At 37.5% G+C, this 71,119-nt stretch overlaps 5 protein-coding genes across 8 annotated transcripts; 4 read left to right on the top strand and 1 right to left on the bottom strand.

Annotated features, from left to right (window-relative positions):
- Positions 1-1,857: 1,857 nt before the first annotated feature.
- LOC137965565 (pumilio homolog 2-like) lies at positions 1,858-9,497 on the bottom strand. Of its 2 annotated transcripts, XM_068811833.1 has the most exons (10): positions 8,491-9,497; positions 5,066-6,498; positions 4,836-4,977; positions 4,643-4,750; positions 4,274-4,486; positions 4,073-4,183; positions 3,757-3,951; positions 2,668-2,842; positions 2,249-2,332; positions 1,858-2,143 (listed from the first exon to the last, which is right to left on the bottom strand). In XM_068811833.1, the coding sequence occupies exons 1-9, from the start codon at positions 9,151-9,153 to the stop codon at positions 2,292-2,294; spliced, it is 3,081 nt and encodes a 1,026-aa protein (XP_068667934.1). In that variant the 5' UTR covers positions 9,154-9,497; the 3' UTR covers positions 1,858-2,143; positions 2,249-2,291. The 2 variants fall into 2 exon arrangements, with proteins under 2 accessions (XP_068667934.1, XP_068667933.1); XM_068811832.1 differs by having other exon boundaries at positions 1,858-2,332.
- A 19,498-nt stretch (positions 9,498-28,995) lies between these two features.
- Positions 28,996-30,933, top strand: LOC137965180 (glycerol-3-phosphate acyltransferase 5-like). The gene is made up of 2 exons (XM_068811555.1): positions 28,996-29,577; positions 30,028-30,933. The coding sequence occupies exons 1-2, from the start codon at positions 28,996-28,998 to the stop codon at positions 30,931-30,933; spliced, it is 1,488 nt and encodes a 495-aa protein (XP_068667656.1).
- A 3,453-nt stretch (positions 30,934-34,386) lies between these two features.
- Positions 34,387-36,519, top strand: LOC137965799 (probable E3 ubiquitin-protein ligase RHC2A). The gene has a single exon (XM_068812148.1). The coding sequence runs from the start codon at positions 34,942-34,944 to the stop codon at positions 36,103-36,105; it is 1,164 nt and encodes a 387-aa protein (XP_068668249.1). The 5' UTR covers positions 34,387-34,941; the 3' UTR covers positions 36,106-36,519.
- A 3,568-nt stretch (positions 36,520-40,087) lies between these two features.
- On the top strand, positions 40,088-52,803 carry LOC137966203 (uncharacterized). 2 transcript variants are annotated; one of them, XR_011116198.1, is made up of 5 exons: positions 40,088-40,361; positions 47,502-47,562; positions 47,670-47,711; positions 51,217-51,392; positions 52,453-52,528. XR_011116198.1 is itself a non-coding variant. In XM_068812756.1 (2 exons), exons 1-2 carry the CDS (start codon positions 51,997-51,999, stop codon positions 52,589-52,591), a joined length of 390 nt encoding a protein of 129 aa, XP_068668857.1. In that variant the 5' UTR covers positions 51,697-51,996; the 3' UTR covers positions 52,592-52,803. The 2 variants fall into 2 exon arrangements, 1 of the variants encoding a protein (XP_068668857.1); XM_068812756.1 differs by lacking the exons at positions 40,088-40,361; positions 47,502-47,562; positions 47,670-47,711; positions 51,217-51,392 and adding an exon at positions 51,697-52,247 and having other exon boundaries at positions 52,453-52,803.
- Positions 52,804-55,806: 3,003 nt separating this feature from the next.
- LOC137965759 (amino acid transporter AVT1D-like) lies at positions 55,807-59,744 on the top strand. Of its 2 annotated transcripts, none has more exons than XM_068812098.1 (12): positions 55,807-55,917; positions 56,011-56,237; positions 57,180-57,499; positions 57,617-57,831; positions 57,933-57,956; positions 58,049-58,229; positions 58,332-58,551; positions 58,730-58,865; positions 58,957-59,122; positions 59,207-59,250; positions 59,343-59,405; positions 59,487-59,744. In XM_068812098.1, the coding sequence occupies exons 1-12, from the start codon at positions 55,831-55,833 to the stop codon at positions 59,583-59,585; spliced, it is 1,782 nt and encodes a 593-aa protein (XP_068668199.1). In that variant the 5' UTR covers positions 55,807-55,830; the 3' UTR covers positions 59,586-59,744. The 2 variants fall into 2 exon arrangements, with proteins under 2 accessions (XP_068668199.1, XP_068668200.1); XM_068812099.1 differs by lacking the exon at positions 55,807-55,917 and adding an exon at positions 56,814-56,990 and having other exon boundaries at positions 56,154-56,237.
- Positions 59,745-71,119: the final 11,375 nt, after the last annotated feature.

Raw genomic sequence — 71,119 nt, 5'->3', positions numbered from 1 at the left:
TAGGAAGGAATTTTAAATATTTGAGAATTGAAAGCATTAGGTATGTCAATAAAAGCTCATTAACTTCTCAAATGAACGTTTACTGGGATATTTATTAGTTCTCGAAGCCAAACTAGTCGTTTTTTTTACTGTTTGCAAAATCTAATTTTACATTGATCGATCAATCGTGTGTAATGTCTATACTTTTCTTAGAAAATTACTTATTGATCAGTGGAATGATTAACCATTATACTTTTGTTGGGTGTAACAAATTAAGTCGATCAATCAATGTATATGGAATGATCGATCAATTGGAATTCCTACTGGCAGTTCAAAACTTGTATGATTTATCAATGGTTTTGTTATGATCAATCATGTTTTATGTCCTTGGTTGGCGAAGCTATGTATTATCGATCAATATTTGGAGGTTGATTAATCAATCTACATGATTTCACATTGCCTAGACATCATTGATCGATCAATCAATCCTTTGGAATGATCAATCATGCTTTATAGTATAGTTTGACCATGTTCTGGTTGATTGATAAATTGACCTGATTAATAGATCATGTTGTATATTTTTTGCATGTGCACTTCCAACTGATGTTGATCGATCAATCCAATGCCAGTTCACTAAATAGATTTTTAAAGCATGGATAAAAATGATCCTAAATAACTGTAACATGTTTAAAGTATGCATATGCATCAATAAAACATGTAGAAATGTAAATTTGTCCTAAAACTCCAAAAATTTCTATTAAACCTCAAGTTTGGAAAGTTTAGAGGTGCTCTCTTACATAGATTGAGTTTTGTGATTTTCATTTCCTCAACTCTAGTCTTCAATTCATTGCTTCTTCAAGTACACCTTGATACAATTGTGTTGCTCAAGGTCTTTGAAAAGATAAGTTTTTGCTGGTTCATGGGATAAACCTTTCACTTTTGTATCTCTTGAAAGAAATACATCTGAAATGCTAAAATTATCATTATTAGATCAATTAAATTTTGTTATCATCAAAATCAAGAAGGGAGTCAATACTCGGTCAACATGTGTGTGTATAAAAAAAACTCCAAAAAAGTTTCAACACGTTCTCTTGATACATACATCGATATACATATAGATTAGAAAGATTATCCTCCATCAACACCCGCTTTCTTAGACTACATGTGGATTAGAAAACTCCAAAAAATTCTCAGCACTCATCCTCTTAGAATATATATAGATACAGATATAGATCAGAAAGGTTATCCTCCCCACTCAAATTGTATAAGTTAGGATACACATTTTCAAGGTTCAGACCCTTGCTCCAATGCAAACTCATGATTAATTAACGCCAATCGTTCACTTGACATTTCTAACATATTGGGGGTCTTCGGCCTTGGCTCTAAAATGCCCACACTGGACGCCAAAGAAGAGCAGCCAATAACAGTAATGGGCTAACCTATATCTGAATTCCAGCTTTTGGCTAACACCACGATGTAACGTGAAGTAGTTGTTATTCCCATTCCTATAGTTCATGATGTAATTTGAAAGACTCAAGCTGCAGTAGTAAAGAGGAAGAAGGCAAATTCCTACCTCGGATAGAGATTGATGACAGCTTCAACTCCGGAGAATCAATACGAGGCTAGTGCTTTCGTGTCTCCTTTACAGAGAGACTAAGCTTACTATATGTACATCCGTTATCTGGCTGACATCAATTAGTTTATCAGTTAAAAATTAGAAGATATTCCCAATATTGAATTCTTTCCAACTCTGCACATCCTACACCAACCACTAACCGAATCCTACTTTTTCTGGCATTTCCTCTGGTCCCCTCAACACTAGCAACGTCCCCAGACCGAATATATTTGTGTCATGAACCTAATAAGAAAACGAAGCTGTGGAAGTAAAAATATGGATGGTACTTTTAAATATGTCGATACCAATAAACAGAAATACGTAAAAGCTTGTCCTCAAACAAGGGACTTAGCTGAATTAGAAAAATGTACTTAAAAACAATCTCATAAAACAAAAATTAGAAGGAGAAAAAAAAAAAAAAACTGGCCTAACTCGAAGACAACCAACTGGCTCTCCACATGGCGATATTTGTACAGTCACGTTATATTCACTACCTCCTTTTGTCTTCTTTTTACACCATTCGTAACTTCCACATTTTATCTCCTCAAACTACAGAATGTACAATTTTCAGTACAAGAATAAAATTTATTTTCAAACAGCTTGTACCTGCCTGAATAGATAGAAGATGGGTAGAGAGAAAGAGGAAGCTCACACCTAGCCTCAGTTAGCTGTACAACAACTTTCTTTCCTAAGCCATCTAAGAAGACGGGTATGCAGACTGCATTCCAATTCTCCTTTCTGCAATCAAGAAAGCTGGTGTGAGACGAAATGACTCAAAGGAAATGCAAAATCAAACTATATACTCATTTCCTACAACGAATGATTTAGTTTCCATACGTTAAGAGGATTTTTTTCGGAGCCAGTTACAGCTGACCCAGAGCCCCATGAAACGTTTAACCGCATAACTCAAACTAGCAATTCCACAGTGTGGCCTTTGAGCCGGAAGCCCAATTTACCCCATTTAGGATCTGATTCTTATTTTCTTTTCATTTCCATGGGGTTCCAAACAGGAACTTACTACTTGAAGGGAAGAAAAAACAGAAAGAAGATAGGCCAAAAAGGAATGTCCCTACCTCCAGCTGCAACAAGCTTCTCTACACGCGCCACAATATGCTTTCCGTAAGTATATTTTTTTAGGGCATTCAAATGCACTTTAATTCGGGATAGGATAAGTTCACGTTGCTGATGATCACAGGTCTCAAGGACCTTCTGCACAACATAGTTGGCAAACTGATCTTTCATCATCGCCTGTGCATGAGAAATTTAATATACAGTTGACACTATAAAGAGGCCCAATCAATAAAACAAACGACTATCAAACAACAACCTGAAAAACATTCAGACAGAAAAACCAAGTGAAGAGCAAAAGGAGAAATAGACTTTCATTGGAGCCAAGTGATTCATAAGAAAAGCTTCTTTCTATCAAGTAAAGGAACCTGATGTGCCAGGTGTTTTTCTTTCGTTGAGCACCAACTTGATGTGCACATTGCATCATCAATGCTTCCTCAAATCTGAGTTATAATTTCTCACTAGTAAAATTTATTTTTACCCCTTTTTCTTCATCAGCTCTATGATCCAAGTAAGACAAAAAAAAAAAGTAAATTTGCATAAAATGATCTTACTTCTTAAAGCTTGTCTTGTCAGAATATCTTCCTTCAAATTAATCTAGACCACCCAAAAAATTAATAAAAAAACCTACTGTTGGCATATAAACCGGCCAAGTCCGATCTCAGGAATAAAGGGCCTGTTCAATTGGACGAGTTAATGGCAGATGAAAATTAGCCACATGGAAAAGCCTGCTGCTTCATGAAGCTATAGGGATGTCCTCTTTTGATACCATACTTCTACTTTACTAACTATTTCCTGATGCAGAATCCAAAAAAATCAAAAAGCATAATTAAGAGCAAACAGAGTATTTCTGGTTTCCCCCATCTTGTACTAATAGTTACAGAAAAACACCCACATGATAATTACATTTTCAAACAAAAGAATACTTAAATGTATCTTGGAGCAGAAATATGCAACAAAATTACGCAGGCAAAATGTAAATAAAAATAAAAAAGAATGTTTGAATGAATTAAATAATAAAAAATAACCTCATACTATGTCACACAATCAGAATCAGAGGAAAACAAATGATCAAGGGTAAGCGATAAACAAACCTGCAAAGGCTCATTTTCATCAGTAGTGCCCAGCATCTCATTCACCAAAATCTGCCGTTCAGCAGGCCCACCAAAAGTTAAACACTTCTCAACAACGTTTGAGGCAAATTTCTGTTGGCTCATTTGAACAATCTGCCCAGCTAATTTCTTTATTATAGAAGAACGTTCATGTGGCTTGCCATGCTCCAATACATGCTGTTCACAGGCAAAGTAAGATCACCTCAGCATACAAACAAAAGCAAAGGCAGGAAAGAAGATAGTTTCTTTTGATAGCTGATATTCTGTAGAGGCATCCATAGAAGTACAGGTCACAAACCTGCACAACATAGTTACCATACTGGTCCTGAGCCAGTAAGCAGACACATTGCAGAATTTCATCCATCATGATACGCTGGGTTTTGGTATCATCACAGTGCTCCAATACTCTCTGTCGCGCAAACAAACTCTAAGAGATTATAGATATGAAATTACTAGTAAAGCAATTTAGCTCCATAAAGAGAGGAAGTATTGAGAAAACCTGTATGACACGGCAGCCATATGGATGAGTTGACAATGTTACAACTTGATCATAAAAGGATGAGACAATGAACTGAATAGCGTCTTGTGGAATGCATTCGATACACTTTTGAATGACATGGTTCCCATTTTGATCACGTACACACCGCATAACATGACCATCAAGCTCAGCCACCATTTTTGTCTGCTGATCCAAATCAACGACTTCAATTGCCTGCAACCATGAGTATGTTGTGCATAAGCAGTTATATTTAAAGCCCAGTCTAAGAGCCTCCAATAAATCAGATATATACATATATATGTCTCATAAAGGTCTTCTACCTCAATTATAATCTAAACCGGATATTTGAATTACAAGAAGACGAATTACCTTCTGGATCACCCGGCAGCCATACATTTGAAGACTGAGTGTCAAGACATGTCCACTAAGCTGATTAGCCAGTTCCCTTCTCTGAGCCGCAGTTCCATGCTCAAAAAACTGAAGACAAGATAAACAGCATGTCAGATCATCAACTTCTGTATTACAAGGAAAGATTGAAATATATAGAGAATCTAAAGAAAACCTTCTGGATGACATAATTTCCAAAGACATCAGTCATAAGAGAAAGAGCCTGAGGAATGATTTCTTGGAAAACCATATTCTTCTCCTCTGTTGTGGCTGTTTCAAGCTTTTGCTGGATGAACCTACTCCCATACTGGTCCGCACTGACCACAAAAACAAAAAATGACTCAGACCATTATACACAGAATAAAACTAGAACAAAAAACTGAAATGTTGGCAGCCTTTATGCACCTGAACTCAACAACATGACCAGCAATCTCTGAAAGTTCAAAACACTTGGTCTTGTTGCTCTTGAATTCTTCCAGTAGAGATGAACTAAAACCCTCATCCACGTTACCACCTGCATCTGAATGCCATGAACCCATAACGCCACCACCAAAGCCCCTCATTCCTGAAGTGAATCGAATGTTTCTCTCACCATGCCTTATAGGACTACCTGGCCCCACAGGAGATGCAGGAAGGACAGGACTTCCAGGATACGACATGCCAAGACCAAAAGCAGGATTTCCATAGTATCCATGATTCAGACCAGTTGACTTACCCACATAAGGCATCCCATATTGAGATTTCTGTGGTGAAAGAAGTGTCCCAAGGTAAGCTTTCTGGAGACCAAGTAAGTCCATATAGGAATTCCCCATGTAGTTCCTATCCATGGAAGGATCATTAAAGCTAGTAGCAACATGAGCTGCATATTCAGCAGTCCTTAAGTACTGGAGATACAGAGGGTCCATAAGGGGCATCTGAAGTGCTGCTGCACCATGATTTCCCATTCTACTCAGATTTTGCAGATCAGCTGCAGCTCCATTTAAATTTGATCCAGAAGGCAGGCCTCCTCCTAGAGCTCTAGAGTCCAAGGTGGACCCAGCAATGCCAGAAGCAGCAGCTGCTGCATTTTCAAACAAAGGAGGCAAATTTCCTGTGCCTAGTTGACTTGCCATCATGGATGGCAAAGCGGGATTAATCGAATACCCACCTAAACCATAGTTTGCAAATGCTGGACTTGTAGCCTCCACATTCTGATAATGAGAAGGAGAACCACCTGAATTAGCTCCACTCAGTGAAGAGGCAGCTTTAAGATATGAGTTAGGAGTAGAGACAGTAGCACTGTCAACCAGCAAAGATGAACTTTTCCTGTCCAAAATGCCTCCATTAGTTTTATTATGACCATATTGGTGTTGCTTCACATGGTTCTGACCACCTTGAAGTTCAAACAGGAAGTTCTGATGCTCCTCTAGATCCTGCCGAACCTGTGATTTCAAATTATTCGGTTCATCAACAACACCATTTGCAGATAAGTTCATGCTCGACAATGCAGCAACCAAATCGGTAGAGTCTGAGGCTTTAAATGAGGAAGAACCATTGATGGCTTTTTTATCAAGTCTGCCTCCAACAGGTGGAAGACGAGGACTAGGAGCTCTGGCTACAAGCTGGGGATCAGGGGTGGTGCTTCTTGAGAGAGATGCAAAACTTTGAGCATTTGATCCAGCAACTCCTTGAACACCTCCATTGATTGTTTGCACAGTCATACCAGAGGTGATCTCATGGTGCAACTGAGCAAGTTGAGCCTCAGTAGAACTGAGTGCTTCAACAGATTCATCAAAAGCATTACGACTGGTGGGACGAGATGGGTGAGTGGAGACTGGAGTTACACGCCCCAAATCTTCCTGCAATTCAAAAGAACCTAATATTAAGAGAAGCTAGAAAAGCTGAGGACCAAAAATCTTAACTCGTTAATAAAGAGTGATAACAAAACAACAAACAATTTTGAACACAGAATTAAGTCTAAAATAGAAGAATGAATTGGTCCAAAGTTTGGACAACAAAAGCAGAAAAAAAAAAAAAGACTAAACTTGCACTTTATCATCCAAGCTTCTATACGCTAATACTAGGCAGTAAAGCAACATTTATATACAATTGTAGTAACCAAATAATTAAAATAGAGAAGTTGGACCATCTTGTTTGTGCCGCATCCTGAACCATGCCATGAACTACAGTATATCATTTTTTTTCAATCTCTCTAAACTTTTACAAGTGATTTAAGTACAAGCAATGTTCTCTACCAACCCTGCCAAGCATAACACATCTTTGCTCAACTCAAACATCAAGCTCTCCTGAAGTTATTGCATGCATTTCAAAAGAAACATCACAATCATCCGAAACATTTAAGCTAAAATTTCTTTTAAATACATTGAAATAAAACATGGTATAAAAGAACAAGGGGAATGAAAAAAAACTGCTATATCATTCACCCCAGGTTTGAAATGCACACCAAGTAAACTATCATAAATTAAATCTTGCATCATATGTTTATTAACAGATCCAAATATGATATTTCTGGCAAGTGCTGCTATTAATCTACTCTGATCACTATATGAGGCAGAAAATCACGTAAAGAAAGGTACTCCAAGAGATCAATCTCCCTAACTTAAAATGTGTTCTCTTAGTAAAACATCTACAAGCCAAGGGTCCAACCAAAGGAAGCTCAACAAATTCTAATAGTATAAAGAGGCGATAGGTAAATTAACAGAAACTACGGTTGGCATCTAACTTAAATATATATAGTTTCATATAAAATCTTTCTATAAAAAGAAGAAGATTTACATTTCTATAGATATGTAAAGATAAAGAATTTTAATTAACATGAAGGTTAAAAAAGATAAAATATGGCTGTCATCTTCAGCTGATGACAGGTGAGATGAATATCAAGCATTGTGATCAAAGAATAACTTTTAAGTATCATTTTTGTCCAAGAATGTGAATACATAATGGAATACGAAACCTTATACGAAGTAAATCAAACAGAAATAATTGAATGAATTGCAGAAGAAGAATCAAATAATGCAACTGCCACAATAATCTCATGGCAGAGAAACATGGCTCCACAACAGACACAAATATGTATAGATTCATATAAAACCTTTCCATAAAAAGAAGAAGATTTACATTTCTATAGATATGTAAAGATAAAGAATTTTAATTAACATGAAGGATAAAAAGACAAAATATGACTGTCATCTTCAGCTGATGACAGGTGAGACGAATATCAAGCATTGTGATCAAAGAATAACTTTAAGTTTCACTTTTGTCCAAGAATGTGACACCTAATGGAATACGAGAACTTAAACAAAGTAAATCAAACAGAAATAACAGAATGAATTGCAGAAGATGAACTAAACAATGCAACTGCAACCATAATATCATGGCAGAGAAACATGGCTGCACAACAGATACTTGTTTCCTAATAAGATCTTAACAAAGGATTCTATGTAGTTTTTATATATGTATAATTTCAGAGAAATAACAAGTGATCAAAATCATAAAAAACAGGGGCAGACAGGAGTGAGAAAATAACAAGTTGAGATTCTAAAGTCATGCACTAAATCACTAATATTCGCTTGTGTCAGTCTCTCCACTTAGACAAGAACAAAGGAAAGCAAGGATCCATGACACTAGGAAACACAAAGAGAGTCTACCAGTCGACCAGTATATAATCTAAGCCAGGACCAATAGTGAAAGCAGCCAAATTTTTTTTTCGGCCTCACAAACTTAACCGCCGTTGCAATGAAAACAGTACCAGGAAACAGATAGACAGTAGCAAAAAAAAAAAAAAAAATCAGCAAAGCAAAAAATTATTGACAATTGAGAATAGTAATCACCTGAAAAATCTCGGCGAAACTCTTCTGTCTTCCAACGAGTCCCAACCCCGACAAACCAATCAGCCCGTCTCCACCCCTTTCCATCCACTCGTTCGCCTGAGACTTTATAGCTTCCGCCTCTGCCTCCTCTTTCTGCGTATTAAATCCCGGCTGCAGTGAAAATAACGATCTACTCCCTCCATCGTCTGCCCTGTTATTACTGTTATTTGCTTTCCTCCTATCACCGATTCCCCCGAAGCCTGAACTCCCCGCCTGCAACCTTTGAGCAAACCTCCAATCCTCCTTGGACAGAACGGGCGGAGGCAGCCGAGGGTTTAGATTGACATGAGAGTAATAGTAAGAAAGATAAGCCGGATCAGATCTTAGCTCTTCTTCTGATAAAAATCCATTATTTTGGGATAATTCCGAAATTGAGGAATCTCCAATGCTACCGAAGAGACCTCCGACAGCTGATAAGGATCCTTCAACGGTGGGTGGGGCGGAGCCGCTTCGATAGAGATTGAGTTCTCGCTCACGATCACTGGCTTCTTGTCTTCGCTGCTCTCTGAGAAGCGCCCCCAGCTCCTTTCCTAAGTCCTCACCATAGGATCCCTCGCCGCCGCCTCCGATCAATGGTCGCATTCCCAGCTCAGACAACATCTTTAACGGATTCTCAGTGACCATTCAAGCAAAAGGAATAAGAGAAGAAAACGCAGCTTCAGCTCCTAATATCCCGTTCACGGATTTTTCTTCAGATACCGTTACTGAAATCATAAGAAGATAAAAACTTTACACATTCGAGCTGCCGTTGGAAACATTATTATAGACAAAAACCCTAAAACCTGAAAGTCATTTGATATTCGAGCAAGGAAGGAGCTCAGCGCGCGGGTTACTCGTTGGACGAGTTCGAATATCGCTCAGAGGGACAAAGATCGGAGCGGAAGGGAACAACGGATGAGTTTTTTTCTCTAGGATTTCTACAGTGAAATGGAGACGATTGTGATCAGTTTTGTCAAAAGATGTAAGAAAAAAACATCACAGCTCCCGCAAAAGCAAATGGGAGCGAGTACACAGAAAAATAAACAGAGCAGGGGCGGGGGAGGGTGTGATAAGCGAGACCGCTTGGGAGACCAGGACCGTGGGATAGATTAACCAACGGCCAGGATCCATCAGTAGGATTTGTTCTTGCAAGAACCCTTAGGGTTTTATTTCGGCTTAAATGCTGTATTAAAACAAAGGTTTGGTTTCTGGTCCATCGTCACACGGTAGTCACCGAGAGTTGGGAGCTCCCGGCAGTCCTATTGGACAAAGGATGATGGGCCCCGCGGAGTAGGAACTCCCGAGACGTTGTAATACATTAACCAAGTAGGCATTTTTTGGTGGCGTGAGTAAATTTTATGAAAAACCATGGATTAGGGAAGCCACGTCGGCGTATTAGATTTAGATTCGTTGCAGTGAAGGAACACGGGCGTTGTCCTAGCCTTAGGCTTTTAGTGCCACCACAAACCGTTCGGAACGACACCCAAACGACGAGAATGCCACTCTCGAGGCCCAGGCTACGCGCAAAAAAACAGAATAGTGAATACAAAGATATTGAATTTATTATTTATATAAATAATTTTTTTAAATTGGATATTATGATTCTTTCGTTTGATTTTTTTTTAAAAAACAAATATGATGTGTGCGTGGCAGATGTTGTAAAAAGAAATTCGTGGATAACGAAAGGGAGACTCCACGATACCTTTTTAATTTGGTCCAACACGACGAATTTGTTAACATTATCCAGAAGGCACTTGCGTCGTCCTCTTCAGTCTTGCCTTAACCCTTAGGATCAACACATTATAACTGGGATTAACTCTGCTTCGTCACCTTTTTTTCTCGACGTCCGTGTAGAGGATACCTGGACGGTATAGATTTGGTATAAACGATCACTACGCCTACATTTCCCAAGGATTTTGTTTTCTAGATTAACTAGTTTTCCGTTTCCCTTCAACGCGTCAAAATTCCTCTTCTTTACTCCCTTCTTTTCTTCATAAACGAAGAATTTTTTATCTTTTCGGCACGGATTTCACTTCCAGTGCATTAATGCTTTTGAAACCACTTTCCGTAATGAAAGTGAATTCTTACACAAGACACTAACGGGACCAAACTGTGGCAACAGAAGTGACGCCCAAGGAGACGAGCCGAGTGGGTGCTGCACAAGGCCTGGCCTACCCACATGCTGATTCCCATTTGCGTCCACGCTTCGCCCGCTTTTTTCCCCTCCGACCGACTCGCCGAACTTCAATGTCAGGTTAAGATGAACCATCAGGCTTCGTCGTCTTTTTGTGACACGTTGAGATCTGGACCGCTGATCTCTGACTTTCTAGTTTCTATTTTTGGGAAACATGGGCCATAGATCTCACGGTAGATAACTTTGTCTCATCTAATCAGATCTCTGCCTAGTGCGGGTACCTCATTTGCCACGTACATGATACACTATTGTCTTCTTCCTTCACCTCATCTAACTACAAGCTTTTGGTTCTCTTTTGCTGGAACAACACTCTCTTTTGTATTTTACCCTTTCATTCTTCATTTATTCATAATAAAAACTATTATGGATTTTCTTTTTGAATTTCATTTACATCTATGTCATTTTTTAATAAAAACTATATTTTTGCCCTTTTACTTTTAAAACTATTAAATTTCTGAAAAAATATAAATATTTCACTAACTTGATTATAACGAAGTACAATGAGCATCTATATATAATAGAGAAAATAAGTAGAATCAAACCACAATTAAACTATTCATGTCTCAATTACATCTAAAGTCTTAACCCAATTAAATAATTTAATATAAATAGAAGACTAACATAACTAAAACAACTTTTATTAGGACTTTTATGTTGGACTTCCTCTTGTGAGACTCTAAGACTTCACCATATTAATTCTAGCTCTATGAGACTTCTTATTGTGAAATCCTTATCAAACTATTTCATACATATTTTTCAACACTCTCTCTCAAATTGGAGGTATGACTTTAGTTTGCAATAAAAAAAAATTGGTCTACATTCTTTTTTTACTAAAAAATTCTTTATAGATGTAAAATCTTCATTTTTTGTTCTCACTCTTTCTGAATAAAATACGTTTTCTTGTACTTCTTCTTCTACTACTCCCCCCCCCCCCCCCCCCCCCCCCCCCCTCAAGCTGAGGATAAAAAGGATAGAAACCTAGCTTGGAGAAAACATAATACGGGAGAAGAAAATCACTCCTAGCCAACAAAACCAATCAAAATGGTCATAGTCTGAAATATACTACGTTCAATTTCAACAACGGAAAAATGACCCAACTTTAGGGCATAATAAAGACACTACTCACTTTTTTAGGGTAACTCAAACAAAAAACACCTCTTAGGTGAATAATAAAAAGATTTTACTCAAGTTGGATGTTGGACACATTGCTATACTTTTTAGGTAGTGGATTTAAGAATTGTTCTGAAGTGATGAAAACAAAAGATGATGAATTGAAGAAATGTTAAAGAAAAAAACTTCAACAAAAAGGAGGCGATTATGCAATATTCATAGTTCCAAACGAATCTAGAAAGTGACCTTTAAAAAAATAGGGGAGACTATAACGGTAGAACTTAATAAACTAGTTTGACCAAGTTGACTCAAAGGAGTTTCTAGAGGGTGACTAAATTTTTTTGAAGTTGATGATGCAAAAGATACACAACCTCGATGCAATCAAACAACCCAAGAGAGAAGACCCAGAGCCAAATTGCCTCATGTGATCTCCCCTCAAAACTAAAAAAATAATTTTATTAAGATTGAACTTACATTACCATCATGGAGAACCGGTGTTGTAATTTATCTGAATTTTATAATATTAACTCGGATTCGAAGGCAAACCCTAAGTCGAATCCAGATTCGAACCTGGACGGATTGGTTCTATGTTGAAGTCCTCGAGCTTGTTGGTTCTTCAAGTCAATCTTTTTTGTTATCAAAGAACTCTATCTCATCAGAAATCTCTTCATCATTTTTAGTGGAATCATCAAGTCCTTTTTGGTATAGGTTTTTGTCATTGAGGACATGGTTGGCAAAATCCACAACAAATGATATGGCAGTTGTGAGGGATATCACGCCTAAATCAAAGGCATAACAGTAGACCCATTGAGGATTCTATGCCTGCATCTCAGGCGAAAGATTATGCCTTAATCTAAGGCACAATTGACAGCTAATTATAGAAAATCATTCTGTAATATTTCCATTGTAATCTATACAAAAATTGTATAAACTAAATACGAATGATCACCATAAATCAATGGTGATTAAGGTTGAATCAATCTTCTAATGGTATCACGAGTCCTCCTGGATTAACATCCCTCACTGATCCCTTCATCTTCCCTTCCAACGGCCGTCGAATCCTTTCCCACTCTTCTCCCCTTTCACACCCTAATCCATATGATTACCATTAAACTCTCCTCCACAACCTATATCCTCTGGAAAAGTCAACTTCTTCTCCTTCTTGAGAGCCAAAATCTCCTTAGCTATGTCGATGGAACTCTTGCGCCACCACTTCAGTTTGCCGCCATTGACTCTCACACACCTATCACCGAATATTTGGCATGGAGAGCGATCAACGCCTCTTCCTTTCCTCCCTCACCAAGGAGGCGATGGTCGAAGCTGTTGGTCTCTCCACTGCCTGCTAGATCTGGCTTGCATTGGAGAGCGATCAACGCCTCTTCAGCCTCCTCCTTTCCTCCCTCACCGAGGAGGCGATGGTCAAAGTTATTGGTCTCTCCACTGCCCACGAGATCTGGCTTGCGTTGGAAAATGCCTTCAACCTCTAGTCAAAGGCTCGAGAAGTCTGTCTCAAGGATGATCTCCAATAGCTGAAGCACGGTACCCAGTCTGTTGCCAGGTACACCTGCGTTTTCAAGGGTTTCTGTGATCAACTTCATGCGATCGACAGACCTATTGATAGCACCGATAAACTCCACTGGTTTCTCCGTGGACTCCGAGCTGATTTCTCCAACTTCTCCACCACATAAATGGCGCTCATGCCTCTTCTCTATTTCTCTGATCTTGTCTCCAAAGCTAAGAGCTTTGAGCTCTTCTAGAAATCTCTCGACACCCCTATTCCTCAAGTTGTCGCTTTCATTGTTGCAATCTGTGGTCCTGACCGGTCGACCCAGCGTAGATCTGGTAGAACCAATGGTTATGGTCATCATTATGCCAACCGAGGCCGAACCCATTCTGATCAAGAGTGCCGCTCTCCTGCTAGATATATCATCTTCACGGTCACTACGCTGATTGTTGCAACTAGCGTTATGCTCATAGTGTCTCTAGTGAATCTCTCGCCTATCTTGTTGAGGCTTTCAATAGATCGTGCTCTCTCAATGGATCTGCACCCTATGATTGATTCTAGGACACTGGGACTTCGGCCCATATTCAAGTCATGAACATAGGTTGTCAAATATGTTAGGTCTTATTCATTGTGACATATGGGGTTCTTCACCCGTCAAACCCAATTTAGGATTTGCCTATTATGTTATCTCCATTGATGATTTTTCACAGTTCACATGGTTATATCCTTTGAAATTCAAATCTGACTTTTATGATGTTTTCAGCCAATTTAAAAATTTATGGAAAATCTTTCAAAGTGATGGCAGGGCCAAATTTACTAGCACTTGCTTCAAAGCTCATCTTCGTACCTCTGATATTCACCATCAACTATCCTGTCCATATACTCCTGTCCAAAATAGTCGGGGTGAACACAAACATCATCATGTGACTAAGACCAGTTTGGCATTTCTTTTTCACTCCCATCCCTCTCCTTGTTTCTAGGTTGACACTTTTAGCATTGCAACTTACATCATCAACCGTTTGCCCACATCACTTCTTGGTGGTAAACCACCGTTTGAACTTTTATATGGTTCATTTTCGAATTATGACAATTTTCATCCATTTGGTTGTCATGTTTATCCTTGCTTACGTGATTATATGTCTAATAAAATTTTGCCTCGCAATATTCCTATCCCTCTTATACAGGTTTTTGTTGCCTGGATCCCATCACTTCTCGGCTTTACATCACCCGCCATCCTCAATTTGATGGAAACAATTTTTCTTTCTTCAAAACCTCTCAACCTCAACCCCTTTCCTCTCTCCATTTTACCAATTTTTTGTAACCTAGTCTTTTCCATACAAACCCCCTCTCTCTTCCTCTACACACCATTCTCCACCCATTACTCAATTCGGATTTAACCCGTGTGCTATTTGTATTGATCCAGTAAATGAGTCCTTGCAAATCACTGATTTTTTTATAGGTCCCTCCTTTGCACCCGACTTCTAGTCCAAAACCTACTGAGACACAAATCACTCCTCCTGCTCTTGCTTATGCATTTCCATTGGATTCTTACCCTATGTTTACACGAGCTAAAGCTGGTATTTTCAAAACTCGCCATCGAACCAATCTTGGTATCGTGGGATCCTCTAGACTTATCTCCGCTCTCCTTGTCTCTATTGTGCCTAAAGGATTCAAATCTGTTGTTAAGAATCCTACTTGGCTTGCCACCATGAATGAAGAAGTTCATACTCTGGAAAATAATCGCACCTGGATTTAGTCGCTCAACCTGCCAACACCAATATTGTGGGCTCCAAATGGGTGTTTCAGAGCAAATATCTACCTAATGGATCCATTGAGCATCTTAAAGTATGCCTTGTTGCCAAAGGCTACACTCAAGTACGTGGTCTTTACTACATTGACACCTTCAGTCCTATTATCAAGGCTACCACTATCCGAGTTGTGATCTCTATTGTTGTGAGCAACAAATGGCCTTTTCAACAACTTAACGGAGAAAATGTGTTTTCAACGATATTCTCTCTTAAAATATTTATACGGAACAACCTCCTAGGTACATTGATCCTCGTTTTCATCATCATGCCTGTCAATTGCAAAATGCTCTCTATGGTCTTAAGCATGCTCCTCATGCCTGGTTCTAGAGCTTTAGCTCCTTTCTCAACGATAAATGTTGGTTCTTCGAGTCAAACTTGGCCTCGCCCTCCATGCCCCCCTCACAACCGTCCTCTCTTCCTCTTAAACCAATCTTCGTCTCAGCCATGTCTCTTGCCCTTCTTCTCTGTTCCCCTCTAATCATCCTCTCACCTCCCCCTCTATCAAAATCGAAGTCTATCATTTAATCCTCTTGCTACCCCCTTGCTCAAAACCGAAGCCTATCATTTCATCCTCTTGGCGCTCCCTCTCTAAATACCCAATCATTTCATTCGTTCGTCGCCCCCTCTCTCAAAACCAAAGTTGTATTGAACTCCTCTCACCCTCCAAACGCGAATTTCAGAAGCCAATTTAGCAAGGTAATTTTTTAGGGTTTCTGTTAATTGAATCTAATTACTGTATGTAATTATTGTATTGACTTTAATTTAGGTATTTAATTACTATATTGACTTGTTGTAGTTTGTATTGATTTTTCGTGGGATTTACTGTTTAATTTCTGAATTTCTGTCAATTATAGATAAATTAAACTGTGATTTAAATTAAAGTTATTACTAAGTTTAATTGAAACTTGATTGAATTGACCCATGCATATATTAACTTTCCATTTTTTATGGATTTCTATGCGATTGAATGTTGTATTTGGTTTCGGTAATTTTAGCAAATTATTCAATAATGATGATTTTGAATGTTGTATTTTATTTTTGTTAATTAAATGATGGTTTTGTTCAAATGGATGATTTATTGAAGTTGATTTATGTTTTTAATAAAAAATTCAATTTTTTTTTTAGGTCCTAAACCTTTTCCAATTTTTTAGGTTTTAGGGTTTAGGGTTAGAAACCCTACACCCTATGTCGTAAACCCTAACCTTAACTCAAACCCTAAACCTAAATCCTAAACCCTCAACCCTATGCCCTAAACCCGAACCCGAACCCTAACCCTAACCCTAACCCAAACCCTAAACCCTCATTAATGGAAGTTGATTTCTGTTTTTTTAATAGAAATTGTAATTGTGTGCATTTAGGGCCTAAAACCTTAGTAATTTTTTAGGATTTAAGGTTTGAAACCATCCTAAACCCTAAACTCTCAAACCCCCACCCCCACCCCCCCCCCCCCATGCCCTATGCCCTCCATCGATTTCGTATATGAAATTGCAGTTTACTCTATTGAGATAAGATTTGCAAGATTTTCAGTTGCTAGTTGTTGTTAAATAATTTTGAAGTGCCATAGAATAATCATGCCATGTGGTGAGGAAATTCGGGTGTTGTAAATATCCACCACATGAGTTTTTTTTTTTTTTTCTGTTTATGTTTTCTTGTGTTTTCCCTAGCTACTAGGATGGGTACCGAGTCTGATTAAGAGTAGGTTGGGTAATAGAGGGTGGGTTGAGTCCAGTTCAAACTAGGTTGAATCACCTGTACAGGTGTCCATTAGCCAACGAAACTCAACCCCCATCACTGACAGGGTATGGTTCGTAGTGATTGCGAAGTCATATAGGGCTCTACCTGGGGTGTTCGGTGAATTTGGACTTAGGTGTGTTTTTGTATTGTTAGGACTAGTCATCTGCTATCGAATTGTTATGATTAATTTTTAATTGTTATAGAATATTGTTGAATAATTTTGAAGTGTTATGGAATGATCTTGTCATATGGTGAGAAGATTCAGGAGTTATAAATATCTACCACATGGTTTTTTTTCTATGTTTTATTGTGTTTGCCCTAGTTACTAGGACAGATAGTGATTCTGATTAAGAGTAGGTTGAGTAATGGAGGGTGGGTTGAGTCCAATTCAAATAAGGACGATTCGCCTACACGGGCGTCCATTAGCCAATGAAACTCGACCCCATAACTGACGAGGAATGGTTTGTAGTGACTGCAAAGTCATATGGGACTCAACCAGCGGTGTTTGGTGAATTTGGACTTAGGTGGGTTTTTGCATTGTTAGGACTAGTCATTAAATTTAGGACTTAGGTAGTTCTTTGCATAAAGTGACTCTTACTAATGTATGTATATTTTGTAGGTCGTTGTTGGGTTCTTCGATCAATACAATGGAAAATTGAAGAAGAAGTCTGGATATTTTGATGGTCATGACGGAGGTCAATCATGAATCAAAAGGATTGCAGTTTCGACTAATTTTAGTAAGTTCTTAGTAATGATGTACGAAGTCAAAGGGTGGGATGGTGATACTCACCCAATGATTATTAAGGCCAAAGTTCCACTTTCTCACTGTGTTTTATTATCTTTAATGTGGAAGATGAACATGATTTGATTGAATTATTTGAGTTTGCTTCAAGTAACCAATCTATGGTTGAGATTTACTTAGAAAATAAGATCTTAGGACAATGAGTCCATGGAAGATAAGGTACGAGGAATCAAGACTTTATTGGTGAAACTTCCTACCCCTAAGAATTACCACATAGATATGATGATACAAAGAAGTAAGTTGGGTCCTCTATTGGTTTTATATAATCATAGGTTAAACTTTATGCAATTTATGTTTTACGTCAATTACTGATTGCCATTGCAAACCTTAAAAAAACTCACTTGAGTGTAGAGTTTGCAAGAATAAAACAGACATTGTACATGTATGAATGATTTATGGATTTTTTTTTTCATTTTATATATTACATGTTCGGGCATGCTCTAATAACCTTTAATGTGATGTTGAGGTTAAGAGTCTTTAGTGTAAGTGAATTCTTAATTTTCTTTTCTACTATTGCTTTGAGAAGTTCCTCTTAGCTTTTGTTTATGATTTTGTAGGTACTTTTGGGAAGTTATGAGGTTTCATGTTGTAGATAGTAGGGAGTTGGAATCTAGAGGTGTGCTTCTGAGGTTCTTCGAAAAAGGATAACAGGAAGAATTTTCATTTATGGTTTGTAAATCTAGTGAAAAAAAATGGGTAGAAATGAGAGAACTAAGTGTATCCTTGGGATAAGGCGCTTTATGTGCACCCTCATTATGTGCTTTGTATTACTAAAAATTGAAAAAACCATGCAAGTATTTGTAATCAAGGTGAAATTTAGAAAATGTCTCACTAAAGCTTATTAATTTTTCAATGTTTTTGATGTGATTCAACATGTTTCACTTTTTTTTTCTTTCACACGATAGGCAATATACGCTTTTGCATACATATGGATTTAAGGAAATGGACGAGATGAGTCTCTTATGATTTCCGGATGTGCGCTTATTATATTCAGTTCTAAAGTTTTAAGTTAAAGAAGATTTTTTTATGGTTGGTTGATTGGAGTAATCAAATTAAATTGATTTTTTACTAATTAATATATAAAATTTATATTTATTACAATAAATAGAAGGTAATAAAATGTGTACCGATAAATAAGATTTTTAAAAAATTAATCAATTTTTTAAAAATTTAAAAGCTTTGAAAATATCTTAAATTGACAATGAAAGGTACTAAAAAGATTAGAATATAATTTCTAATTAGGTAATATATAAATTTATCATTAAATAAAATAAATAGAAGGTAATAAAACATGTATCGACAAATATAATTTTTAAAAATAAAATTTTTTATAATATTTTGAATATATAAAAATATCTTATTTCGATACATAATGATATCATTTTTTATTAGTTAATACATAAAATTTTATTAGTTAATACACAATAAAGGTTAAGGTTATAAAACATGTGCGACAAATAAGATGATTAAAAACTAAAATAACTTTTTTATTTTTTTATTTTTTAAATATCTTAAATCGATAATCATAAGTGTTAATCAGATTTGAAGATTTTTAATAATTAATATTCAAAATTTATATTTTATGTAAATAAATTAAAGGTCAATGAAACATGATCCAACAAATAAGATTTTTTAAAACTTAATAAAAATACTAATTTTTTTAAAATAAAAAATTTCTTAAATCGATAATAAAATGTGTTAGACATTTTAGAAGTAGATTTTTAATGAATTAATATAATTATTTTTTATTTTATTAATTTTAAAATAAGGTAATAAAACATGTACCGATAAATTAGATTTCTGAACTCTAAAATAATTTTTGAAATATTTTTTTGAATAAAAAATATTTTAAATTGATTATAAAAGGTTTTAAATAGGTAAGAATAAGAATTTTTTATTACGTAATATAAAATTTTTATTTTTTATTATAAAAATATGGTATAAAATTTGTACCTACAAATAATAATTTAAAAAATTTATTGTATTAAATTAAATAATATCTTTAAACTATTATTTAAGGTATTAATTACATTAAAATATTTTGAACATAAATAATAATAAAATTTTATGTTTTTTTACTATATTAAAGTGAAGATAAAGAAATGAAATGGGTACTTTTTTTAAAACCAGAAATTAATGTTTTTAAAATATTTTTTAATTATAAGAAAATATAAATCAAAGATAAAAAGAAAAAGGAGAAAAAGGTAAGCTGACGTGGCATTCGATGACATGGTTTGATGATGTGTTATCCTACATGGAGGATAATGTGGCTTTCTGATGACATAGTGGGTGACATGTTAATAGACTCATCAGGTGGAGATGTGGCATGATGATGTGACATTACGTAAGTGGGCCAAGCTTACATGTCACCTTTGACTATACACGTGTGGTTGACCTGTCAAAGTTGAGTATTTGTGATATTAAGTTGAAAAGTTGGTTATTTGTGCTATTATTTAAAAAAAATAGGGTAGTATAGTAAAATTCCCTAGATAAAAAGATAAACTACATCATTTATGTGAATTGATGTTGCATCAATTTACAAAACCTACTCCGTTGTCATGTTGAATTTTTAGAAAAAATATTTCACTGACTTGATTATAACGAGTACAATGAGCTTTAATTTATAATAGAGGAAATAGGTAGAGACGAATTGCAATTAAACTATCCATGTCTCGATTATAGTCAAGTTGAATACTTAAATATTAGTCCTAACACAATTAAACAACTGAATATAAACAAAAAATTAACATAACTAAAACATCTTTTATTTAGACTATTATGTGGGATTTCCTCCTATGAAACTTCTATAAGACTCCACCATATTAATTCTTACTTAACGAGACTTCTTATTGTGAGAGTCATGTTAAACTCTTTTATAAAAGTTCTTCCCAAAAAAAATTATTTATTTATATTCAATCTAAAGTATAGTAAATATAAATATAAGAAATCATATTTTATAATTATAAATGCATACGCTTTTTTTATCGTGTGCTTCAATGAGATCTTTAGTATTTTGTCTTCATTTTTTTTAGTTGTCAAAGTGAGCAATTCAATTAGTTAAATAATAGTAATTATATAATAAATATAAAAATACTTTAGTAATTAAAGCATAACATTTAGGAGTAAAGGATACTATTAAATTAATGTACTAAAATTGGGGGAGGACAAGGTCAAATTTCTCACCCCATTAAAGATTTTGGGGTGATGGATTTTCAATAACCCATCATGAACCCAACTCTATCTTACTTTTAATGATTGAGAGTCTCCCACTTAAAACTTCAATGGAAGAGGGGGCAGAGCCCCACCCTTTCCTTTCTTAGTATCCTTGAGAAAACACTATACACTTTGATATATTAGCCTTCGTGAACAGCTTTGGTTCACACAACATCAGTAACTCTCTTAGTTTGTAATCTTAGCTTATCATAACCAAATAAGAAAACCGAGATAGAAAAAGAAAGAAAAGGAAAAGCTAACTAAACAAATAAATGGCAAAAAAGAAAAGAAAAAAAACAAAGCAAAGAGAAACTGAAGGGAAGGTAAAAGAAAATTATCTGATATGTCGATGGAAAGAGAAACTACAAAAAGGAAACAAAAGTAGAAGACGATTGAAACTAACTTTTTATACAGAAGATAAGATACCTTTAAAAGGCTTAATGATAAGCTGAAGACAGAGCAGCAAGCAATCCTTTAAACTAAGATAGAAAAAATAGAGCAATCCCTTAATTTGCAATTTTGGATTCAATTTCCTAACTCTCATTGTTTTTCGTCGCTGGTGCGATGGGTCATTCTCCTGTAGAAAACAAATATGATGAGAAAACAAAACAAACAACAACCATAACAAGAGAAATAAAAAAAAAATATCTCCCCTCTCAACAAACAAAAAATATATTCGAATCGTAGAACAACTATTATTAAACAACAATCCACATGACAACAACAACAACAAGAAAAAAAGAAAAAAATTAACTATATAACAATAATTTTAGTTGAATTGAAAAAAAGTAAAAGAAATTAAAAAAGGCCAAAGGTAATATTTAGCTAGGAGGAAGAAATTTGAATTATAAAAACTAATAGAGGAAGAACATTTTTTAACTAAAGTCTGCATAAAAATTTTCTCCGTTCTTAAAGAATAACAGACTAAGTAGGAGGTCGGATGGCTAAAGCAAATGATCAATAGTCTAAAGCACAAAAGAAAGAAAGTATTGAAACTTCAAATAGATTACATAATGTAGAATGGAGAATGAAACTTAAAGGAAACTATCATTAAATGGAAATGAAAATGGAAATGATAACCACTATCTCCAAATTTTCTCTGAAAGAGAATTTAGTGGGAGAGAATGACAAAACCTCAGTGAAAGAAATGGAAGTGAGGGATGGGAGATTTCATATGTTATCTCTAGAGAGGTTACTTTGACTGCCATATCAGCTATTCTATACTCCCTCGAACTTCATTTTAATAGAAGATTGAGCAATGAGAAACTACTATTGCGGCTAAACAACAAAAAACTCGTAAACATGTTGTTTTAGTATATATATTGATGAATATTTTATGAAAAAGAATAAAAGAGACAAAAATAGTTATTAGTCTATATTTTTATCTTCATTCTCGTATGGAGTTTGTCTCACTTGATTTGGACGTAATTGTTTGATTGTAGGGTATTAAGTCTTGATAAACTTCTTTAGGGTGGTGTTGGAAGATGGGACCAAGCCCACACAACCAAGAAAGGCTCACACATCAAAGAGAGTTGGAAGATGGGCTCAATCCCATTGACCAAGGAGAAGGCCCATAGGCCCACATAGTAGTGGCATGATAGTAAATTAAGAGTTCTCTCATAAAGATAACATTGATGTAATTTTAATATTGGAATCTTATTCATCTATAAATTGAGGCTCATAGGAAGGGTTAGGATACAAGTCCACAACCTCTTTTTTCCTCTTGTTTTCTCCTTAGTATGTCATCTCTCATTTTCTCCATGAGCTAATCCATGGAGTCCTAAAAATAAACATAGTATCAGAGCATTGATTTTCAGGACTCACATCTGTGGTTTTTCAGGATTGTAAAAACCCATCATTTTTTTCTTTGCTCAAGACCTTAGCTCTAAATTTCAAATTTCTCACTTTGATTTTCTAATCTAATATTAGGAGTGATTTTCTCGAGGTTAAGTTCTTTAAAGCATGTGATAAGTCGAGGATTGTTCTTTCAACTATACATTTTTGGGCTTCTAGTAATTTGTTTTCTTTTTAACGTTTTAGAAGGCTAGAGCAAAAAATGTTGATTTCTTTTCTTGACTCAAGAATGTTTGAAGAATAGACTTCAAGTTTCTGACATTTTGATATGAGTCTTATGTTTTCTTCTCTAAGCTCTTCCGGCTGTGAGGAAAAGTTAGCTTGCAATAAATTAATTTGTTGTTCTAATTTAAAAACCTGCCTCGTTAGCTTCTTGTTTTCTTTTTTTCTTCTTCTAAAGGGAGAATATGGATTAACCAAAATTTCCCATCAATTTTTCCTTGTCCAATTCATCACCACTATCACTCTCTGATGTCTCATCTAAATCTGAGATGGTGTTTCCATATAAACATAAGTGCATAAAACCATTAATTTCTATGTTCACTAGAAGTAGTGCACTGAGAGTGTGCAAAACAACATAATTCTAATTTAAATCCTTGGTTGATTTACAAGATAAGTAAGAGTCAATTGTTTCATCATTTAAGGAACTAAGAATAAGTTCTATAGCCTTAGCACTACCATCTACTCGTGCAATGTCAAGATCATTCCAATCATATATTTGTTTAGGAATGTTCCTTCCTTTAATGATTTGAGATGGAATGAAAGGTCCACTCATGATTACGTCCCATAGTTCAAATCCAATGGATTATAAGAAAATTTTCATTCTCAATCTCCACCATTGGTATTGTTAAGTAATGAGCAAGGGAACCGAAAAGGGATCATAACCCTCTTGGAATGTAATTTCTACTTGAGATGCCATCTTAATCGAATTTCAAAATCAAGTGAATTTTGAATCAAATCAAGTTTTGACCTACTCTGATTCCAATTGTTGGCCTAGGTGGCTTCTCAAGAAGGGCATTGAATTGAGAATTACACGTTCAAAAACTTGAGGTGTGGAAGAACAAAATCAAGTAAACAAGTAAATTAAATATGTAAAAATTCAAACATTACAATGTTAACACCATTTTTTTATACTTGATGCTCCTTTATTGGTATTTATCGCCCAAGAAACCATGCTTGGAATATTCCACTAATGATAGCTCTATTAGTTGAAATTACACAAAAGAGATTTTGACTCTCTTTTAAGCCACGTGTATGCTTAAACACACGATCTATAATATAATTTCCCCAAGAGATTAGCTAGATTTTAACTCTAGCAGTCCCTTTCTATCTAAATTTACCAAGGTTCTAGATGAACCTATTACAAATTGAAAATTATAAAGAAAAGGTAAAACCTTACACACTTGTAATTGGAGAGATACCCTTCTCCTTTGAGAGTTCTAAGCTTCCAGCCTTTGATGCACAATGTTAGAGTATAGGAGCTTGACTAGTATGTATTCAAGGATATGGAATGAAAAATAAGTGCAAGAGTTTTGCTAGGCTAGACTCTCTCTTTCTCAAAAATACACTTTGGAAAGATTTTTGTTGAATTTACGGAAAAGATAAATACTTCATAGACTTATTATAATTAGAGTACATGAACTTCTATTTATAATAGAGGAAGGTAGTAGGGTCCAATTACAATTAAACTATTTTTTTTCTCAATTACACCAAAACTCTAACACTTAAAGATAAGTCTTAGCATAATTAAATAACTCAATATAAATAGAAAACAAATATAACTCAAACTAAGACTCTTCTATGAGGACATGACTATAAGATAAAGATGCCAGTTCGTGGCTATCTTTGTGGGTTTGACTTGATCTTCTAACCAACTCGTGGTTATCTTTGTGAGTCCTTCTTGATCTTCCAAGCAGCTTGTGGTTATCTTTGTGAGTCCTTCTTGACCTTCCAACTTATGTGATAAAGATGTCAGCTCTTGGTAATCATGGTAGGTCCTACTTCTTAAGTGTTTGGGCCCATCTTACAATACTCTTAGACTTGTAGGTTTTCCTTGGTTGTGTGACCCATCTTACAATACTCTTAGAAATGTGAGTCGTCCTTGGTCATGTGGCCCATCTTATAATACTCTTAGATATGTAGATCTTCCTTGGTCGTATGACCTATCTTACAATACTCTTAGATATGTGGGCTCTTCCAACAATTTTCAAACGATTGAGAGTAAATGCAATTAGGTATGCCAATAAAAGCTCATTAACTACTCAATGGGAAGTTTGGTGGGGTATTAATATAAATTTTCCAAGCCAAACTAGCCTGTTTTTTGCATGTTTGCTAAAAGTTGCGTTTACATTGATCAATTAGCGTTAAGTGGTTAATCAATTAATCATGTGTAACAACTATTGTTCTTTCAAAATGTGACTTGTTGATCGATGGTGTGATCGGTCAATATCTTCCTATTAGGTCTGATATGTTAAGTTGATCGATTAATGTACATGGTATTATGATTGATCTGTCAAAATTCCCACTGGCAATGCATAACAAGTATGATCAATCAATGACCTCAATCATTGAGGTTGATCGATCAATCAACATGAAATTGCTTTGCTTGGAAAATATTGATCAATCGGTCCAAATGGGTTGATCGGTCATGCTTTATAGCATAGTTTGGCCATGTTTTGATCAATCAATCAACTTAGGTTGATCAATCATATTTTATATTTTTTGCATGTGCTTATTTGGTTGATTTATCATTGGCTGATGTTGATGATCATTCCAATGTCACTTCACTATATGGATTTTTTAGTATGGGAATTTGTTATCCTAAGTGATTCTAATATGTATAGAATATGTGTATGCATTTTAAAAAACATGTTTGCATGCAAAATATATCCCAAAGCTCCAAATTTGTATTGTACCTCAAGTTTTGGAAGGAATAGACTTTTCTCTTACATAGATTGAGTTTTTGACTCAACTTAATGATTCCTAAACTCTAGTCTTCACTTTTTTCTTATTCTTTCTAGGGTGCTTCTTCAAGAGGTCTTTGACATTCCATGGAGCTTAAGGTCTTTGAGAAGCTTGTGTCAATTCAATGCTTTAGACCTTGAATTTGGTGTCTCTTGAAGAAAATGTATCTGAAATACTAGATTTACAATTGTTGGCTCAATTAAGTTCTTTTATCATCAAAATTAAGAAGGGAGTCAACACTCGATCGACATATTTGTGTTAACAGAATCATAAATAGTATGAAACTTGCTTGTAGATGAGAACTCGAGTTGTGCAACTTCTGTAATTGGAGGTCTCAAGTTTGAGTTTCTTTTAGTTGGGATCTGGGTGTAATCCATTAATGTGACGAATTTAAACAAAAACAATTACCTATAGGCTCTTTCAGTGTGAGCTAGCATTTTTAATTAATTAAAAGTCGAACTTGATGCTTAAGTATGAAATCTTTCTCAATAGTATGAGAGCAACATAGAACTCTTGATGGCGGTCCCAAACTTGTTTAGATGTTTCACTACCATGAAGAAGAAGTACGAAACTCAGGTGGGTTGTCTATCTACCATTGGGATTGGATTTTTTTTTCTTTGCTTCTATGTAATTTTACAACAATCTATATTGCATTTGGCTATTATGCATTAGGCATTCCATGTTTGTACTAATAACATTTGAATTGGATTATCACTTTATTACTTGGCACATATCTTCGTTTAATCATGGACGATATTTTTATTAAGCAACTCTTCTGTGACACATTGTACAAGCTCTAGTCCCAGTTCACTCCAACCTGAAGGATAGTTTTATAAATAAGGAAAAAATATACCCAAGTGTAGAATGTCAAAACAATTAAAACCACCCAATTTGTGGTTGGACTGTAGGACTCTTTAACGAGTCTTCATAGATAGATATATCAACTTACTATAACTTTTGAAATTGTATATAAAAATGTAACGTGCATGTATGAATAAAAACTACAATCCATTATTGTATGTATGGAGAGTCTTCTAGTCACAAGCTACCTTTTATAGATTTCTTCTACTGTTCCTTATCTTTATTTTCTTATTCAATGCCTCAACAAAAGAATAATACATTTTAGACAAGGTACAAAATGAGACCCTCTTAACTGTTTAGTGTTTGAGAACTTCCCAACTTAACAAAGGTGAGATGGTAGGTCATTAGAATTTTCAACTTCTTTGACAAACTAAGCAAATGAAAAAAAATCATTAATAATTGGTGCAAAGTTGACAACTAGCTCTCTACTTTTAATCAAACTCGCTTATATGATATTGTTCAAGAACAACTTGTCCGACTTCATAACCCACAAGTCTCAAGATCGTAACTTGGCTCTGATACCAAATGTTAGACTTCGTACTCATGAACTTCTAAACATAAATAAAATTCATAAAAACGGAAATGGAAACGTACCTCCGGTCATGGCCATCAATTTTTGGCGATCGGAGATGTCTCGTCTATTGTAGAGGTTCGTCGATGGCAATGTCCAAGCATCCCTCTGCTAGACTAGATCCAAACTTAAACTCCTCATTTCTATCAAAAAGAGGATAAGTTGTAACTGCTACCAGTTACAACCAACGACCACCATCCACCCAGGAAACCACCCCGTGAATGGATCAGTTATGAAAACTGACTTACACAGCTAACTCTATTGACATATATATGAAGCTCATGTTATTCGTTACGCGGCAAAGGAATCACTAGAGAAAAGCCACACAAAAAAAAAAAAAAAAAAAAAAACAAGAAAGAAATGTGAAAATTAACGAATAAAACATCTTTCAAAAAGATGATTTTACTTGTCTGTAGGTTAAGGAATTGGAACTACACAAGCAATTTGTCCAAGATGATGGGATGAACCACAATGCCCTTCAAAGCATTGCAAGTGTACCAGTAGTAGTTGATCATGCAAGTCAGGCAATAAGCCTTTCCGGCAATTCCAATTTGCAGTGGAATGCTCAAATTCAAATAACGAAGTTTGATCATGATTCTCTTTGTCCACATTAAATACTCTCTCAACTTCATAGTTCAGACAAGATAATGAAAAATATTGCATGTGGTGCGTCCCATGCTCTTGCCCCCTCTCTCTTTAGTTAATTAAGACGGTTACAGGCCGTAAAATATTCGTTTAAGCCACTGTGATGTTGATGAGTCCATAGATTGTGGTCAATTTCGATCACCTCGAAGAAGAACACTCGAGAAGTCAACGGATCAGAAAATTCTCACCGCCTTACACGGAAATATCCAAATGTGGAATCCTGAGAGATGATGCAATCGCTGCTGTCATCGGCTTTAGCTGTCAAGAGAAGCCAAGACTGCTTCAGAAGACGCAAATTCAAGAATAGAGGTGTCCAGTGTGCTTGTTATTCGTCTATCCTATTCCTGACGGCTGTCGAAGAAGACGACTAAGGCCATTCCCTTGTTTTGAATACTCTGCTAACATGCCTTTGACAGTACAAGATTCCACCTGGAACTCAACGACCGGATCGGACCCTTAGCAACTTAGCTTTTCAGCTCATACCGTCAACTTCTAGGATGATTTATGGGCGATCGTTAAGTTTCTCATGAATTTCAGGCAGAGCTCCATTAAGTCCCCGACAATGACAAATACATCTTATTCATTTACAATGATGAAATCTTAAATTAAGCTCTTGATCTTATCCAGTTCCATCTTTTTATTTCTGTATTCCAGCCGTAAATACTTGGAAACAGTCATAGATGTCATACACGCATAGAGTTGAGATCACTAGGTTCCACTCAGAAAACTGATGTCATACACGCATAGAATTGAGATCACTAGGTTCCACTCAGAAAATTGCTATTAGATACCCTTGGAAGATATTTAAGCAGAACGAGCTATATTCGAGAATCTGCTCTAATGGAGGTTGAGGAAAGATGAAGGAAGTATACGTGGTGACACGGGTAGGCACATTTTTAGGTGAAAGAGGAGAAGGAAGAAGATTATAAGTAGGGGAAAGTTGTTGAAGTTAAGTAAACAAACTCTGGGTTTTTTCCCCTCTCTTGCCGTGGCGTCCATCTCTTCTTTTACTTGGTTCTGAGGCTCACTTCATTGCCCAAAATTGCGGTGGTTGTGAACAGTTTAACTGCCTCATTTCCCACTTCAGAAGTAGGCAACCGGTGATCTTCGTTTCCGTACCTTATATGCCCTCTACGCCTGGTAATTACTGATCCAAACTGGGAGAACGTTAACCCCCTGCATTCCTGATCTGTTTCTTTGATCCCTAGGCAAGCAAAAACAGAAGCCATGGGACGCAGTAACTCCGGTGACCTGCGACCGGAGACCGTCGTATCAGAACTGGAGGGAACCCTCTTAAAGGACCCTAATCCCTTTTCTTACTTCATGCTCGTGGCCTTTGAAACCTGCGGATTTCTTAGATTCGCTCTTCTGTTACTACTATGGCCGATCATCTGTTTGCTGCAAGCTATTGGATACGAGGAAGTAGGGTTGAGGCTGACCATATTCGTGGCCGTGGCCGGCACCAAGATTGCGGAGATAGAATCAGTGGCTCGAGCTGTGCTGCCCAAGTTTTTCATGGACGACGTCGACTTGGAAGCTTGGAGGATATTCAACTCGTACGAGAGGAGGGCGGTGGTGAGTAAATGTCCGCGGGTGATGGTGGAGATGTTTGTGAAGGAGCACTTGAAAGCCGATGTGGTGATCGGAGACGATCTCCACGTTAACCGCTTTGGCTATGCAACTGGGTTCGTTAAGAAAGGGAAGGTTTCGAACTCTGATAGAGTCAGGGACGTGGTAAAGAACGATCAGCCTCATCTGGGCCTCGGCAGGAAGAACAACTCTTCTTCCTCCTGCCTATCTTCTTGCAAGGTATGCGTGCTAATCTTACTTGTGCTTCTAAGAGTGGGTTTCAGTCCTTGTAAACAGATCAGTCCTATCTTCTTGGAAGGTTCTTGCAACTGTCGAGACTGTTATCAGTTTGTTTGATGGGTAAGAAATGGAGTTCACCTCGTCGGGCCAGGTAGATGCGGTGGCATCACTATTACTTGGGAGGCAATTTGGATTTTAAATAGAAGATTAATCTACCTTCTGCTTCTGTTATTTGTAAATAATTTTTTTTTCTATTATTTTCTAATTTAACCTATTTTATTCGTTACGGAGAGCATCCACCGGTTGCAGAGGCTCACAGTTATAAATATGATATCTATCTTCGGTCTCCATTCGTAATTTGCTGAAGAGATTCCATTGGAAAAACCCGTGTCCTCAACGGAAATTCGTATATACAAATCGGCTCTGACATTCCGGCTGTGATGCATGCAGGACGTTCTCCATCCGCCGTTCCTTGCTCAAAAGAACCATGATAGCCACCTTGACCGACTGATTCCGGTCGTCTTCCACGACGGCAGATTAGTTCGCCGGCCGACTCCGTCAACCTCGCTGCTGATACTCTTATGGCTCCCCATCGGCATCCTCGTGGCCGCACTTCGTATTGGTGTAGGCCTGTGTTTCCCCATGTCGTTCGCTCCATACATCGTGGGTCTGTTTGGCGGCGAGGTCATCGTAAAAGGCCGGCCGCCGCCACCTCCTTCGAGTTCACACGGCGGCGTCCTCTTTGTTTGCACCCACAGAACTTTAATGGACCCCGTCGTGCTCGCCGCCGTCCTCGGCCGCAAGGTCCCGGCTGTCACCTATTCCATCTCTAGACTGTCCGAGATCCTATCGCCGATTCCAACGGTCCGACTGACGCGCGATCGAGAAGTGGACGGAGAGCGAATAAAGCAGCACTTAGCCAAAGGTGACCTGGTTTTGTGTCCCGAGGGCACGACATGCCGTGAGCCTTTCTTGCTAAGATTCAGCGCCCTTTTCGCCGAGTTGACGGACCGTATCGTGCCGGTGGCTATGAACTACCGGGTTGGTTTCTTCCACGCGACGACAGCCAGAGGTTGGAAGTCCATGGATCCCATTTTCTTTTTCATGAACCCGAGACCAGTATACGAGATAACGTTTCTGAACCAATTGCCGACGGAGGCAACATGTTCGGCGGGGAAGACCCCATACGATGTCGCAAACTATGTACAGAGGCTACTGGCAGCCACGCTAGGATTCGAGTGTACGAATTTCACGAGGAAGGACAAGTACAGAGTGCTCGCAGGAAATGACGGAACCGTGTCTGCTACTTCATACTTGGCCCATATCGGCAGTTTCGTTGGAGCTTTCATACACTAATGGATCGATCGACGACACCTCGTTCAATAATTTTTTTTGTATTTTGACTAATGGATTAAAATTTGATTTGTTTTGCTTTTCTTTTATGTTATTAGAGTACAAAATTCTTGAGTTTATTAATTAGAAAAGAGACTTATTACGTAGGCCGAAGTTGGAGAACCGGCACAATCAATCCTACATGGGGATTGCTTGTTTGGTTCAAACGGGACCTCGGTGACTATTATCTTATAGTGTCATTGTTTCGTGTTCTCAATTTTTTTTGTGAATATAATAGTAATTGGATTATCTGTCTTCTCAAGGCCATTAATCTTAGATAATTCTACATCCTGTGGATTATGTTTTTAATAGGTTTGTTTAAGATTTTCTCCCTTTTAGAGAAGATACAAAAGGCTCTTATTCTTACAGTACAACAAATATATATAACGAAATTTTGTTTCACACATAATAATTAGTAGACTATTAGGGTATGTTTGGAACCACTAGAAAAGAAAATGATATTTTTTTTTCTAAAAATAATTAATAAAATGAGATAACAATCAAATTTATCTTTTCACTAATTATTTTTTGGAATAATTATGGTTAAATTTTCTTTTTTTTTCTTTTCTATGGGTTCCGAACAAACCCTTAAAGAGATTTGATAATTAGTCATAGCCCATTATATTCACATTACAGTGTTGAAATTTTGACAAGAACAGGAAAATAAGATTGAACAGACGGGCATTACACGCTTCGTGGAGATCTGGCTCAAGTAGTTGAAGATCAAAACATTTTTTTAGAATGAAATTAGGACCGTAGCCATATAAAAGTAGATGCCTTTGGTATCCCATTCCACATGGTCCCCCCTCACCCAAGCAGTTCAGTTGGGGTACATCGATATGTTTGAACGCTCTTACTCTCATTTCGAAATGAAGATTTGAAACATAAACGATATCAAAGAAAAATGTTACCTTTTGGTTTTTGGTTTTTGGAATTTGAGTTATCCGAGTCATCTAGGGTCAGTTTAGAACCCTAGAAAAAAAAAGAAAATAAGAATTCGATCATTATTATTTTAAAAAATAGTTAATAAAAGTAAGAATGATCGGATTCTCATTTTCACTAACTATTTTTGGGATGAATAATAGTTAAATTCTTTTTTTTCTTATTCTTTTTTATAAGGTTCCAAACAGACCCTTAAGGCTCAGTAGGTGTTGAATCGTCTTTTTGGACTCAAAGGGCTATCCAAGAACAAGATCACAGGTGTGGCAATATGCATCATTGTGTGGTGTAGCAGAGGTTGCCAAGACTTCATGAGTATTTTTCAGGATTAGTCAAAAGAAGCATCAAACATGCCTATAATCTGTATTAATCTTTGCTTAGTTAATTGGTTGTATGAGGGATTACTGTTACTCTTTTAGCTGACCGCATTACTTAAACATCCATAATGTGCTTAAAAAAACACTTGATTCCAGTTTTACATGCGCCGTCCTTCACTTTATTCTCTTTCCAAAGCTCTTTTATTCTCCAAAGCCAACTCCACCAGCTCCAACACAAGCTGTCTGCACTATATCTCCATTGCAGTTTACAGCCAGCAGCAAGCGAAAGATCATAAAAGTATGTGCTCGAAATGCCCATTACAAAACTTTCCAGTTTCTCCCCCTCCACATAAAATTCCCTGCAAAAACGAGCTTTGGAGCAGAAAGAAAGGAAAAGAGGAAAAAGAATACAGTGAGAAAGAAGCCAAAGGTCAGCATAAACGGGGAGGAGTTTTCTGAGCAACTTCTTGTGGAGGGGAAGAAAGGCATCACTCCAAACAAGGGAACCAAAGTAGCAAAAGATTAAAAGAAGGGCTCAAAGTTTGAGCTTCTTCATTTACTTTCAGCCCCTCCTCTACAGACGTTTAGGACAAAAGCAAAAAAAGAAAGAGAACGTGTAATCGTTGTCGAGCGTAAAAAGACAAGGGTTTCACTCTCAATTGATGGTCACCCCTCCTTTAATGATACAGCTCGCTCCCATTTCCATGAAAGAGACGCCCAGACGTCGGAAAGCCTTCGATGCCACTCATTAGAGACCACGCACTCTCCTTATACTGTTTCTCAATTGATCGCACACTCATTCCACGAACAGGGAGTGACCATGCCATGCCGATTAGAGCGGAATTTTTAAAATCCTATAAAACTCTTTGAATTTCTATCTTGGGGCTATCTTCATTCTTGATTTCTTTTTGTTAAATTCGTAAGGAATTACGCTCCGGCGGTGGTGCAAACTCTGTTTTGGCCGGTTTTTTCTCCGACTCCGAAGCTCGCTATTGCGAATAAAATAATTCGCGGACAAAGGTTCATGAGAGAAGAAAGTGGCGCTATTTCAGCGCGGGTGACGTGGTCGCCCACGCTGCCTGACCTTTCCCGCGGTGGGTTCCGGCCTCCTCTCCCCTTACAGACTTCACACTACACTAGTATCTTAACAAAAGTTTAATAATTATGTCTTCCTCTCTAAACAATTATTACCAGAGCTCCGCCGGCCCACCACCTTTAGTGGTTTTTCGATTTTTAATCCTTACTCCATACACAGTAGCAGAGCAGCAGAGCAGCAGAACAGCAGAACAGCATTCCTTCTTCTAGCTTTTCTCTTTCTTGTCAAGTAATTACAGTCGCAGATACTGCTTCCGGATTAAGGCCAAATGAAAATCTCGTCGTTGACAATCCGAGTGGATTAGTATAGCGGGCAAGTTCAAAATCGTTTTGAATATCTCTTAAAATCGTATTTAAAAGGTAGGTTCATCTGATCCGTCAACCCGTTTTCTCAGCAGAGGATCGATCGCTCGCTCTTCCCAACCTAAACTGGTAAGGAGTGAGCGCAGTGAAATCGACGAGTAAAGAATCCGATTTTTCGGCCGAAACGCGAACCGCTACCGCGGTATAGAAAGGGCATTGACAGCGATTCCATCACAAGGTCATAGATCGGCTGTTGCAGAGTAAGACGCATCTGGGGCCTACGATATAACGGTCTTTGAACGACCACGTTGTCGACTGAGACGCCGTTTGATTCCCTTGCACGATAGTTAGCTACTGTCTGGAATGCGTTTGGATCAAGGGCATCTTAAAAAACTCGGCTATAAGTCGGTTCAGCAACCGACGCCATCAACGCGGCTAGCCAGCTTCTATCAGCTCGGCGAAGGCTTCAGTTGGACTCGGGGCGTTTTCGGCTTCTCCGTAACTTCTTTTGGCGTAAAACACGACTCGTCCAAGTCTGACCTCCAAGTCTGACCACCAAGTCTGACCGAGACCTAACGTCGTTAACAGGAGCCAATAAAACGTTGACACGTTTCACGTCGTTTGCTTTTTGCTGCCTCTCTTCGCTGAAGTGAAAAATGAAAAAAAAAAAAAAGCGTCGTAAACACGCTACCTTCGAGACGCGGTTCCGCCATCGCAGCGTATCCTGGCGAGCTTAAAACCCCCTCTAGCTTCCTTCTCATTTTCTAAACTTCAAAGACCAGAGTCGCTTTACCGCGCATCTCCGGCGACGTCTATTTCTTACCCCTGACCGACCACTTCATCTGATTTATTTCCTCCCGTTGGTGAGATTGTAGATCCAATTCCGTAGGCGATTCGTGGAGATTCGGCAAAAGATGTTTTTGGATTGTTGAGCCTGCTTTATTTGCAGATCTCGGTAAGCTGTCTGAACGAAGGGAGAGAGGTTCGGTTATTCTTCTTTAATCAATTATCGCCTCCAGAAAAAGAAACTCCCAAATTTGTATAGAAAAGTGAATGTCTAAGCATTTCTCAGATCTTGAGGATTTCTTTTATTTTCTTTTGTTGAAGAAAGGAGGGATTTTAGGGATTTTTTCCAATCAGATCTCATCAGTCTTGGGAGATTTCAAGAATACAGTGGGGCGTTATTGAAGTTCACGGCTTTCGGATTTGTAAAGATCTCCATATTGTCTGAAGGAAGAATCGTTTTTTGAGTTAATTTTTTCTCGAACGCGTACGAGTTTGGGATTTTGATTTTCGTTTTTCCCGGTCGTCTGGATAGATGTCGTCGACCACATCTTCGTACTGGTGTTACCGATGCAGCCGCTTTGTCAGGGTTTGGACCCGGGACTCCATTATCTGCCCCGACTGCGACAGTGGGTTTATTGAAGAGGTTGTAACAACTCCCCGGTCCGCTGCCGGTGACTCCCGCCGCAGGAGATTCCCCGGCGCCGCCATGTACGTTCTCGGAAATCGTACGAACTCCGACCAAACTCCTAACCCGCCCTACCGCCGCAGCCGACGGAACGGTGGTGACCGCTCCCCCTTCAACCCCGTTATCGTTCTCCGTGGGGCCGCCGATGGAGGTGGTGGAACTGAGGCAGCAGGTGAAAGAAATAGCAGCTTTGAGCTTTATTATGATGACGGTGCCGGGTCCGGTCTTCGTCCTCTACCGGCGAGTATGTCTGATTTTCTTATGGGGTCTGGGTTTGATCGCCTACTGGATCAGTTGACGCAGATTGAGATCAACGGCGTGGGACGATGCGAACATCCTCCAGCTTCGAAAGCGGCTGTGGAATCGATGCCCACCATTGAGATAATCGCTAGCCACATAGTTACAGAGTCCCACTGCGCTGTCTGCAAAGACCCTTTTGAGCTGGGTTCGGAGGCGCGAGAGATGCCGTGTAAGCATATTTACCATTCGGAATGTATTCTACCGTGGCTCTCCTTGAGAAATTCCTGCCCGGTTTGCCGTCATGAGTTGCCCACTGATGTGCGTGGCAGGGTTTCGAGAGAACCAGATCACTCGCCCGGCGAGCAGTCCCCTGGTGTGGCTGAAGAAGATACCGTAGGGCTCACCATATGGAGATTGCCAGGTGGAGGTTTTGCTGTTGGACGTTTTTCTGGGGGTAGACGGGCTGGTGAGAGGGAGCTTCCGGTTGTTTATACAGAAATGGATGGGGGTTTTAACACTGGCGGCGCCCCAAGGAGGATCTCATGGACTTCCAGAGGAAGTCGGTCCAGAGAGAGTGGTGGGATTGGCCGGGCATTTAGGAATTTCTTCTCCTTCTTTAGCAGGCTTCGGCCTTCTTCCTCATCGTCTCCTTCAAGTTCAGAAGGGGTAACTCGTAGGACCAGGTCGTCAAGTTCTGTTTTTGGCAGAAGTTCGCGGAGGCGCAGTACATCTTGGGCATTAGAAAACGGTAACGGGATTTCACATTGGTAGCTTGGATAGAAGAGAGGAGAAACATCCCTTTTGTTTTTTATCTGGGTTTTCCAGTGTTAGTTGCTTGTTACTATTTTGTGAAGAAAAGGTTAAAAGAACTGTAAAAGCATGTTGGCTTTTAATGTCCGATGTAAATAGAGAACAAGCTCCAACAAAGAAGACTTCAGAGTTTCCTGATTTTCATTACATCTTTCTGGTATGGAAACGTGCTGGGGCATAAAATAAATGCAGTAAAGAAAAACGTTAATGGGAGATTTGTAGCATATGAAATTCTAAGAGGTACATTCTCTCATGTACTGTAGCCTATGAGCATATTATCTGAATTCTGTATATTCATTAATTTTTTATATCTACTTGTATGAATCTTTCTAACGTTTTTGCTATCCTGCTATTGGGGCAGAGAAAATGTTTGTATTGTGGTCATTGTTCATCTTCATACCGAGTTTTCTGACTGGTTGTCTTATCCATTCATATACCATTTTATGGAAGGTACAAGTGGTTGGTTTGATATCTATCGGGTATTTCTTGGGCAAAAGGCTACATAGATTTGAATGATAGATTGGGAGGAATTCTCTCTGAGCAATAATGCACGGAATGCTGTTGATTGAAAATCTTCTGGGTTTCATCACTGGAGGTGTTACCCCCTGTTGTAATACTCAGTTCACTGCTTACATGCTGTGTATATGTTTTTTCATCACCGAGTTCTCTGCTTGTAATTTGAATACTCTAGCACTGAACCAGACTTCCTGATCTTTTCACATGGACAAAGTTTTTAGATCAATCGTGTATCCTCGTGAGTGGTTATTTCCAGGTCTCTGTTACATTAAAATTCCTTATTCTCGTCTCCTTCATGACGTTGAATGTTTTCCATTTCAGGCTCTGGCCTTTCGTGTCAATAATTTAGCTGATGAGTAGTTGGTGAATCATGTTCTCAGTTCCTTTGGTTGTTGTTGGATTTTTGTTGAGAAGATGAGAATTGCGCATAGCCTCTTTCGCTTTCATGAAATAAAAAGAGTGCCAGGAGGTTTCACCAATTAGAATTTATAACTAGGGCTGTTGTTTACGTATTAGTTACTTGTGCATTGTTTTCAGTTGCTGGGTTTACATATTGTTGTTCTCTTCGATTGTGACCTGATCTAAGATTGGTTTGAAGCATTGGGTGCTCTAGTTTGGTGGGTGATCTACTCAGAGTGCGTCTGATAGCTCTCCCCACTCCCCTGAAGTTGCTCTTTTGATTGATCTCAACCATCCAGAATTCATTACTTTATATTCGTTTATTATAGATCTGTGAACAGTTTGATTGTTGGGCTGGTCTAAAGGATGGAATTAAGGGACTGCAACTGCCGCAGTTAAGGCTGGTTTTAAGTCTCTGGTGGCTGGCCACTCTGTTGTGCGTCCTTGCTGAGGCATGGAGGTGTTGGTGCCCCCTGTGCTCTAAGGTGTACTTGCTTTATTGAGGTGATTTAAAGGGCCCCAGGTTGTGTTGTTGGGTGCCAAGGCATGGGGGACTGTCCTCCTTTCGGGGAGGGTGATCTTGAAATCCAAAGGTGGTTGACACTTTGTAATTGACGTAGCGAACACCCTTTAATTCTCTGTTTCTACTTTCCACACATGGCAATTTGAAATGGCTGTCAATGTGGTCCAAAAGTACAATAGACTGTTGCAGTTACGAAAAACCAAATACGGACGACGGCCCAAGAGAGCTTGATGCAGTTTTACTGTAGAAAAGCAAATGATTAGATCGATAATGAATGGAAAACATGTCGCTGCTAAAATATGTCCAAACGTTGTACCCAACAAGGTAAATGTCAATCAATTGAACCTGTGAAACATAACTTCCAGTCTAAATTATCTTGATTTTTTGTGTTGCAACCTTCTGGCAAACATGAAGTGCACTTGAGAAGGAAGAGGCTTCCTCCCTCTCTTCTTCTCTAGGAACTGCACTGTCATTTAATTGCTTAACTCATGGTATTGACTAACCATATCTATACTACATCAACCATTATGCATATTCTAGACATTAAACTCCTTATAGCCAATAGAGAGGGAATTCTCCCAATTTCTTTCTTTCTCTTTATCTCTATGACTGAGTTTAGCAACATATTTGCTACATACTGCGATTATGGCGAGAGAGAAAAAAAAAACACACTGAACATAAGATTACAAAGATTATAAAAAACACCATAGACATCACAAAAAAAAGTTTTGGTGATGAGTAATTGGAGATTTTTTTTAATCTAGAATATATGTAAGCAGATTTGGCAATAGAAGACACAAGAAGTGTTATCTTTTTTCCAAGTTAGGTTTTATCGTCATAAAGAAGAGAGAGATTGTTGATTCTTACATTGCTTTTGATGATAAAAAAAACTTAATTTTGTTAATAACTTGCAAATATAGTATTTTAAGAGCATCTCAAGGTCTAAAACATCAAAACCAAAATGAAGACCTCAAACACAAAATGAAGAACATCTTTTGAAGAAGCACCTACAAGGAAAAAGTCAATGTGAAGATTTGAGTTCAAGTTTCAATAGATGAATAGTTAAACTTGGTCAATTGATGTAAGAGAGTATGTTAATTCGTATTCCTTAAGTACTTGTGAAGATTGAAGCTTCATTATATAAACTACATATAAACCTGTTTAGAATCATCATATATATCATTTGAAAACATGTTAAAACACTTAGAGAGAGATTCTCATGTTTTATAAATATATACATTTATATCTAGTATTGGAATGATCAATCAGTTATTAACTATGATCGATCATCTGGAACTATGCAGGCCATAAATATAAAACACGATCAATCAACCATAGTTGATTGATCAATCATCCAAGACATGGCCATTTCATGCTATAATGGATAATCAACACGATTGATCATCTAACAAAGATTGATCGATCATAGCTATCCAGGCAAATTGAATTAACATGGAATGATTGATCATCCCACGATTAATTGATCAGTTAGAACATTGCCAGTAAGGGGCTTCAAGCATGATTGATCAAATGAAAACACATTGATTGATCATATTTGTAGTGCACAACTAGAGGGAATCTCGATTGATATATCAACTTAAATTTTTTGGACCAACAGTAACATATTGATCGATCAATAAGTTAATGTCTAACAGAAAAGTAACCGTTACGATTGATTGATTGATTAGTCACTTACCACTGATCAATCAATCAATGGTCTTATTTTTTCCAACAACAAACAATAACTAGTTTGAGTTAGGAAAACTATAAATACCCCACCAAACAGTGAATAGAGAACATGAGCATTTATTGGCATATATTCAAGCCACAAAACTTTATCTTGCAAATTCCCTTTCAAAAGTGTTTTAGAGAGAAAAAAGAGTGATCCCACCTTGAAAAGCTTTCATCTCTTTTAATCATCCTTGCATGCATAATAGTACAAGCTCCTTGATCATTCTATAATGTGCTACAAAAGAGGAGGAAACTTGAAATCTCTCAAGGAGAACATCTCTCTAAGAAAGGTATAAAATTTTCCCTTCCTTTTATGTTATTATGAAAGGTTTATCTAGATCCTGATAATCTAGATAGAAAGGTCTAACTAGAGTTAGAATCTAACAATAATCTCTTGGGGAGTTTGGGTTGTATAAAAATCGTATATTGAGGTAAACGTGGCTGAAGAGAGCCGAAATCTCTTTGTAATTTTCCAGCTATTAACGCGTAAATAGTGGAATTTTCACAAACGAAGGTTTCTTGGGCGGTGACTACCACTAGGAAAACATCGAGAACAAAAAAATATTTTTTTCCTAATGGTGTGTGCATGCTTATATGCATGATATTTTGTTTACTTGCATAAAATGGTTTTAATTCGAGTAACTCAATTCACCCCCCTTTGAGATGCCACCTAGGCCAACATATGTATCAACTAAGCAAACAATATTTTTATAGTGGTTCAAAATCCTATCTTGGATTTCTAATCCACTCCTAAGGTGTTAATCCTATCTTGTTTGAGAGGAAACAGCGGGGGACCTCTCACGAGGTGGGGGCGCAGTTAACTTTGTACATCGAAATTTGAAACTCTAGCATCTTTTGGAGAAAAAAAAAAAAAGAGGGAAGTGCTGTGATAATGATGGAGCTGGAAATATTGGGATTGAATGTCAGTTGTGACCTGGGATCCCTTGCCAAAGGGAAATTCCCTCATAAGGATTGCTTGCTTCCACTCATATCGAAGCTTCTTGGATATTGTATTGTTGCCGCTTCCACCACTGTAAAAGTTCCGCAGGTGATCCTTGATCAAACTTTGTTTTGGAGCTATTTTAGTTATTTTTATCGTAATTTAGGAAATTTACTATGTAGTAAATCTACTTGGGTTGAACTATCTGTGCATCTATGAATCGGCCTACTTTTTCCATGTTTCCTTAAATGTGATGCATTGGTGATTCCACCGTTAATGATGATATCTATAGTAGTGTACGATCGGTCTCTTAGTTATTTATCTTACAGTGCTGAAGTCAGTGACTATATGCCAATACTCATGTGACTTTATTTTATCCCCATGAAGGTTTCTCTTTCATTCAACTAGGTTATGAATAATAGAAAAGAGATATACTACCTTGTGCCTATGCCCATATCATGGGAGTAGGAAATTTGCTGAAATTGGGCTGTAATGGATTCCTTACATCACCTTTCATTAGAACACTGCAATATTTGAAAGAGAGAATTATTATTTTCATAAAACACTGTCTGAAGTGCCTCTTCCTATTGTCTGATTCATCATGGAATAGCGATGACTGAATTTACAGTTTTTTGAAATAATAGTTAGAACTACTAGTTGTACTCTTCTTTGAACCTCCTTCCTTGCCAAAAGCAAGATTTTGACTGCAGAAGTTTGGCTGTTAATGGGGCAAATAACCGTGTTTTTTTTGGAGATAGGCAATCACGTGAAACAATGATTCTTAATTTTGTTTTACTTGTTAAGATCACCTATTTGTAATTTTGGAGTTGTAAGGCATTTGTTACTGGACAAAAAGTTTCAACTTTTACCTTCTTGGACTTCCAAAATAAGGCTTCTTAATGGTAGTGGATAACTCCAATCTAGTGCTTTAAACCTTTCTCAGCATTTCAAAGAATTTATTTGAGACATGCTTCAAGTTGATTTTCTTTAACAATGTCTTAAAGTTCTTAAACTTTTTTTCCCCTTCCACTATGGTTCATATATATTTATCGAGTGTGCATCTATATATATATAGATTTTGTTGTACTTGTCAAGATCACCTCTTCTTAATTCCAAGACAAGACTCAAAAAAGATTACTATTAGCTTTTTCTGGACTAGGGTAGATGTAGGGTCCATTTGTACTAGACAAAAAGTTCCAACTTTATCTTCTTGGACTTCCAAAATAAGGCTTCTTAATGGTAGTGGATAACTCCAACGTAGTGCTTTATTTTTTTGAAATGTCCAACCTAGTGCTTTAAAAACCTGTCTCAGCATTTCAAAGAAGAATTTTATTTGAGACATGCTTCAAGTTGATTTTCTTTAACAATACCTTATAGTTCTCAAGCTATTTTTTCCCTTCCACTATGGTTCATATATATATATATATATATATTTATATATAGATAGATAGATACATTGATACATACCTACTTACATACATACATACGCTTATAGGTCCATGCTTCTTTTTTCATATATATATGTTAACTTTGGAATATAACTTCCTTGAATATGTAATTCCCATTTGGTTGTTTTTTTATTCTAAGTGACAGTTTCTGGACATACATTCTCTCTTTTTGTATATTTTATAATTTATATTTGATGAAAATTTTTTTATGGTTATTTTATTGATAACAATGAGAAAAAAAGATTCCATTAAGGAGGCTCCTTAGGGACACAAGAGTACAAATGCAAGGAACACACAAAGGAAGTAAAAAATTAAGAAAAAGGACTCCCTCAGAAGAATAAGTCTCCTACTGCGAGGTGTTGCTGGGAAACCTCTCCCTACCAAAGAGTGCAATACTATTGGCACTTCTAGGATTGTGTTGCCATGAACGTTTCCTAATTTTATGTAAGCCATCAATTTTATAAAAATACATTAACAAGCACCCAAGAGGGTGTTTTTTCCCACTCGGCACCTGATAATGACTGAATTCCCTTCAGCAATTAAAGTTGTGTATCTTTGCTGGGGTCGATACCTTGAAATAGGGCTCTCAACTCTGCCATGGTGGGTGTCCCCACTACCTAAGGGGCAAAGTAAAGGAGGAAGATATTACCTGAGGAGTCTCTAAGGACACCCACCCCAATTTTTGATGGTTATGTTATAAAGTCTCCTTATGGAGTTTAGATAAGTTCAATGAGAATGCTCCTTCCAATATCCAGTGTCTGTCATCATTATTCTTCATTGCCTCTTTGCAAGTTTATGTAGCAAAAACATGTCTATTTCTGGATAGAAGGCATCTGATGCTTTTCCTCTTAACTTGCTAAGAGTGCCTTCTTCTGAACCAATAAATTATTTACCTCAGTGAATTCTTCAAATAATTAGACTTTGTTCCTTTTTTTCCTGGACGCCAGATACCTTTTTTTTGGTCATCATATTGTTCTTTCTTTCAATTTTCTAATGAAGTACAGTAATGTATTGTAGACTGTTGGCATATGTTGTTATTGATTATCTTAACTTTGGCAACAGTTAGGAAAAGCATTAGATGCTCCAGTGTTGTAGCCTTTGGGGTTACCAAACAACATAAAAAGAAAATAAGTATTCTAGCCATTGGCGAGTACTATAATATTACTGGTTCCACCCAAAGGCTTTAAATAACTCCTTACCTGAGAACAAAACATTGTATAACAAAATAACTGTATGTCTTCCATGTCAGAATGTTTTGTAGGTCCTATAAACTTAGGTATTAGATTGATTTACAGTTCCTGTTGGAAATTTAGCAAGTCATGGACTTCATAGTTTGCTTGAACAATGCTATTTTGATATACCACGGGGGGGGGGGGGGGGGGGGGTGGGGGGTGGGTAACGTGGACTGGTAAGGTAGAAAACCTAAATCAATTTGCAGTGGTAAGCTGTTGGTACTTGTCATGTTATAAACATAGATTTTTTTACATTTCCGTAGATATAACTTGAATAAAAAAGCAGGAGTAAAATATTTCATAATATAAACATACATCTAAAGTGAAAAATAATCCCTGGCAGGTCTGTACATGAAGGGTTTCCAATGCATAAATACATCCATTTCTTTCCCAAGTAATGCGGGAATTTGAAATTATTGGAGGGCAGGATGGAAATAAAGTATTGAAAGAAAATAAAAAGAACATGAGGTTCTCTTTTTTTTTTTATTTATTTGGAAAAATGTTCTATTCTTTCGTTTACTCATCTGAATCCAATTGGGAAGAGTGTAGCGGAAATGTAGTAAAATAAATTAAGAAAACACTAATGCCACCGGTATCATCCTCTAACAATTTCAAAAGCCATAGTGAGATAGTGTTTCATCTAACCAAGTAAATCAGATAGCCATTATAAGGTACTCCTGAGTTATTCAGAAAGAGGCAAACAGGTTAACATTTTGAGGATAAGCATGCTTACCTTACCAATTTGCAGCACCCCCACCCCTTAACACCACTTGCCACAAGTCCGAGCTATTTTCACGAGGAAGAACCTTCAGGAAGAGGTGATCCAAAAGATCATTTCTCCTAGGGATAATGAGTGCTTTATGGAGAAGCAGTTGAAGAGCATAGTGATGGAAAGGTGGTGGAAAAGGGCTTTTTGGGTTGTATCAAGATCTGATTAAATGGAGCCTAGTCTAGAGGCACTTTGTTATGGTCCTGGGTTAAGTACCTATGTCTTCCGCTCCTAACAGGCCGGTCTTTTGGGTAGTATTGGCTAGGTGCTTAACATTTGGTATCAGAGCTAGCGCTCGGTCGCGAGTTCGAATCCCGGCAACGGCGCAGAGGCTGGATTTAAATACTGGTACGTCGCGCCGCTGTTGCGATGCTGCGGTTGGGCCAGTGCCGCTGCGTTGCGCGCAAAGGCTGGATTAAAATACTGGTAGGTCGAGCCGCTGTTGCGATGCTGCGGTTGGGCCAGTGTCGTTGCGCCGCCGTGGTCGTCGGCTCGTGAAGGTGGGGTGTGATGTTATGGTCCTGGGTTAAGTACCCATGTCTTCCACTCCTAACAGGCCGGTCTTTTGGGTAGTATTGGCTAGGTGCTTAACACACTTGTCAAAAGTACAGGCTGTTTTAACCAGCCTAATGAAAGCATATGGAGAAGTTTATTCTAGGATTAGGGAGAAAAGCCAAATTCATATTTGGAACAAAGAATTGAAAAGAGAGATCTTTTTTAACCACTTGCCACATTCAGCTACAATTTTGAACATCTTGCAAATCCCAGGTGATGATGTTATTGGTAGCTCTTGTGGCATAGGCTACAAGTCAAGGAACTGGAGAAGAGAACAGTTTAGGGTTTGACTGGCTGTGCTGCAACAGCAATGCCTAAGAAAAATGGTGATGGGGTTGTAGTGATCATAACAATCGGCTAACAATCAATGAACTTCTGGTCAGTTGGTGGTGCTGTGATGTAAATGTGGTTTCTGCTTTCAACAATAAGATGAAACAGAGAGAAAAAGGCGAAGGACACTATTTTCCCTTCTCAGAAGCTGGTTTTCTTTCAGCACTGGGATCTCTCTAGTTTGTTGAATGAGTTGTCCACTTGATCGGACAATTATAAGCACCTCACATAAAAGGGTATTGCCTGTAGTTGTTTAGTAGGAAACATTTTCTTACATATATTAAATTGTAAGCTTAGCTTACTTAAATATATAGTCCACATCTGGTTGTGTTTTTTTTCAAAGTGACATTTCCTGAACGTACTTTCTCACATTTTGTGTACTTAAAAACTTGTATTCAATCAAAGATTTTGTGATGGTTGATCATGTTTGAAGCTAGTGAAAAACCTTCGCAAAAGAATCTGGATAAGTTCATTGAGCATGCTGTCAAAATGTAAAATAGGAGGATAGAAGAAGAGAAATCTAAGAAAAGAAGGGAGAAGAGGGAGGAGGCTTCTTGAGAAGAGTCTCGACCCCTTCTTCTATTTATTAAGTGGAATTTGGAAAAGTACAAAAATTCCCCTTACATATTTAATCACTTAAACCTTTATATCTCCCACTTTACATAACTAAATTACATGCAATTAAGACTAGAGACATAATCAAACTTGTAGAATTAGATAACATAGGTATCGGAAACATATGCTAATGTGAAATGACCAAAATACCCCACAGTAGTTTTTCTAACACTCTCCCTCAAGTTGGAGCATATATGTCCATAAAGGGCATACTGCTAGCTCGGTTGACGATGTAACATGCTGTATTTACAGCTTCAACCCAAAATGTATGAGGCAAATAACATGGCTTTTGCCATTTCAATCAAGGTTCTATTCTTTCTCTCAACAACACCATTTTTTTTAGGAGTTCGAGGAGCTTAGAATGTATTTTCTATGCCATGTTGAGAACTATAGTCCTTGAAATGAGAATTCTCAAATTCTCCTTCATGGGCACTCATAATTGTGACAAAATGCTACAACCTTGCTCCTTTTGTACTTTTTCGCCTAGTTTGGCAAAGGTTGGAAATGCATCTTTGTTGGCTAAGAAGTCTCGAGGCTTTTATCATGCCCTATTGAGGGTAATTGGCTTCTCCTTTTTTTTTTCTTTTTTAATTATGTCTTCTCAAATCCCTATTGAAGTAGTAGGCTAAATGGTCATTCAACACCTATTGAGTCTTTGCTGTTATCACGCCCAAACAAATAAATATTCATTCAAGTTAAAAAAAAAGAAATACGCATATAAGAAGAAAGTGAAGAGGTGAGGCTATCTCTTCTTGCTCCTTTAGAAAGATCAAGGAGGAAAAGGTGATACATGAATTCAGAACTGATCTCTTAGAGATTGCAAATTTGGTTCTCAATCATTTTTCCTCTTTGGCATAATTGATCTGTAGGATTTTACCCAAAGATGCACGCCATATAATAACCTTTGTTGGTGCCAGTATAGCCAAGAGACGGCCGCCGAAGGTCTATGCCCTAGGTCTAAGCCACTAAGAAATGTATATAGGTCAGCTGCAGTGTATGATCTTCAGGGCTAACAGCCCCAAATCTTAATGTCATCTTCCACACCTCTGATGTAGAGCTATCAAGATGGAAAACTAGGTTGTGAATATCAGGGGCCTCATCATTCAGAAGAGCTCTTTCAAGAAAATAAGAGGTCTCTATCAACTCTATATGTTGTAATGGAGGATCTTAGCCAGGCTCGGGTATCTCACCCTAGTGTAAAGCCTAAAGGAGGTAAGGTCCCAACTTTGAACATGGATAGAGAAGTCATTTTCTAAATTGGGATGGAGCTTGAGGGGAAGTGGTTGACATTTAACACGTTGTTGTGCAGAGTCCTCTTGCTTCCCCGAGGATGTTGTTTCGTTTGCTGCTTGTCCTGTTAGCTGAGTTGATTTTCCTTTCTATCCTTTTTGTTTGCTTTCAATGAAAGGTTATTGAAGACAGAAAACATTATTGTCAATCTGGATATTGTATCTGAAAACTTTAGTAAGCAAGTTATTCCAACTCACTATACTTCTTGCTATTCTATTGAGTGGCCTCGATGAACCTTCTGATGGGATACAATTAGATCTCTTTACTATATGCTCATATCTTCTCAGAAGTTTTTCTTTTGTCAAGCACGCATGTTAACCCCATTCCGAAATAATTAGCTGAAGTTAGGAGGCCTTTTTCTTATCACTTATCTATGTGGGATTATTCCCTCTAACACTCCCTCTCATAGCCAAGCTTACACAAATTGACAACGGACTTGAGATACACAATACTAATGGGCTACAAACTAAACGACATACGAATTGGGCCAACAAGGTAGACATCCTGTTTTGGTACCGTGTTAAAGTTGGGTCTAGGTCTATCCCAAAATGACTTGCCGAAGTTAAGAAGCCATTTCCTAACTAATAAGCATGAGATTTTTCTCATCAACTATCTTTGTGGGACCATTCCCACTAACAATCTTCATTCTTATTTTGTCTTTTCCTCAGTTTGCTCCACATTCTTGTCAATATTCTCATTTCTCTCTCTCCTATTTTGTTACTTATTAATTGGCCCTCATTGTGTTCCTGAAGCAATGGCTGGTCTAGTATCTCCATAGAATTCTGCCGTCACCCTTTCCAGAATGTGCTTCCAGACCCATGATCACCACTTCAGCCATCCAGAATTATTCTATGTGAGACATCCCCTGAATATCTCCTTTCTCCTATATTGTTGAGTACCATCTTGATGCTGTGCTTCTTCTAGCTTCTTAAATTGATGTTTTTTTGCTGCATTCTGATTACATAGTGGCCTTATTATGTATCTGACTGAATCTTTGTTTATAGTGCAGAACAAAAGCACTGGGGAGCTCAGCTTCTTGACATGTTTTCTGAACTTTGGTGGTTCACTAGGTGAGTCCAATCACGTTTACATCTGTCCTTAATCAATGGAGTCTTTTGTGTTTAACTAGTTTCCTTACCTAAATACTATCTCATTACAAGCACTCTTTTGTTGGCAGTAAGAGTCTTCACCAGCATTCAAGAAAATGCTCCTATAAGTGGTATCCTTGGTTGTTCATTTGGAATGTCATTTAGATTCTGTTGCATAGCTTTTAATGACACGTTAGGTTCAACAAGATTTTTGCATATGTATATTAGTACAGCATATTTCATGTCATCTTATGGACTTTATTTTTATTTCAGTTTCTTAGTACAGAAATTTTCATCTCTCTTATTACAGAACTATCCTCCGTATTTCAAATTTCTATTACTTTATTTATCTCCCTGCTATTTCTTTTTTGTCAGTCTTGATTAAATCTTTTTGTTTTTTGAGAAATGACATGATTTCATTGAGCCCGAAAGCAAATCAGAGAGGGAATCACTTACAAAGAGAGATTGGAGGGTCCCCTCTTCTGTAAGGGAATCACTTAAGACTGTTAGCTGATCTATGAACATGACTCCGTTTACATACTACATTGCTGGAAAAATCTTGAATTTCACAAAAACAGAGCTAGTGATGCCATAGAGGATCCTTTTTCTCCTCACATCAACTAATCACACTGTTGGAATCACCCTCAAAATGCAAACTCCGGAAAATTCTATCATGAAAAATCTTGAGAGCATGCTTGAGAGCTTACAACTCAGTGGATGTGGAATCTGATTTGCCCAGGGGGGACTACAAAGGAAGCCAAGATATCACCCTGAAGAGCTCCTAAAAACTCTGCCAAATCCCATAGGCCCAGGGTAGCTTAATGAGGAGCCGACGAAGTTAAGCTTGATGATGGTGGTGTCCGGTGGCTTCCAAGCCATCAACGAGGGAAGCTTGACATGCGTAAGTGCAGGAAACCCTGCTGGTTCCTCTCGTTCCAGATGCCCCGTGGGATGAAAGCCATGTAAGCAATGAGCATTGTTTTCCCAAGCATCGGAAAATGCAACCCAACACAAAGAGAGGCGGATGCATTAAAGGAGGCTGGAAGGCATAGAAGCATATCCAACAAGCTAAAAAAGCTACTCCAGATTTGCCAAGAGAAGCTGCAATGCAGGAGATGATTGATTGTCTCCTCAGTGAGCTCACATAACAAACATAGGGGGCTGGTTGCTGTACTTCCTCGCAGTATCAGATTATCCCTTGTAAGAATCTTCCTATGTAACACAGTCAACATGAAGAAATTTGTTTTTGACGGTCCTGAAAGAGACTAGGCTGGCACAACAAAATTTGGAGAAGAGGTACTGGTCGCTAACAAATCATGGCAAGAAGAGAGTGTACTTCCTATCAGTTGTAGGGCGCCAAATAAGCTTATCCACCCGAGAGCTCTTGAGGTACAATTAGTCTAGTTGACCAATGAGGTTGCTGATATCAACAGCCTCTACATCATTGAACCCGTAGAGGAAGTGAATACTATTGTCCTAGGTTGACCTATGTCCCGTATTTTGAAGATAACAAACTCAAGCTAAGTAACTTAACATTTTGCAATTTACAGCATTTCAAATGTTTTTCCTTCAAGTAACTCAATTACAGAGTCTATGAGGAAGAACTATCAAATCCAACATAAGACCTCGAGCCCAAATGAAGACTCAAGTCACATTAAACAAGCACCTTGGAGAAGAAGAAGAATTGAAGACATAGTCTAAGTGTCAAATAGAAAATCTTAAAAACTATAGCTTTTTAAAGAGGATAGCCATCAAGATTTCCAAACTTAGGTATGGAAATGTTTTGTAGGATAGGACATGTAAACTCTTTCTAAAACCATGTTTTCAAAGCTCATTAAAATATTTTAGAATATTTCATTTATTTGGTTTTGGTTTTAGTCATGCTTAATGCTTAAATGTATATATTGCGAAGTAGCATGACTGATCACACACTTAGCTGCATGATCAATCATATAGAAGGCAGCAACCCTTCAGCATAAAGTATGATCTATCAACCTCTATAGGTAAGATCGATCATACAATATGCTGATGGGCAAGTTTAGAAGGCATGATCAATCAACCACTTGAGCATGATTGATCATACTGAATGCTGCAGGTAGAAGTTATAAAACATGATCAAACAACCTGTGGCATGATTGATCAACCGGAATCTTGCCAAGCAAGTACATAAAGCATGATCTATCAAGCTCCTAGCAGCATGATAGATCATTCTGCTACAAAAGTTTTAAGAAAACATTTTGACCGATGCTATGATCGATCATAAGGCCATAGGAACTCCAAAATATAGCTGTTAGAGGTTGATTGATAGATCAATGTAAAAGTATGATCGATCAACCCCTCTATGCAACTTTTTGTACAAAGGTCTACAAAGGTCTACAAAGGCTAGATTTGCCAATAAACTTATAAATAGGGACCCAAACTTATTCTTTAGCATTTATTGAGCATTTAATGGCAAACCTTGGTATTCAAGAAGTATTTCCAAGTGCAAATTTCCAATCTTACCCCTTTTGTAAGAGAAAATTTAGATTTCAACCAAATTTTTTCAATCCTCTTGCATTTGTTGGCATTTTTAGTTCTTTCAAGGATCTAAACATATTCTTAGTCATGCATAAAGTGCTGGAAATATAGCCTCAAGGCATGGAGTAGAACATTCAAGCTTCTTCCTCTTAGCTCAAATTCATCCTTACACATCTCTCTCTTTTCCTCTTTCTTTCCTTCCTTTGGTTTCTTCTCTACTCTCTCCCAAGAGCTAGAGTTCTTCTCCTCTCTTTCCCTTGAGATCTCTTTTGTTTATGTGTTGGTCATAGAAATCAATAATAAGCAAAGACTGAATCAAAACTAACCTGTGAGCTTTCAAAATTTTAACCGAGAGATTGATAGGTTGATAGTTAAATACTAATGTGAATATTTGGATTTTCTAGTAATAAAAAAGTCCATGTTTAAGGCCTTTTGATGGCATATACTAAAAGTTCTCCCATACAAACATGGTTAAAATGGGCATAGATAGCAATACAAAAAAAAAAAAAAAAAAACATGGAAAACATTAGTGAAAAAGAACACATCAGGCAGTTCAGAAAGAATATCTTAACTCCTTTTTCTTTTTCTTCCGTCCTCTATTTGGTTTAAAGGATTTTTACTTGTTGTTGACTCTCTCTTTTCTCTCTCTCTTTCAATTTTTTAATAGACTGGAGAAGACAGTAGGTAGTCTTTTGCATCTCGATTGGACTTCAAAATATTGAATGAGTACTTGTGATACAAGACGTGTTTGACTAGTTCAATTGATCTTACATCAAACACCCCGTAGAACCACAAACTAAGATGGCATTGGGGTGCAATCTGGAGGGATCAAACCTTGAGCATTGCTATCTGGTTGGGTGAATGTCACACCACTAGCATGGAAATAAGAAAATAAATATTTGGAACGAGAAAAACTAGAGGACAAATAATAGCTGCTTATATAAGTAAAATTCTTATAGAGAACAAGTGGAGTTTGCATTGTCCATTTAATCTTTTGTACTGTTGAATGTGAAGGTTTTATCTGTTATTAACGGTGTATGCGCACTCGTGACATCTGCATGTGTTCATCAACATTCCTGCTGGATTTGTTAAGATATGTTTACTTTAATGGGGCTCAAGTGATTTTGGGCTCTGTTATTGGCATTGCAATGAACGGCACAATCTTGAGTCGGATACTTTTCTACCAGAAGTTAGAAGTCAAGAAAGAGAAGAAAAAGCAGTAAACCATGTGATGATTTAGAGTTGTAGCTTTTATGTGCAATGTCTTACCTGAGCTTGGAGACGATTGTTCGGAGGTAATGTCTGCTGTTTTTACTTTTCCTTAACCGATCATGAAAATTTTCAAGTTACATATTTATAAACTTTAGTGCTTGGTGGAAAATCTTAGCACTCCTGTACATGTATCAGTTTTTAATATTGAAAATCCAAAGGAAGCTTAAAATTTGCTTTGGGTAGGAAAGATGACAGTAAGCTTTTGCAATTTACTATCATTTTATTGGATTAGATGGTCAGTATTTATGGATGGAGCAGTTTGCCTTACAATAGGCTATTCATTGATCGTTATATACCAGATTTTAGAATCAATCCAAGGTAACTGGCAGTAATCCACCGAACAAACTTCTCTCGTTGGAAGGACCAGTTGCCAACTATCCAGACCAATAATGTAAGGGTTGCACCTCCAGTAGAATGATGGTATCAGTGCCGCGTCAGCCGGCACGTAGGCCCGTTCTTATCCAGCGGCGTGAGCATAACCAACGATTGTGTGCTGACGTGTGCTTATCCAGAACCACGTCGGTAACACTATCAGCTGTCTCGAGCTCATAACAACGGAGCGCGATAGACAAGAAGTTTCTTCACCTAGGCAGTTCCTCCGTTTCTTCAGGCTCGTTCGGCATCAAGATGGCCTCAAATGTCCTTCTTCATCTCATGGTCTCTCCCTCCTCACCGTCCACTGCAGCTCGTCCTTCAGTCGCCATCTCAGCGCGACCCTCACCTTCTGGTTCAGTTGCTTTGCCGCGGAAGAGATTCACCTCATCCGTTTCAGCTGTAGGTGATGTCTCCGCCGACAGCACCGCCTATCTGATAGGTGGTGCTGTAGCTGTGGCGCTGATCGGCACAGCATTCCCCATATTCTTCACTCGCAAAGATCTGTAATTCTCTGTCCCTCTGCTTCCTTCGTTTCCCTGAGCACACTAGTTGTATTTTTTCTTAACCTTTTACTTCAATTCTTACCGAGAATGAAATGAGGGCCGGAGTCCAGATGGAGAAAAAATAATCCACAAGATACATGCACTGTTCGGTAGCGGTACAATTACCGCCATTAGAGGATGCTGACGAATTGTTTGTGTGATTCAGGTGTCCAGAATGCGATGGGGCGGGCTTCGTGAGGCAGTCGGGTGTGGCATTGAGGGCGAACGCAGCTCGTAAGGACCAAGCTCAGATTGTCTGCGCTCGTTGCAACGGGCTTGGCAAGTTAAACCAGATTGACAAATGAAATTTCGTATAGATGCAGTTCTAAAATACTCGAGCTCTGGAACTAGCCCGCACCATTGGCTTCTTGAATGTCTTCTTAGGGTATGAAATCACTCCTCGAGCCTTTTCAAGTGTTTGTTAATTTAACCCGCTGATATCATGGTACGTCTTAAGGCTTCACTTGCAAACTCATCAAGGAGAAATAAAATATGTTAAATTTTTTTACCTGTTTAATCACTTTGATTGGCCCCGTGAAGAATTCCGGTGCATAGGATTCGATCACTACTGGTCTAAATCTGGGGATTTGTTGGACTGAAATGATCCAATAGATCTAACCTCTCTGGAAGATGAAAGGGGAGCCAAGGCCGCGTTCCAATTTCAGGGTAAGGGAAAACTCCTCCATGGAATACACCTCTCTATCTTTTGGAAAAAACAACACTCAAAGACTCGAATCAACAAAATAAATTTACTGAAGATACTGATGCATACCTATTAGTTCTTACAACTTTATTTGACCCAAACACTAACTTAAAACCTAATTGACTCAAAAGAAAACATCTAATAATATTTTTCAGACCATATGGCACATGCTGCACATATTAAGGAGAGTGTGAGAATTATCGGATTAAACTTTAGCTTTACTTTTTTTTTTCTCTAATGACTTGTGCAACATTGGGATTGCCCATGGTCACAGTTTTCCCTTTGACCTCCTAGTAGGAAGAGAAAGAGGAAAGATTGAATGCCAAGTTTATCAATAAGTGAAATGTTGTTAACTTGCTAGGTCTAATGGAGTTTGCTTGGTTATCATGTTCGCCTGATGAGTCCCATTATCACTTCGCTCTTTGACTTTAACCTTTTTATGTCGACTCTATTTGGCAAAACTACCCAATTTACCACAACCTAACGTATTCTCTTGTTCTGTTCCTTTTAAATATTTTTGTTTGGCCTACTAAGCATTTCTTGGGTTTCTTCTTCGAGAAGTTAGTCTACTTAAAGTTTCCACAAGATTAACTTTACCACTAACTTCCAAATTATCATCTAAGCTTTGTTTCTTTGTGCTATTTTTATTTGTTTTCTTCAATCTGAATTAACTCTAATACTTTGTCCAAAGAGGGAAGTTCTCTCTTGTGTTTCATCTGAATTTTAAAGTGGGACCAAAAAGGTGGGAGTTTTTAATGAGAGACAATTGACTGAATCCTATTATCTGCTAGGATGGCTTTTGCAATGATTTCCCCAACTATGTTCTATATTTCATGAGCTTGATCAATTACAGGTTTGTTATCTACCATAGTCTAGTTAAAATACTCTTTTATTAAGAACTTTTATTCTAACTCGATTTCTTATCCACATGTAGCTCTTTCTGAACAACTTCTTCAAACACAATTGAAAATTTATAATTGAAAAATACCTATAAGGAAGGTCTGAGGCTTGTAATCATATATCATGGAAAGACTGCTTTGCCTGCATCATATTTCTGGTGATCCCTTCATAAGATATAAAACCGACTCGAACAGGTTAACTGAGGAAGTAACTGGTTTTAGGAGAGTCATCTCTTACAGAGTCTCTATATCTCTATTGATCAGTTAGTGGCATTACTTGGAGAAGCATTACTGGAAATTTCATGCAGGCTACATACATGACTGCAGGTAAAGTATCCATTCCGCTGTGATTAGTCTGAGTCTCAATCGAACTATTTATAGGCCTTACTATGAGTTACAGAAATCCCAACTTCCATGGTGCTTCAAATTTGAATTTGTCAAACCGTCAGGAATCCTAAAATTTGAAAACACGTCAAGAGCTGTCACCTCTCAAAAAGACAATGGTGAAAGGGGATATTTTTCGAATAAAATCCTAAATTTGGTTAATCATCTAAGGCAACCCATGAACTAGATCAATCCCGAGTTTGTCAAAATCGTCAAGAATTCTAAAATTTGAAAACACTTCAATACTTGCCAACTCTCAAAAAGACGATGGTGAAACGGGATCCATTTTTTTTAATAAAGTACTCAACTTGGCCGATCATCTAAGGCAACCCATGAACGAGATCAATCCCCCAGTCCAGCTATAAAGATTCAGGGCACGATCTTGGGTCCCAGCTTCATTTTCAAAGCTAGTGAAAACTCCATTTTGTCTTGCTCCTGTTTGTCACACTTCTCTCTACCTATGCCTTACACGGTTACATTTAAAGTGTAAAATTGGCGATGGAGGGTGCTGACTTCAAAGGATTTTCACCATGGAAGGAGATAAATTCAGTCGAACTCTCTGTTAATTGTAAACATTAGTTTATTAAAGGGTTTTACAATGATTTCACATTTAGTCTCATTGTAAGACTAAGCAAATTGATTATCCTTTCACCCTTTATACACGGATAATTCAGTTCAACAAAACTACTCTGCTCGCTGCTAGAATTGTTCAAACGAAGAAAAAGTAAAGGAAATTTTAAAATATTACCCAATTTTTTTTTTTTAACAAAGAAGCCAGCTTTGGAAGTCTGAAGGTCATCAAACAAGTCAGAATTCCAAGTTGGGCAGCCGAGGGAGCATCGATTTGGACCACTCAACCTCGCTCTTCTCAGCTCTAAATATGGGTTTCTTTCAAGTTTTAAAAGCAACTCCGCTTTTCTGGTAAATTATCGGTTAGCCAATTGTGGGAGAAGGAGAAGGACGATCTAAACATTGGATATGAGCAGCTTCACTGCTTTATGAACGATGATCCCCTGCTAAGGGAAAGACGACAACAATCCCGACCTGCTTTTTATTAAATAACATCATCGGACTCGTCGCTGAATTCTTTAAACGAACGACAAACATGGGAGAATAAACGTAGATGCTTGTAAATTTAAACGTCTTAACCCATTTTAATATCATCCATTAAAGATAAAAGAAAGAGTTCAATCACATGTGTAACACACATGAGTGGATTAACACATTGGCCTCGAGTCTAGGATGAATCTCAGGCAAAGTTCAAGGATTAAGACAAGCTAGATAATATGAAAAGAGCAGCAGTAGTGAAAGGATGCCATTATGTGTTACTGGAGTAGATTATCGTGTTAGGTATCCATTATGTATTAATTTAGATTTTTGGGGTTATAGTATGAATTTACTGTTTGGTGTGATTGGACTTTTTGTTATCTTTCCGAGATGGGACTTTCCTGTGAAAACGTCGTTTTGTTCTTGATGAAATTGGATTCATAGTTAAAGAAACCCAGAGTTTATTATTGAAAGGGGTCAACAAACGTGTGCCTTCAAAGATCAAATAATTATGGCTGCTGGGCGCCTCCTTCCAGATCCAGCTTTTTCCGTTAAACCAAAAACCAGTGAAAATAATCAAAATATACAAGTGGCGAAGGTATGCTTTTCTTGAATCTTGACGTCGCCTTTCTGGGCTTTTTATCTATGAAGAAGAGAATTTGGGAAGACTCACTCGGTATATATTTAGAAGACTGAGGTCGCGGTACTCTGGTGGATTTTGGTACTACTGATCGGAAAAAAGAAAAAAGAAAAAAAGGAGATGACGACGGTGGACGAGGGAGTGTTCTTGATGGACGATGAGGAAAACCAGTCTCAAAAGGAGCTGCTGCTGGACGACAACAACCTCAAGGGTGATGATGAACGTGGAGAAGACGATTCACAGTATCAAAAGATTACGTCCTGGCCCCGAACATTCAGGTTCTTTCTTCTTTATATTACTCTCTCAAACTTTTAATGCTTCCTCTCTTCTGTGACATTCTCTCCTACATGCCTCTTCTGTTTGTTCTGATATCCTCGCTCGAAGGAAATGGGACTGGCTTCCGCCACCCTCTCGAGAAATTTCAGACAAGAGGTACATACCACTCTTTGCTAAGTCTTCTGATCGGCCAGTTGAAGATAAATGAGGATCAGAGGGCTTCTGGGGAACTTTTCAAATCTGTCCTCATGTTGTTCGGTTGTCCGACTCGTTCATTAATTTTTAGAGTATATATGGATGAGAACAAGATGAAGTTTACCTAGTCCAGACCAGTAATTTGACAAATCAGCTTCTCAGCTTTATGGCAGTAGGCGAAAGCTCCCACAGTTGAATATGCAAACCATACATCATCGACAATTAATAAATGATTTTTCCCCAGCGAAAGATCTTGCTCCGAGCTGTTTTGGTTTTCCTATCTTGAAATTTTTGTGTCTTGGAAACTATCTAAGCATTTACTGAAGTAATTACTGGTCTTTTAATGTTAAGAGATTGCAACTAATCAAGATTCAAATAACCAGGAGCCGGACATGAACGCCGGTGAGGTTTGACTGCCGTCGTCAATTGGCCGTGGGACCATCGATACATAAAGCCAGACACAATTTTCTTTCAACTGAAGATACGAAATATATTAATTGACTACTGAAATCAGCTATATTCGTTGGAGCTGTCGATCGACTTCAAAAACATTATGAAAGGTCACCGGAAAAACCTTAACGCTGAAAGGGTGTTTGTGGGCTTTTGATATCTGTGGTGGCTTCGTGCCGTCTCCGATTTTATGGCCTGGATCTTTAATTTCAGTAGCTGTTGTTTCATGAAAGTAGTATACCGGTTACAGCACTTGTGTAAGATCCTAGTTAACAAAATTATGGATTTGGTGAGTGCAGAGATTCTATGGAAGCCTACGGCAGTGTGCCACACTCCAGCGTTGTCTTAGAAGCCGGATCAAGAAGTTTGAGCAGAAGCTTAACAAGATTGAACAACTCATTCCGGTCTCTTTCTCTAAGAAAAAGAGCTTCTTCTTATCATCTGGAGTCCACTCTCACCGCCCCCCTCTTATATCCGGATCAAGAAACTGCTGAAAAGCCTTCACCCGCTCCTCGTTCTGCATCCAGGCTTTCCTTTACCAGCTCCGCGGTACAGCCATCTTTTCACGAACCAATTAAGGGACCCCCAAAGTGCTCTTACGCTCAATCTGTCTTTAATGGTGATCATCAATCCCTAACCTTTTTCATTTATTTCCACGAACACTCACTTTTTCATCTACCCAAGTAGAAATATATGATCATTTGCCCAAAATTTGTTTTTTTTTTTTTTTTTACAGGAATCAATGTTATGTGCGGGGTGGGACTCCTGAGTACTCCTTATGCAATCAAACAAGGAGGGTGGTTGGGCCTCTTGATCCTCTTTGCTTTCAGTTTAATCGCATGTTATACCGGAGTTCTGTTGAAAAGATGCTTAGAGAGCAACCCTGCGCTCCACACCTTCCCCGATATCGCACAAGCTGCATTTGGTACTCCTGGTCGCTTAGTTATATCTGTAAGCTACTCAACAACAATCCATACCATTTTATATATAGATGTAGATAAAGCAACCAAAGCAAGACTAACGCAAGTACTTTTTTTTTGTTTTCAATGCAGATACTTCTTTATGCGGAGCTCTATGTAAGTTTTTATATATAAAAGAACCCCTGTTTTCCATTTTCATTTCCTTTGCTGTGTCTAAAGGTGAAGAAGATCTCTTATTTTGTGTGCAGGCAGCCTGCGTGGAATTCATTATTCTCATGGGCGATAACCTGTCATCGGTTTTCCCAGATGTTCATGTAAATCTAGTCGGAGTTTTTTTAAATTCTCATCAATTATTTTCCATATTGGCAACCGTTGCTGTTCTCCCAACTGCTTGGCTTCGAAATCTTAGTTTTATGTCATACCTTTCAGGTAATCTCAACCCAATCGTGCTCACTAATGCTTCTACTTTCTTGCGGAATGTACCTATAAGGAGCTTTAATCGATAATTCTTAAATGGGTTTTGTAATTCAGCTGGAGGTGTCATTGCTTCGGTCCTTGTGGTGTTGTGCTTGTTGTGGGTAGGAGTAATCGATGGGATTGGATTCCATCCAAGTGGAACTGCACTGGATATTGCAAATCTTCCCGTTGCACTTGGATTATATGGCTTTTGCTATGCCGGACACCCTCTCTTCCCAAACATCTACCTGTCTATGCAAAACCCAGCAGATTTTCCTTCAGTTCTGTTACTCAGGTGCGCTACCACGTTACACAACTTCATAACTTTTAATGGTAAAACGACTTTTATTGAAACATAGAAGGAAAAAAAAACTTGGGCGAACCAAGAAGATAAGAACGGAGCATGAGACAACAAGAAATCGAATCTCAATCGAGGCAAAGAATGTTTACACTCGTTGCTTTTTCGAATGCAGTTTCATAATCTGTACAGTTCTCTACTCTGGAGTTGCTATCACTGGATTCCTCATGTTCGGAGGAGCCATAGAATCACAGTTTACTCTCAATATGCCTACAACATTCGTCGCTTCCAAAATTGCAGTTTGGACAACGGTAGGCAATTATGACAGAGAAACATAATTAATGGTTTCCACAAGTAAAAACTGTCTGCTACTTGATGATTTGGAGTGTTACCATGTTCCAGGTGGTGAATCCACTTACCAAATATGCGCTAACAATTACTCCAGTCGCATTGAGTCTAGAAGAGCTCTTGCCTTTGGCATGGTTTAAGTCTCATCTTGTCTCAATTTTAATCAGAACAACCTTAGTGCTATCAACCTTGCTGGTGGCAATTACTTTCCCATTCTTCGGTGAGAACTGTTTCTTTTTCTTACTACCATTATATCATAATCGTTAATTGAGCTGAAGGATCTGATGGATATCCATTGCTGCAGGTTTTATCATGGCTTTGATTGGATCTTTCATTACTATGATTATAGTAAGCTTCTTCCCCCACATTATTTTCCATTTATATGAGGTTTCTTGTCTCAAAAACTAGTTTAAACTTTGCTATATATAATCTTAATGCAGGCTTTGATCTTCCCTTGTGCGAGCTATTTGAAGTTATTGAGAGGAAAACTCAGTAGGATACAAGTAAGTATTACCCATTTCTCTGTTCTGTGTAACAACGGATGCTCCTCTGCTAATGTTAAAATTGTTCATTTTCCTTAACAGATTGCTGTCTGTTGTTCGATTATGACCGTGGGAGTTTTTTGTTCTATGGTTGGAACATACTCATCAGTCATGAAAATTGCTAACACCATGCAGTCATAGAGAGGGAGATCGCTACAATTTGAAGCAGATGTTTGATAATTCCTATGTTTTTTTTTTATCCATGTTAAATCAAATTGGCTAATCTATGAGTATTCTGTTTGGAAGAATGAATTTGCTGATCTTATTGGATACATATCTTCCCCAACAATAAATAGTTTTCCAAAAGGCGAAGGCCACCTGAGATGACTTTGCAATATTCAAATGAATTTTTCTATCTAGTCAACAATCATACAAGCAAACTTTAACATTAAACTCAAGTAGTCACCACTACACCACATATTTTTATAGTGGTTTACATTTAATATTTCAGATTGTTACTTCACTCTTAGGGAGGCCTTGTCCTGGAATTAAAATTTCCACTTTGACAAGCCAAATGACATCTACAACAAATAAACCCAAGAGGTTCAATTATAGCACTTACCCAAACACTTTGGGACTTAAGGTCAATAGTTCCTAGATACAAGCACTTGGACACAATTGAAGAATTTTTTCAACGAGTTTTAATTAGCTTATACAAGTCTTCATTGATTTACTTGCAAAGTTTGGCTTGTTTTTCTATTCAATCCTTAGGTGAATCAACCAACAATTCAACAACTCTACTATATTAGATTTTAAAATAAGTGTAAATCAACCAACAATTCAACAACTCTACTATATTAGATTTTAAAATAAGTGTATTCAAGAACTTTGCTCAAGTTGGCTATATGGGAGGTTTTCCAGTCCAAACAATTGATGTAAAAATGAAGATCTATTATGATGTAATAATTTGTGAGCAAACTTTCACCAATCAAAATCAAGTGTTCAAAATTGATGTTAAAGTTAGTGCACATGAATACTTAACTTCAACTGAAAAACTTTATCAAATCACTTCTTTTTGAGCTCTTAATGGTGCTAGCACTTGCAAATCACTATGGGAGCACTGGGAGCTTTGACATTTGTTTAGGCAAGGATATATTGAAGTTTAGGACGAGTTTGATATATATAGTACTTTTTCTAGTGTTCTAAAAACTTGTCGTTATGGATAAGTTTTTTTTTATATTTTAGAAAAAAAGTGAAAATAAGCTCCAAAAATTATGATAGATAATCAATCAATCTTATTTTTTCTATTGAAAATGTTGGTAGGTCACTTACAAAATTTGGAGACCTATAGCATCCGGATTTGGATCTAATTTTTCTAAAACTTTAAATTTTTATAGAATGAGTTTGAATCCTATGCCATGGGTTTGAATCCATTTCTTCCAACAATATGATTTTGTAGTTAAATCCTCTCTTGGGTTTGACTCATTTGGCTTCTGCTTCCTATAGGGGTCAAACCCTTTGTTTGTGCCAAAACTTTCAATTAGTTAGGTTCACATCCTTGTTGTAGCTTTTCACCTAGATGGAGTTGAATCCACCCACGAGTTTGGCTCCTTCAATACAGGAGTTGAATCCACATTTAATTTCAAATACTTTTGTTGTTCAATTGTGGAGCCTAATCAATACCCTACACTGAGTTGGTACGTGAATCGGCCTATGTGGTAAGGTCGTTGTGGGGATTGGAAGGTGAACATAAGCCCCCCTCTCGGAGGTGTGGGGGCAAAGCCCCTGCCTGGTTCACGATATATTAACTATTGTTTCATTAAGGGCATTTTGTAAATCTTACTATTTTATCATGGTTGCCTTAAATTTCTCTTTATAATTGAGGGGCGCCGCTGTTAGGGTTTTATTATCACTGAGAAAGAACTGGAGTTGTAGCCCAAGAGAGGTTAGAGAAAACACTTGTAAGTGTGTGTGATTTCTCTTGTAAACTATTTCTTCTTTATAGTGGACTATTGTAGTGGTGGAAGACATGACGTAGTCTCACCTTGAGGCCAACCTGTATAAATCTTGTTCTTTTCGTGCTTGTTTTTCTTTTCTTCCATGATTATTATTAATGTTTTCATTAGTTTGGAATTAGGTCGAATTCCTAATAAGTGGTATTAGAGCTTTGGTTCGTGATTGAGAAAAATGGCTCGCAGAGAAAGATCGGTAGTAGGAATAAACAAGTTCGATGGTATGGATTTTGCGTTGTGGAGGATGCAGATCAAAGATGTTGAATTTATGTAAAGGAGAAAAACTTTATTGACTTGCTGTAATCAGAGTACATTAACCCCTATTTATAATAGAGGAAAGTAGTAGAGTCTAATTATAATTAAACTACCCTTGTCCCAATCACACCCAAACTCTGACAATTAAAGATAAGTCCAAGCGTAATTAAATAACTCAACATAAATAGAAGACTAACATAACTAAAACATCTTTAAACTGAGACTCTTCTATGAGACCTCCTTTTGTGAGACTCCTGTAAAGCTCCACCATATCTTCTCTTCAACATTCCCCCTCAAACTGGGGTTTATAACTTTAGCTTGCAATGAAAAGGATTTTTAGTCTTCAATTTTCTTTAGCTGAAAAAAATTCTTCACAAATACAATTTTTTATAGATGCAAAAGCTTTGCCTTTTGTGCTCCCCCTTTCTTGAATATTTTGGTTACATAAAAATTACCACAACATATGTAATAAAATATCTCTTCTTGTACTTTTTCTTCTGCTTCTCCTCCCTCAAGTTGGGAGGTAATAGTAGTAATCTCAGCTTGAATTAAATAACATAGATGTAGTAGTAATTTCCTCCATCACGGTGTCCCAATGATAAGTACGAAATTGGACACAGATTCTCAAAAGGTAAAATTGGGTGATAAAACATAAGTCGAAACCAAACTCGAAGGAATTCGAACAAATATATTGATAATAATTACTAAAGTGGGTAATGCCTGTCATTCACAAAACAGTGATAAAAAACCCAAGGGAACCAATATAAAACCTCAATGGACTTAAAAACACCCATATATATATATATATGAAGATAACCAATCGAAGCAACACACACGAGGTTGGCCCAAAGGGGTATGTGAGAGTAAAAAAAGGATGGTAGGAGAAAGGTAACCGATAATAAGGGGTAAGTGAGATATTTTCCTGATATTTTTTTATCAATAACAACAACTCAAAAAATTCGACTTAAATTTGGATTTTTCAATGCAACTGGATACCAGCATGACCTTTCATTCTTCCAATGAGAATATATCCTTAAATATAGATCATTTTTACATGAAGTTTTCTCCTTCTGAAACTATACTTAAATACCTTTCATGAAAGTAGAACTTCTTTACATAAAATATACTTATTTTGAGATAAATAATCTGATATATTTCGGTCTCTATAATCTGGCAGACCTAAGTACTCTTTCTCCTTTTGCCAGCATAACCATTGACTCTTCCAAGATTAATATCTCCATATAAAAAACTCAGATCTAGAATTGGTTGAATAGGTAAGAAAATAAACTTACAAATATTTCTTTTGCTACTCGAACCTCTCTTGCAGTCTGACCTCTGCTTTTTAAAATATCAATTTTTTTTTGTAGAAAACTTCGATTTCCAAAATTCATTTTGAGTTGGAAAGTAGACTCGAATATCTTTTCAACAATATATAATATGAAAAATAAAAATCTTAGTATAGAGGTGAAAACTCAAAGCAAAAAACAGGTATAGGGATTGAAAAGAGACAAAAATAGATACTAACCTAAACTGCTTGAGATAATATATTAGAAAATGATCACATTATCTCTGTGGGTTGACCGAGTCGACTCACAGAACCTGCTCTGATACCATGTTGAATTTAAGTAAAAGAGAAAAACTTCATTGACTTATTGTAATCAGAGTACATGAACCTCTATTTATAATAGAGAAAAGTAGTAGAGTCCAATTATAATTAAACTACGCTTGTCCCAATTACACCCAAACTCTAACACTTAAAGATAAGTCCTAGCAGAATTAAATTACTCAACATAAATAACAGACTAACATAACTAAAACACCTTTAAACTACGACTCTTCTGTGAGACCTCCTTCTATGAGACTCTTGTAAAACTCCACCATGTATTCTCTTTAACAGAAGACCATCTATACAGTAAAAAGTCACACTCACCACTTCTAGATATAAAACCAGAAGGTATGAAAGATGACGGGTGAAATCTCCTCAATAGACATATGTTGGGAGTAGTTTGGTTAACACTGTCGAAGAACATTGCTCACAACATGGCATCAAAGAAAACCACATCAAGGTTGATGAAGATTTTGTCTGACATAGTCTTTCACAAATAATAAGGTACATCTCATGAAAAAACTCTTCAATTTAAAGATGATAGAAAAAACATTAATTGCATCACATTTGAATGAGTTTAGCATGATTGTCAATCAATTGACCTTCGTTGATATTAAATTTGATGATGAAGTTCGTGCTTTAATTCTTTTGGCGTCTTTGTCATATTGTTGGGAGCCTATGAGGGCTACGGTCAACAACTCTGTAGGCAACGAGAAGTTGAACTTTAATGATGTTCGGGATACCATTCTCGTGGAGGAAGTTCGCAGGAAGGACTCCGAAGAATCAACGACATCTAATTCTTCCCTAAATGTCGATACTAAGTGCAAGAACTTCGAGAGGAATTCCAACAAGGGCAATGGTAGAGGGAAGTCAAGGGATGGTAGAAACAAGTCCGAATTCGAAAAGAATGTGGAATACTGGAATTGTGGCAAGTTTGGTCATATAAAGAAGAACTACTGAGCACCAAAGAAGGATGAAAAGAAAAGTGATGCTGCAAATGCGGTGACTGAAGAGGTACAAGATATTTTACTCTTGTCAGTTGATAGCCCTATCAATTCTTGGGTGTTAGATTTAGGAGCTTCTTTTCACACCACCGCACATTGTGAGATCATAGAGAATTATATTGTTGGATATCACGAGAAGGTATATCTTGCTGATGGAGAACCTTTGGATTTTTTCGGTATTGGTAATGTCAGTTTGAAGATGTCAAACGAGTCAGTGTGGAAGATTCACAAAGTGAGACATATACTAAAATCGATGCATGATCTGATCTCAGTAGAGCAGCTTGATGATGAAGGTCATAATGTGACTTTTAATGGTGATGTCTGGGAAGTCACAAAGGGAGCTATGGTTGTTTCACAAGGAGTTAAAATTGAAACTCTTTACATCACTTCAATTTGCAGAGACACGGTTGTAGTTGTTGATGCTGTTATTGATTCTGACTTGTGGCATTATAGGCTCGGTCACATGAGTGAGAAGGGAATGAAAGTGCTTCAGTCCAAAGGGAAACAACCACGATTAAAAACTGTAAACAACAACTTGTATGAAGGTTGTATTTTTGGAAAGCAAAAAATGGTTAGCTTTTTTAAGGCTAGAAAAGAACAAAAGACGAAAAAAATGGAGTTGGTTCACACGGATGTGTAGGGGCCTTCAACTGTTATTTCCCTTGGTGGTTCTAACTACTATGTGACATTTATTGATGATGCAAGAAGAAAGGTATAGGTTTATTTCCTGAAAAACAAATCTGATGTCTTTGATACATTGAAGAGATAGAGAGCAATGGTTGAGAATGAGACAAATTTCAAGGTGAAGTGTTTGTAGTCAGATAATAGGGGAGAATACATAGATGATGATTTCAAGCAGTACTATGCTAATAATGAAATCAAGATGAAGAAGACTACTCCTAGAAAACCTCAACAGATTGGTGTGGTTGAGAGGATGAACAAAACTTTGAACGAGCATGCTAGCAGCATGATATTGCATGCGGGATTGCCAAAGATGTTCTAGTATGAGGTTATTAGCACCACTGCTTATTTGATCAACAAAGGTCCCTCAACACCATTGGATTGCAAAATACCAGAAGAGGTTTGGAGCGGCAAAGAGGTAAACCTTTCTTTCTTTATAGTTTTTGGTTGTGTGTCTTATATTCATATTGATTATGCTGCTAGAAATAAACTTGATGTTAAGTTTAAGATATATTTCTTTATTGGCTATGGTGGTATCGAGTTTGGTTGTCGCTTCTGGGATGACCAAAGTTGTAAGGTTATTAGAAGCAAGGACATGATCTTTAATGAAGGTGCCTTGTATAAAGACAAGTTGAGAATAGAGTCTGAAATCACAAGTGATGAAGCCAAGAAGTCTGAAGTGATTCAGTTGAGAGATCTTCTAGTTATTGAGATGGAGAATATTGCTCAAGAAGACTAGGAGAATCTACCCCTAGAAGTAAATCAGAACATTTCTATGACTGAACTCTGGAGATTTTCCAAAAATAGCAGACCACCACAGAGGTACTCCCTTAGACTAATTTATATTTTTTTGAGTGATAAAGGTAAACTAGAGAGTTATGAGAAAGTTGTGCAAGCTGATGAATCGTCCAAGTGGGAGTTGGCCATTAGGGATGAGATGGATTCATTGTTATCTGATCAGACATGGCACTTGACTAAGTGACCAAAAGGGAAGAAGGCCTTGCAGAATAAATGGGTGTACCGAATAACGGATGAACATGATGATAACAAGCAGTACAAGGCAAGACTGATGGTAAAAGGCTTTCAACAAAAAGAAGGTATTGACTACACTGAGATTCTCTCTCTAGTAGTGAAATTGACTGCTATTAGAATAGTAATTGGATTAGTGGCAAATGAAGACTTGTACTTAAAGTAATTGGATGTAAAGACAACCTTTCTTCATGGTGATTTAGAGGAAGAAAATTTACATGATGCATGCCCAAGGTTTCAAACCACAAGGAAAAGAGAGAATAGTGTGCAAACTTCAAAAGAGCTTGTATGGTCTTAAGCAAGCTCCAAGACAGTGGTATAAGAAGTTTGACACCTTTATGAGTAATAATGGTTTCTTGAGGTTTCATGCAGATCATTGTTATTATGTGAAGAAGCTTGATGACTCCTATATCATTCTACTGCTATTTGTTGATGACATGTTGATAGCAGGTACTTGCAAACAGGAAATAGAAAAGTTGAAAAGGGAGTTGTCCAAGTTTTCAATGAAGGATTTGGGTGTTGCAAAACAAATCATTGGGATGAGGATTACTAGGACATTGATGTCTTGAAACTGTCACAATAAGAATATGTGAAGAAGATGTTGAACATATTCAACATAGATGATGCAAAACCAATAAGTACTCCTTTGGCTATCTAAGGAACAATCACCTTCTACAGAGTATGAATGATGCAAAACCAGTAAGTACTCCTTTGACCATCTAAGGAACAATCACCTTCTACAGAGTAAAAGCGAGCCAACATGGCCAATGTTCCCTATGCTTCTGTTATTGGCAGTCTCATATATGCCATGGTGTGCACTAGACCAGGCATAACTCTTGTAGTGGGAGTTGTGAGAAGATTTATGAGTAATCCAGGTAAGCAACATTGGGCAGTAGTGAAGTGGATTCTCAGGTATTTGAGAGGCATTGCAGACTCAACCTTATGTTTTAGAAAGTCAGAGTTGGTATTACAGGGTTATGTAGATGTTGATGTGGATGGAGACATTGATGGCAGGAAGAGTACAAATGGATATGTATACACATTGGGTGGTACAACAGTTAGTTGGGTCTCTAAGTTGCAGAAGATACTCGCTCTTTCCACTATAGAGGCATAATATGTTGCTGTGACCGAAGCCAACAAAGAGATGGTATGGTTGTAATCTTTTTTGGAAGAATTTGGTCTCAAGCATGGGAAGAATGTGTTATATTGTGATAGTCAAAGTGCTATTCATTTTGCAAAGAATCCCATTTATCATGCCAAAATAAAGCACATACAAATGCGTTATCACTTCAACATATCGGCTCTGGAGGATGGAGTCTTAGCACTTAAGGAGATTTATGGAAGCCAGAATCCCGATGATATGTTGACAAAGACTATTATGATTGTGAAACTGAAGTTGTGCACAACTTCAATTGGACTTCTCTCTGAGGATTGAAATTTTTTTGACATTGTAGAAGAGATATTGATGATGGATTAGTCTCTAAGTGGGAGATTGTTAAGTTGTGGAGCCTAATCAATGCCCTACACTGAGTCGATACGCGGATCGACCTTTGCGATAAGGTCATCATGCCCGCCCCCCTCCCGGGGGTGTGGGGGTGATGCCCTTGCCCGATCCATGATATATTAATCATTGTTTTATTAAGGGCAATTTGGTAATTTTACTCTTGTATCGTAGTTGCCCTAATTTTCTCTGTATAATTAAGCGTCGCTATTAGGGTTTTATTATCACCAAGAAGGACCTGAGTTGTAGCTTGAGAGAGGTTAGAGAAAACACCTATAAGTGTGTGTGATTTCTCTTGTAAATTATTTCATCTTTATAGTGGATTACTACAGCAGCAAAAGATAGGACGTAGTCTCACCTTGAGGCGAACTTGTATAAATCTTGTTGTTTTTTGTGCTTGCTTTTCTTTTCTTCAGTGATTATTATTATTTTTCTCTTTAGTTTGGAATTAGGGCTTCTAATTCCTAACATTTGTAATCAGGGTTTGACTCCTTTTTCTTTTCTGTATGCCTTAAGGGTTCTAATTCTTCCTCCAAACCTTGGATTCGAATCCTACTGCCTATCCAATGGAGGTCTAATGCCATTTTTAATGCATACCCTTTTTACTGTAAGTAGATTCATACCATTTTTCAACAAATTGTAGAGACTCTTTCTTTTCTGAAGCGTCCTTGGGTTGTGGAAGGAGCCCAAAGTGGCACTAAAGCTTTGTCACCTGTGACCCAAGAGACTCAAATTGTTATCTGATGGTCATCATAATTGTCACTATCACTGCCACTACTGGTCTTATTTGGATGAGCAAGCTATGGCCAAAGGTAGGGTGAAGGCCAACTATTACTCCATGTCACCCTGTTGACACACTCCATTCCCTCCCTCATGGAATAGCCAAGAAGCATCTAAGCTCTCCTTTGTAATGTAATGATAATCCATTCATGTGACAAATTCATATTTTTTTATCCTAATCCCCATATAGCATTTACAATATATGTGTTGAGCTCCAACTTGTGACTTGATTGATGAAATAAATAAGAATGCTATCAGCAAAACTAATCCTTTTTTGCTAGTATTCTTCCTATGGTGTGCCATACAATCAAGGAAATGATTCTATCTTGTACTGACATGATGATAGAGTCATGGGGACACCCAGATCCATGTTGAATTTTAAGATTCCATTAATACGATTTTTGAAGACCTTTCAATAAGGGAAAGAAGAAGAAAACAATGAGCTAGGTTGTGAAAGAAGGAGAAGAAAATAAAGGAGGAAGAGTTTGATGAGAGTGAGAGAAAAGAGGAAGGGAGTTAGGGTTTTTCAGAAGTGATGCCCTAACACCTCCTTTCCTTGTTTTACATAAACTTATTAGGGTGAACAATTACAAAAACGGCCCTCAATAAAAATGCTCAAGATAAGGACTGAACATAAAGTAAATTACAATCATACCAATCTCTCACTTATTTTCTAACACTCTCCCTTAAGTTGATCAGAATCATCCGAAACACCCAGCCTGGAATATGTGATTCCTAGTGGTCTTGTTGAAATGGCTTTTGTGAAAATATCAACAACCTAACTTTGAGAGGGGATGTATTCAAGGATATGACTCCAATTTGTAATTTTTATTTGACGAAGTAACAATCAATCCTAATATATTTTGTCCTTTCATGAAACGAGGTAGAGGTAATGTGCATGAAAGCTTGATTATCACAATGGACTTTCATTGAAGTACTTTTTTTTTTGAGTCCTGGTTTAGAGAAAAGGGACTTGATCCATACTATTTCACTTACTACATATGACATGGCTTTATATTATGCTTGGATCGTGCAACCACAATATAATTGCTCTTCCAAGTTATTAGGTTTACCTCAAACCAATGTACAATAATCTGAAGTAGATTTCTTGTCATGTGGAGAACCAACTCATTAGCATCAGTAAAATATTCTATATTAACATGTCCATGGAATTTGTATAAGAGACCATGTCTGTGATATTTCCTCAAGTACCAAAGGATTCTTTCCAAGGCTTGTGAGAGGGAACTTTGAGTTTATGCATATATTGGCTAACAACACTTATTTCAAAAGAAATGTTAGGTCTGGTTACACTAAGATTTCAAAAGAAATGTTAGGTCTGGTTACACTAAGATATAATAGTTTTCCTACCACCTTTGGTACCTTCTGACATCTACATCTTCACCTGAACCAATACATAATTTCACAGTAGTTTCCATAGGAGTATATGTAGGACATGTCACACCCAAATTCTAACTTATAGAACATTGGGCATGGCGCTCCTTTAAGTGGTATAATTGTTTTTTAACTACTTACTTCATTGTAACATTCTAATACCTGTCATGTTATCATACTCACAAGAAATACTCTTAAAGTTTACAAAAAAAAGTACACACACCTTGAAGGGCCTACTGTTAGATGCCCTCTTCATCCCACCTATTTGTACACTTTCTAGATATTATGGGTACAAACCCTCCAATGATAATTTAAAAGCATACAATTGTCTAAACAACTTGAACTTTGACACCTGCCAAATTTTTAGATTTAGGATCCCATGAAAGCTACTCGGTCAAGAGGGTGTGAGAGGAAAGAAAGAAGAAGAGAAGAAGAAATGGAAAGGATGAATGAAGAGAAGAGAGGGATACCTAAGGAGATGGGGAGAGAGAGAGAGAGAGAGAGAGAGAGAGAGCATTGTGTAAGGACGGATTTGAGAGAGAAGATGGAGACTTTATGATCTACCACTTGCCTTGAGTCTTTATTTATAGTTTATGAAGGAAGTTTACAATGCCTACATTGCCCTCAGAGATACAAGTTCTCAAAATGAAAAGATATAAGTAGACATACATCATCTTCTCTATTTACACCCTTGAGTCATCCATATGAAAATTATACTAATTTATACTCTTTGCCATCTCTTTGACATGGGGAAGGTATTTTACCTTAATGCCCCTTTGAGATATCTTCCAACACTCCCCCTCAAGCTCGGGGAGAGAAAATGTCATAGATACCCAACTTGTTGCATATAGTGGTTTGTATCTTGGATGTGACCTGCTTTGTGAGTATATCTTCTGCTTGTCCTTGAGATGAAACATGGTTGAGAAAAATATGCCAGCCTGAAAGTTTTCTCGTATGAAGTGGCAATCTACCTCAATATGTTTTGCCCTCTTGTGGAAGACTGGATTTGAAGTAATGTATATGGCTGCCTAGTTGTCACAATAGAGGTCCATAGGGATATTTTTGTGGAACCCTAATTCAATGATGAGAGATTTGATCCATATAAGCTCTCTGACTACATGGGCCATAGCCCTGTATTCTACTTCAGCACTGGATCTAGCAACCACATTCTGTTTTTTACTCCTCCATGTAACCAAGTTCCTTCCAACTAAAGTGCAATACCCAGAGGTGGACTTCATGTCATCAGGTGATCCAGCCCAATTAACATCCAAAAATCCTTCAATGTTGAGGTGACTGTGACATTTATATAGAAGTCCCTTGATGGGAGCTCCTTTTAAGTATCAGAGGATTCTCTCTAGAGCTTGCCAGTGAATAACTTGTGGTGTATGCTTGTACTAACTAACTACACTTACGACATATGCTAAATCTGGTCTAGTTATTATAAGATAGATGAGTTTTCCAACAAGTCTCTAAGA

Source organism: Aristolochia californica, unplaced genomic scaffold (assembly GCF_029961685.1).
Source record: "Aristolochia californica isolate CCGP_79_NKW_82.1479 unplaced genomic scaffold, dmAriCali1.0.hap1 SCAF_5, whole genome shotgun sequence".
In the NCBI taxonomy this organism is placed as follows: Eukaryota; Viridiplantae; Streptophyta; class Magnoliopsida; order Piperales; family Aristolochiaceae; genus Aristolochia; species Aristolochia californica.
Note: the sequence above shows the minus strand (reverse complement) of the source record. Positions and strands in the feature narration are given on the sequence as shown.

Excerpts from the sequence above, each read along its gene's own strand:
- LOC137965565 (XM_068811832.1), bottom strand. The coding sequence starts at position 9,153 with ATGGTCACTGAGAATCCGTTAAAGATGTTGTCTGAGCTGGGAATGCGA. Across the intron at positions 6,499-8,490 it reads GTTTCGCCGAGATTTTTCAG|GAAGATTTGGGGCGTGTAAC; the intron begins GTGATTACTATT and ends TTTGAATTGCAG. Across the intron at positions 3,952-4,072 it reads ATGGTAACTATGTTGTGCAG|CATGTATTGGAGCATGGCAA; the intron begins GTTTGTGACCTG and ends GCCTGTGAACAG.
- LOC137965180 (XM_068811555.1), top strand. The coding sequence starts at position 28,996 with ATGGGACGCAGTAACTCCGGTGACCTGCGACCGGAGACCGTCGTATCA. Across the intron at positions 29,578-30,027 it reads CCTGCCTATCTTCTTGCAAG|GACGTTCTCCATCCGCCGTT; the intron begins GTATGCGTGCTA and ends TGATGCATGCAG.
- LOC137965799 (XM_068812148.1), top strand. The coding sequence starts at position 34,942 with ATGTCGTCGACCACATCTTCGTACTGGTGTTACCGATGCAGCCGCTTT.
- LOC137966203 (XM_068812756.1), top strand. The coding sequence starts at position 51,997 with ATGGCCTCAAATGTCCTTCTTCATCTCATGGTCTCTCCCTCCTCACCG. Across the intron at positions 52,248-52,452 it reads TTCTTCACTCGCAAAGATCT|GTGTCCAGAATGCGATGGGG; the intron begins GTAATTCTCTGT and ends TGTGTGATTCAG.
- LOC137965759 (XM_068812098.1), top strand. The coding sequence starts at position 55,831 with ATGGCTGCTGGGCGCCTCCTTCCAGATCCAGCTTTTTCCGTTAAACCA. Across the intron at positions 56,238-57,179 it reads TCCTGGCCCCGAACATTCAG|AGATTCTATGGAAGCCTACG; the intron begins GTTCTTTCTTCT and ends TGGTGAGTGCAG. Across the intron at positions 57,832-57,932 it reads CTGGTCGCTTAGTTATATCT|ATACTTCTTTATGCGGAGCT; the intron begins GTAAGCTACTCA and ends TTTTCAATGCAG.